This window comes from Drosophila miranda, chromosome XR (genome assembly GCF_003369915.1).
Source record: "Drosophila miranda strain MSH22 chromosome XR, D.miranda_PacBio2.1, whole genome shotgun sequence".
Taxonomy (NCBI): domain Eukaryota; kingdom Metazoa; phylum Arthropoda; class Insecta; order Diptera; family Drosophilidae; genus Drosophila; species Drosophila miranda.
Window position 1 is genome coordinate 29,731,670 of NC_046674.1, and position 69,890 is coordinate 29,801,559.

At 44.6% G+C, this 69,890-nt stretch overlaps 7 protein-coding genes and 1 long non-coding RNA gene across 9 annotated transcripts; 4 read left to right on the plus strand and 4 right to left on the minus strand.

Moving 5' to 3' along the window:
* Positions 1 to 289: 289 nt before the first annotated feature.
* LOC117186491 lies at positions 290 to 1,159 on the plus strand. Its single transcript, XR_004471551.1, has 3 exons — positions 290 to 414; positions 469 to 859; positions 919 to 1,159. It is a non-coding gene; the product is annotated as an uncharacterized LOC117186491 (long non-coding RNA).
* An 11,248-nt stretch (positions 1,160 to 12,407) lies between these two features.
* Positions 12,408 to 13,738, minus strand: LOC108150810. Its single transcript, XM_017279115.2, has one exon. It carries the CDS (start codon positions 13,429 to 13,431, stop codon positions 13,003 to 13,005), a length of 429 nt encoding a protein of 142 aa, XP_017134604.1. The 5' UTR covers positions 13,432 to 13,738; the 3' UTR covers positions 12,408 to 13,002.
* A 407-nt stretch (positions 13,739 to 14,145) lies between these two features.
* LOC108153726 (serine-rich adhesin for platelets) lies at positions 14,146 to 18,363 on the plus strand. Its single transcript, XM_017283853.2, has 10 exons — positions 14,146 to 15,080; positions 15,196 to 15,549; positions 15,624 to 15,752; positions 15,988 to 16,245; positions 16,318 to 16,449; positions 16,561 to 16,866; positions 16,925 to 17,077; positions 17,150 to 17,479; positions 17,540 to 17,680; positions 17,746 to 18,363. Exons 1-10 carry the CDS (start codon positions 14,222 to 14,224, stop codon positions 18,225 to 18,227), a joined length of 3,144 nt encoding a protein of 1,047 aa, XP_017139342.1. The 5' UTR covers positions 14,146 to 14,221; the 3' UTR covers positions 18,228 to 18,363.
* Positions 18,364 to 46,912: 28,549 nt separating this feature from the next.
* Positions 46,913 to 47,714, minus strand: LOC108165518 (cilia- and flagella-associated protein 251). The gene is made up of 2 exons (XM_017301575.2): positions 47,610 to 47,714; positions 46,913 to 47,539 (listed from the first exon to the last, which is right to left on the minus strand). Exons 1-2 carry the CDS (start codon positions 47,656 to 47,658, stop codon positions 47,001 to 47,003), a joined length of 588 nt encoding a protein of 195 aa, XP_017157064.1. The 5' UTR covers positions 47,659 to 47,714; the 3' UTR covers positions 46,913 to 47,000.
* A 1,131-nt stretch (positions 47,715 to 48,845) lies between these two features.
* LOC108153775 (cell wall protein DAN4) lies at positions 48,846 to 50,482 on the minus strand. Its single transcript, XM_017283916.2, has 3 exons — positions 50,380 to 50,482; positions 49,982 to 50,161; positions 48,846 to 49,907 (listed from the first exon to the last, which is right to left on the minus strand). Exons 1-3 carry the CDS (start codon positions 50,417 to 50,419, stop codon positions 48,955 to 48,957), a joined length of 1,173 nt encoding a protein of 390 aa, XP_017139405.1. The 5' UTR covers positions 50,420 to 50,482; the 3' UTR covers positions 48,846 to 48,954.
* Positions 50,483 to 51,369: 887 nt separating this feature from the next.
* On the plus strand, positions 51,370 to 51,874 carry LOC108150789. Of its 2 annotated transcripts, none has more exons than XM_017279091.2 (2): positions 51,370 to 51,479; positions 51,542 to 51,874. In XM_017279091.2, the coding sequence occupies exons 1-2, from the start codon at positions 51,377 to 51,379 to the stop codon at positions 51,733 to 51,735; spliced, it is 297 nt and encodes a 98-aa protein (XP_017134580.2). In that variant the 5' UTR covers positions 51,370 to 51,376; the 3' UTR covers positions 51,736 to 51,874. The 2 variants fall into 2 exon arrangements, with proteins under 2 accessions (XP_017134580.2, XP_017134579.1); XM_017279090.2 differs by having other exon boundaries at positions 51,406 to 51,479; positions 51,539 to 51,874.
* Positions 51,875 to 52,182: 308 nt separating this feature from the next.
* On the plus strand, positions 52,183 to 52,599 carry LOC108150931. Its single transcript, XM_017279261.2, has 2 exons — positions 52,183 to 52,298; positions 52,360 to 52,599. Exons 1-2 carry the CDS (start codon positions 52,256 to 52,258, stop codon positions 52,521 to 52,523), a joined length of 207 nt encoding a protein of 68 aa, XP_017134750.1. The 5' UTR covers positions 52,183 to 52,255; the 3' UTR covers positions 52,524 to 52,599.
* Positions 52,600 to 67,497: 14,898 nt separating this feature from the next.
* LOC108165601 lies at positions 67,498 to 68,874 on the minus strand. The gene is made up of 2 exons (XM_017301675.2): positions 67,859 to 68,874; positions 67,498 to 67,785 (listed from the first exon to the last, which is right to left on the minus strand). Exon 1 carries the CDS (start codon positions 68,763 to 68,765, stop codon positions 68,193 to 68,195), a length of 573 nt encoding a protein of 190 aa, XP_017157164.1. The 5' UTR covers positions 68,766 to 68,874; the 3' UTR covers positions 67,498 to 67,785; positions 67,859 to 68,192.
* Between the last annotated feature and the right edge of the window lie 1,016 nt (positions 68,875 to 69,890).

Consider the following 69,890-nt stretch of genomic DNA (forward strand, 5'->3'; position numbering starts at 1 on the left):
CCCACTGTTTGATATTTGCCCAGTCGACTTGTGTTTCTTCCGTTTCTGATAATCCGATATAGGCGACATTCAGACGGTGTGAAAATTATGGTAGGGAAAAGTCCTCCAAAGAAACTTCCAGCTCTCTTCAACAATCACCTTCGAGGGGATCAAAGGTCCCTAATGATGTGCAGATCGCTTTGAAAACTTGTTCTTATTTTGCGAGTCACTGCTTTATAGTTTGCTCTTCAGAGTCCGACTGAATATGCCAGTGAATATCTTCTCACACTTGAAGACTAAATTCTAGATTCATTACAATAAATATGCCTCGACAATAGTGATCTGAGGCTGGTTTGTCAACCGATCAAGCGGTGTTCAGATCAACCCTGAAATTTGTATAATGTATACCATATCTAACAAAAATGAAATGGCAAAGTAAGTAAAAAGAATAATTATAATCGAGTGATAATGACAATTATTTTTATGGAGAATTCCCGACTTAGATCATAATGATGACATTTACGAGAGGGACTTGGTGACCTCGGACTCGAAATCTGATGCCTCGAATTGTGGATATTTCAATCTATCGGTGCTTTTAATTAATTTCATAAAAATTAAATAACGATTAAATAGTTATTAAACTATAACCTAATTTAAAGATTAGCTTATAGAAAGCTACTCTGAAAGCGATGATAGCTACGATCGGGATGGGGATTCTCTGTAATCTAAACCATATTTGAAACACCTCAATCTATAAAAAAATACAATGGGGGGAAATTAAATAAAGCATGTGCCTACAGGACTTAAATGAAGCTGCCCGAGTGTTGAAAGATTTTTCTCTTTGCACACTTTCATAGATCCGATTGGCACTCCAATGATGGTAAATATGACAAAATTCCATTAATATTTGCCGTTCCACTCCTCCTTCATTCCATTTAGCAAGAGGCTTCCTTCCGTTCCCGATTGTTTAAGGCACTGGCAAGGCAAGAGTTGGAAAAGTTAGTCCTAGAGAAACGAAATAAGCAATAATATATCATTATATTTGATGTAATTATACTTACATTTGAGGTAGGAGTCACTTGAGTAGGTTAGAGTCACAACTCGGAAAAAAAACCGCAAAGTAAGTACAAGTATTACCCAAAGTGTGACGTGTGAAGTGATTTAAACAGTATTGCTATGAAGATTATATTAGATTATCCTCATTCCTGTTTTTGAGCCGGAGATGCTTTACCAGACCTACTTGGTCTTCTACGTGCAGGACGAGCACCTAGATGTCGTCATCATCGAACAAGACACCGACAACGACAATGTTCCTCCCGGCTTCTATTAGTTTAAAATGGACTTTGCTTCAATACACAATTAGCAGCTTCCGATGCCTAAATTGACAGACTACAATGCAAAATTGCCAGCCATTTTTAGCAATGTACAAGCTTGAGCACTTTGGCATTCCTGGATACCATTTTGCGTACACGCAAAACAACACACGTACAATACATACATACATACAATTGTGCACAACCAATTCACAATTAAACTTATCCAAGCTTGTCACATTCTTGAGTCTGGTTTATAGCAAATAAACGATGAGCGGTACCGCATATTGCAACGATCTCTTCCGACGGTGCAGTCCAAATATCTTTTTAACTCGTTTTATATCTGGCGCTTTAATTTTGTATTTTTTTTTTTGCACTTGTATTAGACGTGACGTCATTGGGGGCTGCCACTTGATCCCTTCATAACTATTGGTTGCAACAATCGATAGATATCAGCTAGGCCGTGACAATCGGACGTCTATAGTGCTTAGACCTTCTCTATGGAAAACCTGCAAAAAAGCACATTGCAAAATAGCACAATTTGAGTACTTCTATTTGATTCTTAATTCATTTGAAATATGAAAATCGATATTAAACCCGATCCATTCAACTTCGAAGAAGAGGTGAAGAAGGTGCGAGAGGAAGTCGAGCAGATAGTGGTGGACGACATCGACATCGACATCGACACCGACACCGACACAGAAACCGACAACGACTCCAACATGGACGCCACCGAAATGCCAGTGTTTAATGGGTTTGACGAGATAACTTTCTCGTGTCCCGTGCTCATTTCCGGTTTAACTGAGGAAAATAACTGAGAAACTAACTGAAATAAATACTGAGGTCACCAAAATGTATGAAATCTCTGAATCTTGATCGTGTTTTCTTGTGCATACCTCCTGTGCACGTCCTTTTGGGTTGTGGGCAAAGCCGATTAGGTTTCAGCAGACGTGGCGAGGACAATGGGCTCAGCAAAGGAAGAGGAGGCCCGGCGTTTCAACCACTAAACAATGGGCACCGGTCTGCGTCATGTGGCAAGTGGATTGGCAGCTTGTAATCCTCTGCCCCCCCTTCTGTTGCTGCTGCTGCCACTACACCCCTATGTACTGGCTGTATTCGAGTACATGGTTATTGCATCATCGCTTTATTGCTCTAATGCGATTTACATTAATTTTTAATCGAGCCTCTGGCGATTAAGTTTGAGTCTTTCTTCTGGCTCCCCCCGCTTCGGCTACTCATTACGCACTTTTTGGGGGTCCGTCAGACGTGGTCTGGACCCTGTACCTAGGACTCTAAATAGAAGTGGCCGCGCTTGCGTTCCGCCCTTGTCTTTTGTCTGTCTCGAGAGCGGGCGGTCCTTTCCGTCGTTCCGTGCAAAATGCGGGAAACGGCACAGTTACAGTTACCCATGAGACTCTGAGGCCATGAAGCACTACCTCTCCCTCTCAAACACACCTCCCAAACTCCTAACGTTTTTTATACCCGATACTCAAAATGAGTATTGGGGTATATTAGATTTGTGGTAAAAGTGGATGTGTGTAACGTCCAGAAGGAATCGTTTCCGACCCCATAAAGTATATATATTCTTGATCAGCATCAATAGCCGAGTCGATTGAGCCCTGCCTGTCTGTCCGTCTGTCCGTCCGTCCGTCCGTCCGTCCGTCCCCTTCAGCGCCTAGTGCTCAAAGACTATAAGATCTAGAGCAACGATGTTTTGGATCCAGACTTCTGTGATATGTCACTGCTACAAAAATATTTCAAAACTTCGCCCCGCCCACTTCCGCCCCCACAAAGGACGAAAATCTGTGGCATCCACAATTTCGACGATACGAGAAAACTAAAAACGCAGAATCGTAGAGGATGACTATATCTTCTAGAGTGCAAAATCTGAACCAGATCGTATAATTATTATAGCCAGAATCAAGAAAACAATTTCATTTTTTCTCGCCCTGTCTCTCTCTAACACACACGTAGCATAGCCGGCTTTGCTTAGAGTAAAACATTAGCGCCTAGATCTCAGAGACTATAAAAGCTAGAGCAACCAAATTTGGTATCCACACTCCTAATATATCGAACCGAGACGAGTTTGTTTCAAAATTTCGCCACACCCCCTTCCGCCCCCGCAAAGGATGAAAATCTGGGGATATTCACAAATCTCAGAGACTATTAAGGCTAGAGTAACCAAATTTGGTATCCGCACTTCTGTTAGATCTCACTATAAAACGTATATCTCAGAACTTCGCCCCACCCTTTTCCGCCCACACAAAGGACGAAAATCTGTTGCATCCACAATATTGCACATTCGAGAAAACTAAAAACGCAGAATCATAGATAATGACCATATCTATCAGATTGCTGAATCTGGATCAGATCAGATCATTTTTATAGCCGAAAGGAACAAATCAATTTGCAGTGGCTACGCAGCGCCCGACGTCACGCTCAGACTGATTTTCTGTCTCTCTCGCACGCACTCTTTGTCGTGTCTTTTAATATTAGTGGCGTCTGCCGGAGGAGAGCCATACTGACTTAGTATCGGGTATAACTGTAGAGTTGCGGTGTCCGCAGCAACTCACAACGTTCCCCCTCGTTTATGTTAGCTTATATCATTCGCACTTATTGCTAGCATACGTTAAGGGACTGACTTTTGCCGACGAGACCACCTTGTATAATTGCATCATGGCTTATCTTATATAAAATAAAACATAATTCGTTTATTATACCCGATACTCAAAATGAGTATTGGGGTATATTAGATATATTAGATCCACAACAACAACAACAAAAACAACTCACTCCGCAGCCTGCAAGTTGAGCCGCACAGATGCCGTAGTCGACACAGACACGGATCTGGAGAGCGTGCTCTCTATGAGCAGGACGGAGGAAGAGAGCCTTCTCCGCTCACCGGAACCAGGCACCAGCTCCCTGCGTAGGGAAGGGCCGAAGCGTTCCAAGGAGGGGATGAAGGCCAAAGCACAATACAAAGCGGCCCTCAATATCAAAAGCCGGCTGCAAGGTAAAGTTGACATCTCCCAGGAGGAGAAGGTCAAGCTAGCCTGGGCCGAGCAGCGAGTAGAGGAGGGCCGACTACATTACGCCCAGATGCCACAGATGAGGGCGTCGAATGGCGAATATGCCAATAAGGTGGAGGAGATGATGGCCACCAAGAGGCAACGCTCGACTGAGAGTGCCATTAAAGACACTCCGGCGAGCAAGCGGCAACGCGGGCCCAAGAGTGCAGCCCCTCCACCGAAAGTGGCCAAGAAGCCATCGAAATCGAACGCGAAGGTCAGCGATGTGACCAAACGACATTTGATCGTGGCACTCATCGACCGGAGCGAGGAAAACGGCAAGATGTCAGCGGCACAGTGGAAGCTTGTGCACGCGCGTCTCGTCGACGCACTGTTTGCACACATGGAAGAAGACCCCGCGGCCCCTATGCCCACGTTCGATGGTGCTGGGTGGCTAAATGGGGTTAAGATCCTAAAGTGCAACGACGATCCAACCCTAAGGTGGCTGACGCGTACGGTCTGCCAACTGGAGGCGATGTGGGAGGGGGCCAAGCTGGAGGTTGTGGACCGGGAGCTTATCCCGTCCAAGCCTAAGGCGAAGGTACTCTTCCCCATCACAATCCAGGGAGACCGAGCGCTGAAGCTCCTTCAGCGGCAAAACGCGGACGTGCCAACGACCGATTGGAGGATCCTACACATTGGTAGCCCACTACCCAACGAGGGGGGCCAATGTGTGATCCTCCAAATAAACAAGGAGGCAGAGGATCTGCTGTATCCCAAGTTCGGGAAGATGGCGTGGGGCATGGGTAGCGTCTACCTGCGCCTCAAAAAGCGCCACCCTGAGGACAAGGACGCGCATACCCTGCAGGTAGGCGAGGTGGAAAAGGACTTAGGTCTCGAGTCCATCGTGGAGGCCGCCCAGGGTCTTGCGCTTGAGGACGAAGACGAGGAAGACGGTGACCTGACGTTAGTAGTCAACCCGTCGGATGCAAGTGAGCCAGCCACCCATGCTGAGTGTGCTGCAGCTAAACTTGCATAAAAGCAAGGTAGCGTCGGCGGAGCTCCTCATCGCCATGGAGCAAGGGCTCGCCGACATAGCTCTAGTCCAGGAGCCCTGGATTGCGACAGGCAATTCAGTGGCCGGACTAAAGTCCTCAAATCACAACCTGTTCTACGCAACATCGGTAAGCAGGAACAGAACCGTCGTACTCGTACGAAAGGGAATCCATGCTTACCTTATGTCTCATTACAGCACGGATGACCTGACGGTTGTGATGCTGGAAAGCGAGGAAAAGCGCCTTCTGGTAGCTTCCTGCTACATGGCTCACGACAGACCCGCACCACCCGACGAACTCAGGAGCCTGGTGATAGAAGCCGGCCCCAAAAACTATCAACTCGTCATCGGGACGGATGCCAATGCCCACCACAATGTGTGGGGAAGCACCGACATCAATGATAGAGGTGAGTCACTCTTAGACTTTATACTTTATACTAATCTATATATAGCAAACGTCAAGGAGGAGCACACCTTCGTGGGTCCGACTTTATCCAACGTGCTAGACCTAACACTAGCAACGGGAAACAGTACTACGGTATCTAGCTGGAGGGTCCTTGAAAGACCCTCCTTCTCAGATCACAAGTACATTCAGTTTAAGTGCGACTTCAAACATTCTTCGAAGGTAATAGTCTATAGAAACCCCCGGAATACAAACTGGGAAAAGTTTAAAAAGACAGTTACTTCGAAGCTCGCGAGTCCGGGCACAGTGAAATCCGCGGAGGACATAGAGAAGTCTCTAGAGACCCTATCCAACGCGTTGCTGGACGCCTACCACACATCGTGCAAACCCTCGAGGACGAAGAAGAGGTCCAAGCCACTCTGGTGGAGCCGGGATCTCTCTCTTCAAAGGGACAACCTCAAGGAATTCTTTAAGATCGCCAAACAAGCGAACGAAGGGATCGTCTATGAGGAATACAGACTCCTACTCAGGAGCTACAAGAAGGAAATACGTAAAGCACAACGGAACTCGTGGAGGACCTTCTGCTCCAACATCGAGAAAGTACCAGAAACCGCACGGCTACGGAAGCTGCTCTCTAAGCAGCCTACCATACAAAGCCAATTAAAGCTAGATGACGGACAGTGGACAGAGGGCAGTGACGAAGCCCTAACAGCACTAATGGAGGAACATTTCCCTGGTTGCACCGAGGTCGCTGATGCCAAAGAGCACCAGGACCTAGCAACCGAGGAACAACACCCCCCAACAGATTTGTTAACCACCAAGCGAATCCACTGGGCAATAGACTCCTTTGCGGGCACCATGATGCGATTGCGAGCCATGATGCAGGTGACCAAAGAGGCGATTACCCCATGGCTCTCCGCAATATTCACAGCTTGTATAAGTACTGGCTATATCCCTATCCAATGGAGAACCTCGAGAGTTGTCTTCCTCCCAAAGGCAGGAAAGTGCAGCCATGCGAGTCCCAAGGACTATAGACCGATAAGCCTTACCTCCTTTATATTAAAAACGCTAGAAAAGCTGCTGGACTTACACATCAGGAATGAGGTAGGGGGACTGATGTCAACCAACCAGCATGCCTATACTAAAGGGAAATCGGTGGAGACCGCACTACATTCGGTAGTAGCTACCATTGAGAAAGCCCTTCACAATAAAGAGTATGCACTGGGAGTATTCGTGAACATCTCCGGAGCATTCAACAACGTGGCTACGGAAGCAATAACAAATTGCCTGGTAGCAACTAATACACACCCAGCAATCAACCTGTGGATAAGGAACCTCCTAGGTTGCAGACGGGTGCAATCAGAGTGGGGCACCGCTTCCATGGTGAAAGAGGCACACAGAGGCACACCCCAGGGTGGAGTCCTGTCGCCCCTCCTGTGGAATCTGGTGGTCGACAACCTCATCAAGAGATACGAAAGGAAGGCCCCAATAATAACAGCTTATGCGGACGACATAAGCATACTTATTACGGGTGTTTGCCCATCGACCCTCAGCTCACTAATGCAACGAACACTCAGGGAGATACGCGAGTGGGCGGAAGAAGTAGGACTCAGTATCAACGCGGACAAGACGGACCTCATCCTCTTTACCAAGAGGTACAAGTTACCGATATGGACCCCCCCGAAGATCAATCAAACTAGGCTAACCCCAAAAACACAAGTCAAATACCTGGGCACAGTACTGGATAGTAAACTGGCATGGAAACCCAATGTATTGGAAAGGGTGAAGAAGGCCACCATTGCGCTTTATGCATCCAAGAAGATGCTCAGCAGCACATGGGGCCTATCTCCGGCTCTGATGCATTGGATTTACATCTCGGTGGTGCGACCAACTCTGCTGTATGGTCCACTGTTCGTCTGTCCGTCCCCTTCAGCGCCTAGTGCTCAAAGACTATAAGAGCTAGAGCAACGATGTTTTTGATCCAGACTTCTGTGATATGTCACTGCTACAAAAATATTTCAAAACTTCGCCCCGCCCACTTCCGCCCCCACAAAGGACGAAAATCTGTGGCATCCACAATTTTAAAGATATGAGAAAACCAAACCAACGTAGAATTGTAGAGAATGACCATATCTTTAAGACTGCGGAATCTGAATTGGATCGTATTATTATTATAGCCAGCATCAAGAAAACAATTTCATTTTTTCTCGCCCTGTCTCTCTCTAACACACACGTAGCATAGGCGGCTTTGCTTAGAGTAAAACATTAGCGCCTAGATCTCAGAGACTACAAAAGCTAGAGCAACCAAATTTGGTATCCACACTCCTAATATATCGGACCGAGACGAGTTTGTTTCAAAATTTCGCCACACCCCCTTCCGCCCGCCCAAAGGACGAAAATCTGGGGATATTCAAAAATCTCAGAGACTATTAAGGCTAGAGTAACCAAATTTGGTATTCGCACTCCAGTTAGATCTTACTATAGAACGTGTATCTCAAAATTTCGCCCCACCCTCTTCCGCCCACACAAAAAACGAAAATCTGTTGCATCCACAATATTGCACATTCGAGAAAACTAAAAACGCAGAATCATAGATAATGACCATATCTATCAGATTGCTGAATCTGGATCAGATCAGATCATTTTTATAGCCAATAGGAACAAATCAATTTGCAGTGGCTACGCAGCGCCCGACGTGACGCTCAGACTGGTTTTCTGTCTCTCTCGCACGCACTCTTTGTCGTGTCGTTTAATATTAGCGGCGTCTGCCGGAGGAGAGCCATACTGACTTAGTATCGGGTATAACCGTAGAGTTGCGGTGTCCGCAGCAACTCACAACGTTCCCTCTCGTTTTTTACTGTGTTTATTATATTTCCATACATTTATTTAATGTTATTTGTTAGTTAATTGAAATTATTGTTTCTTGTGCTGGTATTAATGATTGTAAGCTAGTTTGTCAGTATCTGTAGAAAAACATTCGGTATCATTGCTGGATCCACATACCCCAATCTATTTATGTCTTTTGTGGATGTCCTTCGAGTTCTTCCTTCCGCTTCCTCATACACCCAACTGCTAGAGAATGCGGAATCAGGAATGCGACTAGAAAATTAAAAACGATAATCTATACAACCCTCAAAAGTATCGGAAAGAGTGTGCCAAGCTCTGAGCCAAAATATGGATACTTTGCGTCAAGTTAGGCCATGAAATATCTAACAACTTATTTGATACCCTTACATATACCTTACATATACGTAACTAAACGTGCAACAAAATAAAATTTCAATTTTAAAACTTTGCACTTCATTTGAATTCCATACGTGAACAAAATGAAGACTGACGCCAAACCGGATCAATTCGACTTGTCAGAGGAGGTGGCCAAGCTGCAGTTCGAGATAGCCCCTATTGTAATGGATGACGAGGACGGTTTCTCGGACTCCGAATCGGACTTTGATTCACTTGAGGACATTGAGGACGATAATACTTATCTCCCGGTTAATAGTAGTTTCCTGGCTAATAATAATCACCAGGCTTATAACGATGATTAAGATAAGCAAGAGGACCAAGCTATCCAAGATGAGCAGGAGCCGCCTGCCGAAGTTGAAAACACAATAAAGTTATACAATCTTCCATTATGATCAAAAATTTGTGGTTTTTCCTCAAGTTTCAAGATCAAGTCTGGCTCATGACAGCTGGTGGCAGCACTACGAGGGGGCTGTTAGGGTGTCAGGGAGTAACCGCTCTATAATTGTTGAGACACTCGCCTTGAAATCATACATTGTCTGCAAAAGTGAAAAACGAGGCTCGGTCCGTCTTTTGCCTTTTCGGGAAAAGCAAGCATACTTTTGGGGTTCGCAATAATTGTTCTCGTGTATAATGCATGTAAGAACTGTCTTTTAGTGACATGTCGCATTGGCTGATGTACATATGTATAATCCGCATGTATAATACATATTCGGGCCGCCGCTTTACTCCATACCTGGTACTCAGTAAGTACTATATACATACTATGTACATATTTATGTGAGCTGACTTATGTTAATTTAATATGTCGTTTGGAATCGCTGTTCGCAAAAGGGAAGAGCTGATTTTTGCCACTGATTTTCGGCAAAGGAAAAATTGTAAAACAAACTTGATTCAGTGTGATATCACAGGAGCCTACACACAAAACATGGTTGCTCTAGCTCTTAAAGTTGTAGAGATCTAGGCGCTAATAGGGACAGACACACAGACATGGCTATATCGGTTGATGCTGATCAGGAATATATGTGTATATTTTAAGGGGTCGGCGAATTTACCCCTATCCTTTTTGAGTATCGGGTATACAAATTTCGTCATTTGAAATTTTGAATAACTGAAGATCTCTGCAGTGTTAAATGGTTTAAAAATCGCCAGGATTTCCCTCTTTAAAGTTCTGACACTAAAAAGTAGATCAAAGCTACCTTTCGGTTGATGATTGAGACTAGATATGGGCATTTTCGCATAATATCCACCATGCATAAAAACATTAAAAGTCAATAAAACCCATTTCCATATAATTCTGCGCCAATATTATTTTCTTTATTTATTGAACGTTAACTAATTTAACGTGAAAACTATCTAAATCAGCAAAAATCAGATTTTTTAATCATATTTTCCATTAATAATAATGAATAATAGAATGAACAAATTTGCCCAATCTCCGCTCTTACCCCGGAATTGCGTATTGTAGTGCCAGTAACTTACTTCAGATGCTTAATATAAAAAAAGCAAGAAAGGTTTTTACATTAAATAATTAATATATTAGTAGCTCAAAAACCACTTAAGTTTTTGGTAATTACTATGAAAATGTGTTATGCAAAACGTAATGTAACGTCGGAATGGATATGCCCATATTTGCAGTTCAAACTCCAAATTCAATATATGTATGTACATACAATGTACATATAAATATTAATGATCACCAATCAAAAGCCGATACGAATGCTCATGTCCGTTTTCCCGTCTGCCCGTCTGTATGTCAGTTTTATTTTATTTTTATTTGTTATTGGATATATTTTTCTTGAATTAAAGATCTCTTTCACTCTCGCCCTTGCTCCTTATACTTTCTCTTTCTCGTTTTTATCACTATCGGTCCATGAACTCTTTGTGGAAAGTGAGAGAGGGAGTGGGTGGGTTAGTGGTTGAATTCTGATGTCTGATAAGCTCATGGCCCGGATTGTCTTTAAAGTTTGTGGGCACGCGTCTCAATCCACGCCCTGCCATGCCACACTCTCCCTTTGCCCCGTCCACCTTGGCCTTGTTTATGCAACGAAACTAATTTAAAGTGCTTCACGCGGCGGTCGCTTAATCCCCTGCCTTGGTGTGCGTGCCTCTCATTCTCTGTGTGTGTGTGTGTATGATAACTTCGTTAAGTTGTTGACACGCACATGGAGGGGATTGGGGGGTGTGGAATAAATAATAATAACAATATAGTCAGTAATTAAATGACTGCGGCACGTGGCGCGGGGCCAGCGAGGAAGGCAAAGTCGAACCCGAACCCGAACCCAAACCTAAGCCCGAAGCCCAACAAGTTCTCAGGACGGCCCACAGAACGAAAGAAAAATCAATTAATTTGGTAGCACTCATTTTGGGGGATAAAAAGTATGGATCGCAAATGTACACACAAAAGTTATCCTTAACAAGAGAGAACTCATTGAAGCCCCTACTTGTCACTTGCCTCTTAAAGAGGTTCAATGACTGCGTTTCAGGCTCTTCCTTTACACGAAAGTATTACTATATCATCGGCATCTGCTGTCTAAAAGACAGAATTCTAATAGAGTGATCTAGGAGCTTTTACTACTTTCTATATGTATGCAGATGCTACTAGTTTTTATTTGTACCCGTTAATGAAAGGAATTGCACTCGCATTTCCATGGAATGAATGCCCTTTTTTTGTGGATTCCTTACCATTGATGGCAGTCGGATTTGAGATTATTTTAGAAATTCGATTAGAAAGTCGAGCACGATCCAAAGCAGCAACTGTCAGTCCATGCATATTTGTGGCTTCATTTCATTTGGCAATTATTTGCACTACACAAACAAAACACTCACCGACGTAGGAGGCACATAGGAATGAATGTTGAATGAATGAATCTGGGAATGCAAACGGGAAGAGCAGAGTGGAGTGGAGAAGGGTAATTCCATTTGATGGCTTGCTGCGGCATCGTTGACATTCAACTATTTGCACAATAAATTCAAGTAAATCTTTTCACGAATTAAATTTCATTTGTTTACGACTCAATGAAAAGCCACAAAGCTTTTGCCAATGGGCTTTGTCTGTCAGTTTGAGTTGTCCTTTTCCAAATGCACACACACACACACACACACACACCATATACACATGCACACTCATACACACTCGTAGTCGTACATTCATTTCTACACTCCACTCCCTCTCCTCATCCACTGTGGGCACTCGTGGGATCTGTATCTGTGTCTGTGGTGTCTCGTTGAAATACAAATTTATAGCTTGTATTTTTGGCACAATTAAGATTTGCGCACATAAACGCACAACTTGTGTTGGCATTAAGTGCTTTGCTCGAAAACTTTTAATTGAAATAATTTGTTCAGGCCTCTGGGGAAAGACAGAAAGATGGAGCGACAGAGCAGCAAAGCAGCAAAGCAGCAGAGGCTTCATGTGCAGAGAATATTTGTCATTATACTATACAGATATATTTTTTGTATCATTGCTGAATAAAGTTTGATTTACAAAATATTGATTTTTTTTTGCTCCTCAGGAAATGATTTCAATTACATAATCCAGGGTTGCATACTAAATTTACACGCGGATTTACCGCGGCATAAAAGGTCGAGTAGCGCAAGGGAAGTACCGTAGGATTCAACTAGTCTACACAAGCAGCGAGTGGTGTAATGAGTGCAACGAGCTATGAAATGGAATATATCTGTGAATAAGGATTGATTCTTCTTGCTGATATCCTCCAGACCGCTTGAGTACTTGAGATTAACGATTACTTTGAAGCTCTTTTATCGATGAAGTAACGAGTACTCGATGTCAATCTTCCCTGGGATTAACTGGAACTGTTAAAAACTGTTCAGTCCGTTTCTTGCTAAAACAAATAAATTGCATGTGCATATTGAATAAATAGTCGGATCCCCTCTCAAGGTGCAGCTCTGGATGTTTTTGAAAAATTTCGGTTGCTGAATGTTATGAATTTCGCTGAGAGCTCGTCACCTAACGATTGAGAGTAACAAGTACGCCTCTCGCCATTAGTAGATATAACCCTTGTCGGCACTAAATTTGTAGCAGACGCGTTTGAAGCAAATGCGACGTCTTACAGTGGTGGAGGCGACCTCAGTGGTTGTGTCCGATCCCGCTGAATTCAATGGCAGCGTAGTTGTGGTCCCACTCGTTGAGTCCCCTGTCGTGGAGTTACTTGTTGTGCCACTGCTCTCTGTAGTTTCGCCCGTGGGTTCACTAGGCAAAGTGGTCGTCGTCCCCACGCTGGTGCCATTTGTGTTGGGTGCCGCTGTGCTAGTGGCATTGTCCGTCTCCAAGTCCAGGAAATTTATCAGTACACCCATGAACTTCAGAATGGAGCCGCGATCCTCCTGGGTGAATGTCTGTGCCGCTGAGCTGCCTGCCAGGGCGATCAAGAGGAGAAGAGCAAAGCGCTGGTTCTGTTTGAAGGCCGCCATCGGATTATGTTTAATTGGATTGGATTGGGTTAGGTTTTGGTTTGTTGGTCTAACTTCTAACTGGACACACTGAGGCGGGCTTTGTGCATTTATACGAGCACAACGTTCATTCGGGCCAAGTGTTTCGTATCGTTATACGGAAATCGCAGAGTCAAAAGTGCCCCAATAGCTGGGGCACGTGCTGGACCAAAAAAAAGATAGCCACAGTTCTGGATTTGGCAGAAAGCTGGGGCTATCTGGACCACCTGCGGAACACCTCTTCAGCTGAGAGTTTCTTTCGCTGAATGACTCTAGTGGAAGGGTCACATCATAAATAAGTCGAGACTTTAGGCACCGAAAACTTTGAATAAAAATAGATTTGGCACAGCTATATTCATTCGAATCGAAGCCTACTTAAGGAATCACATCTGTCTGAGGAATATACATGTTTGTTCCCAAGTGGTGTCAGATCTTCCCAATAAAGTTTCTGGTGAAGCTTGAACATTTTTGTTCTACCAAAGCATTGATTTGTCTTTAACTTCGAGGTGGAGATAAGAACCACCACCCATGCCAGAACATGCCGAAAGAATGCACTTAAACAACGATATGATGTCGATCGGGTGGCACGTCTACAGCATGCCAATGCATGTGGCATGTGGTTATCGCTGTGCCGCAGAGGGAGATGGAACTTACAAGAGGCGATAAGCATCGACCATAAAAGCGCTCGGATCGTGGCGAGATCTATCAATCACAGACGAGTTCCATCAGCGTAAAGATCAGAGTTCGAGAGTTCAGAATCCAATCGTTCAAGATGTGGCGCCTTCAGCTATTCCTTTTGTTGTCCACCTGCTTCCTCATACCCCACGAGGCGAAGCCAACTAAGCGGTCGCCCATCGCTTCCTCTACCCCATCCTTCATCAGCTCAATCGCGTCAACCTCCACATCCACATCCACCTCCACCTCCATCTCAACGTCAACTTCCACACCTGACATGGTAGCCAGCACAGCAGCCGTAACAGCCACAACAGCCACAACAGCCACAGTGGCCCAAGTGGTACGACGCGTGACGAACATCGGACGTCTGGCCGCCAAGGACCTGGCCGATCTTCTGCTGGCCAGCATGCAGGCACGTGGCATTAAGCTCACACCCTTCCAGGAGACCACGATGAAGTCCTTGCGCAGCGTCGTGACCAAGGAGACCCAGAGCGAAGCGGCACTGCTGCATGTGGGAATGGATGTGATCATCGACATTCTGATTGGTGCACAATCGGAGGCCAGCTGTGGCCACATCATCCGGGACATTGAGAAGTCGCAGGACAAGAATAGTCTGACCCTGACACTCAACTCCTTCCTGGCCCTCTGCTCCTTTAATGGCATCGAGTGCAATGATAACGAGGTGCTGCAGATAATCAAAAGCAGCACAGCCCAACAGAAGCGGCAGGAGAAAGCCCTGGAGCAGGATGATTTTGAGATGGCAGAAGGCACAGGTGCTCGACTCACTCGCCGCGCCGGCCATCCCCTGGCCGCAATTAAGGGGGAACGCGAAACGGTTCTGAGCTTCCTGCAGGCAAGGAATGTTACCCAGCTGACGACGATCCTCAACACCCTGCTGCAGGTGTGCGGTGCCTCGGGCAGCGAGGCCCACAACATCATCCAAAATCTCCGAGAAAGTAAGTTTAGAACGAATTAGGGATAATTTTTGAGTGGGTAACGAGTAACTGTAATTAGCAGCGAATGATACGTGATGATTAGGACTAATCGCAGTATTCTCTCATTCCCTTTCAGTGGGTTCCGATGGCATTAGCCTGCTTCAGGTGAACGCCTTCAGCATGCTGATCGTCTCCCTGCTGGACAGCCTCACCACAATTGCGCAAGGCCACAGGAGCGGCTTCTGTGCCGCCACTCCCGATAGCTGGGCGGTGCGCCTCCTCGAGATGGGTGTGGCCAAGGTGGTGCTGCTCGGCCTAATGACGGCCCTCGATCGTTCCATTGTGAGTACCCCCAACAACAGCAATGTGGAGGCTCTCAATAGCCTCAATGGCGGTGGTCCCCTCCTGGATGCCAAGAGTTTGATGAGCACGAAGTCGGTGGCTACCGCAAAGCGCGCTGCTGCACCTACCGTTGGAAACATTAATCAGCGTGAGTTGGTTGATCCCATTACACACAAGAATTCCTCATTCAACTAGTTCCATTTTTCAATTTTCTATACATAGAGGCGGGCACTGTCATTAACGGTACTGGGAACTTCCAGGGAAGTCTGGTTAAGGCCAACGCTCCCGTTGGTGCAGCACTTCCGATTCTTAGCGATGTATCTGGTGGCAGCTTGGGCAACGTAAATCAGCGTAAGTGATATATTTTCCAGATAACTGTCCAAAGTTCAGCTCATCCTCAATGTGATCTACACCTTCTGATCATTTCTCTTTTTCGTTTGCTGGCTCTCTGGAAAATAACGGCTCAGACCAAAATTTCGCTCTTCCTTAACAGATCTTCTTTGATTTTATACATCTATGAATGATTTATAAACCCTTTTTCATCCAGTCTCTTTTAATATTCAATATTCTCTTTTAATATTTGCAGAGGGTCCAACTGCATCCATTACGGGCTCAGACAATACAGTGGCCAACGCTGTAGAGGTCAATGCTGTTGTCCAGGCGGCCCTTGCAGTTCTGAGCTCCCTCACCGGACAGAGTACAGGTACTGCAGCCGACAGTAGTTCTTCGACTGGATCATCTGCCACCACAGGCTCTGAATCGAGTGGTTCCACTGGGTCAACGTCAACAGGCTCCAGTTCTTCTAGTAGCTCCTCTACACAAATTGTTGGAAATACCAATCAACGTGAGTTGGGTTGATCCTATTCCTATACAGACAGGATCTCCTCATTTAACTATCTAACTTACCTATATACAGAGGCAGCGGACACTGTCATTGAGGGTGATGGAAACACGAAGACTAGCCTCGTTAGTGCAAACGCTGTCGTTGGGGCAGTAGCTCCCGTTCTTACCAAAGTGTCGGGTGGCGCCATTACCAACACAAACCAGCGTAAGTGCACACACATTCGTCCCAATATCAATATCAATCACATCAATAATCATCGCTTTGTGATCCCTTTTTCATCGTATTTTTCTGGTGTATTATTTTGTATATTTCTAGAGGGCCCACGTACAGTTATTAAAGGCGAAAACAATACAGTGACCACTCTTGTAGATGCCGATATTGTTCTGGGCTTGGCCGTTTCTCTTTTGAACTCCATTACCGGAAAGAATTCAAGTAATTCAACCGGAAGTAGTTCTTCGACTGACTCATCTGGCTCCTCAGGCACTGTTTCCAGTGGTTCTACTGGCTCTACAGGCTCAACAGGCTCCACTAGTTCAACAGGCTCCACTGGCTCATCAGGCTCCACTTCTTCTGGAAGCTCTACAAGTGGTTCTTCTCAAAACATTGGCAACAGTATTAGTGGTGCGTTTTCTTGTATGATCTGTCACTTGTATTATTTTGACATTCTGATTCCTCACAGCGAAGGGAGATTCGGTGACAGGGAACAATAATGTCCTCGGTGGCCTGGTGAATCTGGTAGCTCCGATCGGAGCCAATGTTCTCGCCCTTAATAAGATCACGGGCGCCAGTGGCTCTTCTACCGGATCGGGCCTCATTGGCAACCAAATCGATTGTAAGTAGCTTACGGATGGGATGGATACTTTTCTAGAGGCTGACTTATCTATTGTTGGGCGTTCCCTTCCAGCTAGTGGCGACCAGGTCACTGGGAACGATAATGTCGTATCGAAATTGGTCAATGTCGCTCTACCAATTGGCGTCAATGCCTTGGCATTGAACAGCATCACGGGCGGAGGTTCTTCTTCTTCCGGCTCCTCCTCTGGTGGTCTTCTTGCAGGAAACTTTCTGACTCAAAGCGGCGACAGTGTCACCGGCGATAACAACCAGCTCATACATGTGGTGGATGTTAGTGGCAATGTACTTGCCAGCCTTTTGGCCCTGAACAGCATTGATGGCTCTGGTTCCGGTTCCGGTTCCGGTTCCGGGTCGGGCGTTGGTGTTGGCAATAAAGTCAAGAGTGAGTGGTGAAGCTTTAATCAGCCTCGAAGACCTGGTCCTCATAGTCGAACTCTTGCAGGTGGACCCGGACAGATCATTGTAGGCAACAACAATGATATCATAAAGCTCATCGACGTGGAGCCCAATATCCTGGCCAATGTGGCAGCATTGAATATCATCAAGGGCAGCGGCGCCGCCTGCGTGGGGAACAGTGTCAACCGTAAGTGCACTTCGGAGATGGAGATCTCAAGAAACCAATCCTTATAATACTCTCTCTCTTTGAAGGTGGCCCCAATACGGAGATAGTGGGCGACAATAATAGGATTTTCAAGCTGGTAAATGTGAACGCTAATGTGCTGGCAGATGTGGGTGTGCTGAACCAACTCATTGGGGATGTGGCCAACGACTGCAGCACCGATACACCCGTAACGGACACACCCACGGAGCCGCCAACGCAGCCACCGACTGACCCGCCTACTGGTCCGCCAACGAATCCACCAACTCAGCCCCCAACAGACCCACCCACATATGGACCACCTACCAATGAACCACCCACGAATGAACCACCGACGAATGAACCACCCACGAATGAACCACCCACCAATGAACCACCCACCAATAAACCACCTACCGTTCGGCCACCCACTATCCGCCCGCCCTCGCCCAATCCCAACAACTGCTATCGACGGTACTGCCGCAAGTGGCGCACTCGCCCCAGCTACCTTTGCTACAAGAACTGTGGCGGACCCCTCACCTACAAGCCCTAGGTTGCAACACCATGAGTACCACTTGTTATTTGTGGCACTGCCAGCCACCGTGCCACTGGGCATCTACTTGGTTTGTCTACTCTCTAAGAAAAACGTTGTTTAATTTATTGGAAATATACAAATAATGAATCATTAATCGATGAATATTTCTGTTGGAGCTAGCGGTTAAATAGTTTTTAAAAAAATCACAGCTCGAACAGAGTACATTAAAAGGTTCTTGAATGCAGTCGAGTCCTGGCATGATTCCTCTTCGTTAAAAGGTTCAGTCAAATTAATTTCAGTTCCCATTTTAATCCATTCATTGATTTTTAGGGTGAACAGTCATACGTGATTCTACTTCCGAGGATCCCTGAAATCAGGAAAAGTAAAACATTGGAAGAACATTAGCATACTAGTCGCTCAAATGATGTGACTACCATGCCAGGCATCACGTAGAGCCTCTCCATGTACCCTTAACTTAAAAAAATTAAAAGTTCAAGTTGTCAGAGACCTGCCATCAAGGTGAGCCAAATGCAATTACATTTACACAAAAACGCCCGAAAAAAGTTTAAGCGAAAAGCCAAAAGTTACGCTGTATAAATAAAAGATAACATTATTAACAAACCGCCCTCATTCTACAGAGAAGCCCCTCAAGCCCAAGTTAGACAAATGGTCGTCTGCGGAAATCGGGGAATGTTCCGGATCTGATGGGAGAGATGAGGGTGATGGTGATGGCGCTGGAGAACGTGCCTCACGCCACATGAAATCATAATGAAAGCAATAAAAGTATCTCCAACAAAAGACCAGAAACAGAACCAGAAGCAGAAGCAACAGCAGAGCGACAAAATTGCCGGCGCTCGAGGTGCAAGTGTCTCACCTCATAATTGATGACCTAAGTAGTTTGTTATGGCTATGAAACGTGAAACAAATGCGGAACGGTGCGGAAGAGCAAAATATTGAAGCAATTATAAACATTTTCAAACCGCCTACGGAGATGACAACGGAGAGGTGGGGATCGCCTGAGGGTTGCTTTTGGGTTTTGGGGGTAACGGCTAATGATAACCATCGGGCGAGTGGGTGTTAAATATTATGCAACACTTTTGGGAGGCAGGTCTCTGGCGTGGGAGTGGAAGTGGCCAGAATGTTCCTCCACAGCGGGGGCATCATATAATGTATTAATATTGTCCCCAAGGATCAATCTTTATATTTATTAAGGATAATCCTCTGATGTTGGTTTCTCCACGGCAGATGAAATTTCTTAAGGTTTCATAGCATGAAATACAAAAGGAATTCTTTTCAGCACCATATTGCATAGAAGGATTGACCAGCACTGTGATTTCTATAAATTAAAGCTGTGTACTTCATAGCAATTAAATTTAAATTTCCGCACGTTTTTTTTTACATTTTGTTGTAGGAATTGTAGTTTTGTAGGAATTTAACGTAGCGCCAGAATGGAAATGCCCTTATATATTACTATGACACTGTCCAGCACTGCGACCCATAGTTCGGGGCAACAGATTGCACTCACTTGTTGAAAACTTCCTTGCGGCACCACCTCACCCCACCACATCTCTCCGCCAAGCCACTGTCTGGGGGAGACAATCGATATTCTGGTACGAGGAGGCACTGGGCATTGAAAATGCAGCAGACTTTAGGCGCAGACATGTTTTATGTTCTTGTCAGTCACTGAAAGCGACAGGCAGACGCATGGAGAGACGAAGAGACGGGCAGACAGATAAACAGTGGGTGAGAGAAGTTTATGGCCGGCAGCAGACCGTGTTTTCATCTTACTTGCGCTGCGGCACGCCGACTGATTCTTTCTTTCTTTCCGATTCTCCCGCTGCCGCTGCCTTTTATTATTGTACATAATTTGCACGTGCTACGAATATCTAAAATTTACGACCATCGTAGGAGAGCGAAAGTGCACAGGTTGTCTGTCTACGGGATGGGAATTGGGAATGGGAATGGAAATGGGGGTGGTATGGTATAGGGGATGGGGGTTGTGGGTTGTGGGTTGGTCGAGCGACTGGGTGGCAATGTCGTGTACATTATTTTGCTTTCAGGCGTTGAAATAAAAGTAAAAGTTGCTAAGCTTTAAATGAGTAGAGTGAAAGCAGTGGAAGCCACAGTCCAGTGGGTCGACCTATCTCGATGTCTGCCTCGTCCTGTTCCGTTCCGTCCCGTCCTGTGGGCAAGTGAAATCTTCTCACAAGCTGCCCCCCGGGGGCACCCTGACTGACTGGCTTGCTTACTTTTACACGTTTTATGTGCAAAATAAATGTGAACTAATGCATTTTTATTAATATATACAAGCGTGCTGGGAATTTCAAGCTCCCATCCAGTGTCCTGTGTCCTCTGTGTCCGGACACCCCTCAAGCCCCCAGCCACTGATGATGATTAAGCGTAAAAACCGCAAATGTTTTTTAAATGCAGTGCAAATGCTTTCGGGTCATGCCTTTGAGCTGCTTTCAGCTATGGCTCTTGCTCTAGCTCCGGCTCTGTCTTCTTGTTGGCTCTTCGTTCTGGCTAAGTGAGTAGTTTGCTGCTGTCGAGTCAGAATGGTGTTGAAATATTTAGCACAGGCAGCGTGTACGTGTTAACACACTGTTGCTGCTATTGTCCGATTGGATTTACTTTACATCACACGAGAACACGAGAACAAGACACAGCAAACAAGGAAGAAAATGGAAACTATGTATGTCACTGTTCAGAGACTTCAGAGAGTAGGAATACTTATTGTGGATGAAGGGAAGAGCAGAGGAGGATTCTTCTGTTACCTTTGATGACGTAGCTGTCAGATATTCATCTTTCAATATTTCGATCCTTAAGCCCGATCTTTTGCCATGCGGTTATGAACGTATTTTAGAGCCCATTCAGTAGGATTCAATTTATTTCTGATTCACACTGCAGTATCAGAGATACAGCTATAGTTGTGGAACCGATACTACCAGAGCGTTTTGTCATAAATTTAAATTCACCTCTATGCGATGCAAACTTTAAAGAAAATTAAAAAACCAAAAATTAACATTAAAAAGAATTAAAACTTTAAAATTAACCAAAACGAGGGGGAACGTTGTGAGTTGCTGCGGACACCGCAACTCTACGGTTATACCCGATACTAAGTCAGTATGGCTCTCCTCCGGCAGACGCCGCTAATATTGACCCACACGACAATAAGTGCGTGCGAGAGAGACAGAAAATCAGTCTTAGCGTGACGTCGGGCGCTGCGTAGCCACTGCAAATTGATTTGTTCCTTTTGGCTATACAAATTATCTGATCTGATCCAGATTCAGCAATCGGATAGATATGGTCGTTATCTATGATTCTACGTTTTTAGTTTTCTCGAATCTGCAATACTGTGGATGCAACAGATTTTCGTCCTTTGTGTGGGCGGAAGGGAGTGGGGCGACATTTTGAGATATACGTTTTATAGTGAGATCTAACAGAAGTGCGGATACCAAATTTGGTTACTCTAGCCTTAATAGTCTCTGAGATTTGTGGATGCCCCTGATTTTCGTCCTTTGCGGGGGCGGAAGGGGGTGTGGCGAAATTTTGACACGAAACGGTCAAGGTCCGATATCACAGGAGTGTGGATACCAAATTTGGTTGCTCTGGCTGTTATTTTGCAATTGGCAAAACCGACCATGAGACCTGTGTGTTTGAGAGAGACAGAGCGAGAAAGAATGAAATTGTTTTCTTGATTCTGGCTATAATAATTACACGATCTGGTTCAGATTTTGCACTCTAGAAGATATAGTCATCTTCTACGATTCTGCGTAGAATTCTCGTATCGTCGAAATTGTGGATGCCACAGATTTTCGCCCTTTGTGGGGGCGGAAGTGGGCGGGGCAAAGTTTTGAAATATTCTTGTAGCAGTGACATATCACAGAAGTCTGGATCCAAAACATCGTTGCTCTAGCTCTTATAGTCTTTGAGCACTAGGCGCTGAAGGGGTCGGACAGACGGACAGACGGACGGACGGACAGACAGACAGGGCTCAATCGACTCGGCTATTGATGCTGATAAGGAATATATATACTTTATGGGGTCGGAAACGATTCCTTCTGGACGTCACACTCATCCACTTTTACCACAAATCAAATATACCCCAATACTCATTTTGAGTATCGGGTATAAAAAAACACACATAAGAACGGGAGGAACTTTATATCCGATACTCAGTCAGTGTGGTTGACGACAAAGAGTGTGGGAGAGAGAGACAGAAATGATCCGATCCGATTCAGGCTCTGCAGTCTGGTAGATATGGGCAATCTTTACGATTCTGCGTTTTCGGTTTTCGCAAATCTTCAAAATTGTGGAAGCATTGATTTTGGTTCTTTGTGGAGGCGAAATTTTGGAATACACAATATCACAGGAGTCTGGTTTCTCTAGCTTATTGTCTCTGAGAACTAGGCGCTCATCGGCTATTGATGCTGATCAAGAGTATATATACTTTATTGGGTTGGAAACGCTTCCTTCTGGGGTTGCACAAATCTACGTTCCCCTCAAATTCAATAAACCCCTCTGCTCATTGTGAGTATCGTGTTCCAAAATGTTCCAATCATTTCTGGTGGTATAGGTATAGCTAAAATAGCATCAAAATTCGTTGCCTTTAACATAAAGGTTCTTAAGAAAGACGTTTTCTTGAACCGAATTGAGAATTGAAGAATTGGACCTTAATCAGGTATGAGGCCTCTTTAGAAGATCTCAAAATTGCGATTATATGACGTATTTTCTGGTTTTATACCTATTCGCAAGGAGTCATTGTCCTTTATCCAAGCTTTTATCTTTTTCCTTCCTTTTTTTTGGATGCATGGATCTGTCACTTTAAAGATGGACTTCCTGCAGTGGCGTTTCAAAGACTCGTTTTGGATCATAGGCAGTCCGAAATGAGTTAAATCTGATAATCTATTTCCTTCAGTCCTTTAGTCAATCAACTTATATCAGTGTTTAAAGCCTTTTTGTGATAGTTTAACAATAAGTTGCACTTTATCTGGTCTGAGCATGTGCAACATTCTTATAAGTAGCTCATACATACACATGTGTGTGGATCGCAGCTCCACTCTGCCCCTCACCGAATATATTATTCACTTTATTTTCAATGGAATCCACTGGCAAATGAAATGAAAAGTGGAAAAGAGGGAGGAGTTAGTAAGAAGGTGATGACAAGCAGGCACTTTGCATACTAAGAAGTATCGTACGATGCAGGGAGGACGGACGGAGCGAAGGGGAACGGAACGGAACGGGACCTAGACGGAATGAATAGGAAAAGCAAATAACGCCTCTATTGACATTTTAGGGTTTCATTGTAAAGCAATTTAAATTATTGTGTATATTTCTATTTCATTCAGCTTCCACATCCACTGGCACTGCCACATCCACATCTTCTTCTCCCTCTACGCTTTTTTTCTATGCTTTCTATGTGTTCTATGGGTACAGTTCTATGTACAGTGTTTTTTTGGGGGTAAGAAAACATTTTCAACTTAAGCATTCAGGACATCGTGTCCGCGACTCGTGTTCCATCCATGTTCTGTTCTGTTCTGTTCTGTTCTGTTTTCATCCGCTCCGGACCTCGGCTGGATTTTATTTTGTGCAAATTTTTCAAATGTTATCCTTAATTTAGTTTATAAGTAGATGCCAGGCACGTTCCAGGCAAATGACATTTTATTTGTGGATTTTTATAGACTTTCCTTATGCGAACGCGCACTCGTCCCCCCATCTGTCTCTCTCTCTCTCTCTCTCTCTCGCGGTATGTGCGTGCAGGGGGCCCAAAGGGGGGTTCGAAAAATAGGTCGTAATTTGTGTTTTGGTTGTGAGTTTTCATTTTTTTTCCCCTTTCTCCTTTTCCCTTCATATTCTTTATTTCTTTCTGGACCACATGTGTCTTTGATGAGTCATCCAGAACATGTATGAAAATGGGGCTGGATAATGGCATGGGAGCTTCCTTTATGTATATCTTCCCGAGGGTGATAAGCGCTCATTGTGGATTCTGACATAGATATCGTATCGTACGGCTTGCATTCCCCACTTTAGTTACCCTTCAGAAGAGAAGTCTTCTTAAGAAAGGAAGAGATTGAATGATGCTGGAAAGGAATAGCGTAAGCTTTAGAAAGTATCCCTATGGGATAGATAACAGTATGCAATACCGTATTTACGCTTTGAACCAAATCGACTTTTTCTGATAGATTTGGGGCTTTACAATTTTAGAATGAATTTAAGAAAATATTTATTATTTGGGGACCTGAACACGTATCACGCTTCATCACGTCAGGTTTGTTTTTTAATAAAAATAACCATTATGATTGAAACATGGTGGAAACTTATTTGAAAAATTGAAACTCGTCCCTTGGGGGTTTTCGGGGTCAATAATTACAAATTTGAAGTCAGTGTTCAAAAATTAAAAATAGCGGATCGTATAGGGCCTGATTTACTTAAAACGAACAACTCTCCGGCTACATCGATTTCTTTCCCCTTAAAATAGATCTTTTGAAGAGAAAAAAACTCGATACATCTTAAAACAAGAAAACTGACATTCGTAATGAGCGACACCTATGTTAAAACCCCCAGTGACGAGTTTTAAGCAAATCCGAAGAATTTGTCAAATATGTTTTTCAAATTGGTTTTTTGAGGTTAGAAACAAAAACCTGTAGTGATGGAGCAAATCTGACCTTGGATTCGTGTTCAGGGCCACAAAATACATATGAATATTATACTCTGGTCTGTGTTTTAATGCTTTTTTTTCGCTCAAAAAAAACTCAACGGCTTCAGTGTTGGAATGTTTGCCAATATTATTGCATATCCTTGTAAAGGGACTATACCCAGTACTAACTCTACGCTCCTGCATTGTTTTAATTTATTTTTAGAGTTGCTTATCTTAAGCCGCGAGTGTTGATGCATTGATAACTATTTTTTGGTGATCTTTCTTAGTCGCGTTTCGAGATGGGTCGCAAGCGTAATTGTATTCTACGCAATTTTTTACACTCATTTACACCTGCTCGCTGTTGAACAAGTTCTTACAAACCATTGAAGTAGCTTTAGAGGATGAAACTGCAGATGGTGAGAAAGCAGACCTCCTAAAGAAGGGAAAGTCTGAAATTGACGGCTAAAAAAAATTGTCCCAAAGCCAATTTGCTCGATCCCAATATTATGAAGTATTGGGAGGAAAAACGATACGCTTCCCCTAATTTATACCGGCTGGCCAAAGTGGTTCACTCGGTTCCTGCAACACAAGAGAGTGTTGAAAAATCGATTTTGGCCCTCAAAATGATGCTTACCGATAAAAAAAAACAGCCGCACTGACGAGTCATTGGTGAAATAGCATTTTGCTAAATTAAATAATTACAACTAAAATTAAACGTAAGTATATCTGACACCAAACCAAATATAAAAACAAATTTAAATTTTAAAAAGATAATTTTTGCATACCATGAAATGCAGAGAAAATAATTCATTAAACATTTTTAAAGCCCCAAATTGATCGGAAAAAATCGTTTTTTTTCGAAGCGTAAATAAAAAGGTACATTTTGTTTCTTAGTGTAATAGATTTCTTTCAGAAAGAATCACAAAAAAAGTCCTTGTACCTCGATGAGCCCTTTCTTTTTAACGAAGCTCTTCAGTTTCAAGGAAAGTTTCCCAGAATATTCTTCAAAATATAACGTTCCAGCAGAACGAACATCAACGCTATATTTTCAGTCGAAAAACATAAGCTTTAAAGATGTGAAACAGGTGGAAACTGATTATTTGACAAATTAACGAATATGAGATGAAAGAAAGTAATTTTTAAACCATTTTCTAAAATTATAAAAATTATCATCTATTAACATCGACTTCAATATAAGACCCAAAAGTGATGGAGTTTTTAGAAGCCTCATCTATGGATCCCCAAAATCCACAAACGATATTAATCGTTTAGAAAAGGGAAAGATATGCTATAGGGAATAAGCAAATGTCCTCGAATGGAGTTGTTGTCCGTGCGAAGAAGATGGATGGACTTTTCGCTCCATTATGACAGTTCTTGTGGGAATATCCTTTTGTTGGTCAGACTACCGTACCCGCAACTTAAGTTTTCTCCCCTTCAGGGAATGGTAAGGGCTATACGCTCGTATAACCGTAATGAAAAAGCAGCAACAACAAACAGATTTAGCTGCAATAAATGGGAAAACAATGGAAAAACACTTTGCCGCGGGAGCTGCTTTTCGTTCCACTTTGTGGGGCGAAGAGAGAGAACATTTAGTGTGTGGGGGGGATTGAAGGTGAGACCTGACGTGTGTTATATAAGCTTCCACACACAGATACAACCCAGGTACAAACACACACACAGCCCAACACCCTTACACACATAGATGGGTAGATACGAGATACGAAATAGAACATAAATTGCGCACAATAAAGCAAAAATTAAAAAGCGTAAACAAAAATTGCACTTCTGCTCCATTCCTTGCTTCGCATTCCTTCTATCTTTTGTCATGTTCCACCTCTTTCATCCCTCCATTTTCCGGCTGAGGACCCGGGCTGAGACCAGGATCCCCTTCTTTTTGCAGGAGAACTCTTCCTTGGGAAATATTTCGTTTTTGTTCTTTGATTGGATCATTCCATGGAGCGACATGGAGGCGGCACTAGTACCAGTACTCGTATCCTTGGAAATGGCATGTGGCATGTGCTTCGAAGGAAGGTGCTTTCACTTAGGCAAAACCAACCACAGGTGAACACTAACGAAGGCAGATATCCAGACCATCAGTTGAAACCTTACCAGGACCGCATACAATGGAAACGTTATATATTTACAGAGAACTCATTCACAGTGCGTTTTCAAAAACTGTCAAAATGCTCTTTAAAATTCAAATTGGATTTCCTCTTGGTTTTTTGATAGAATCTGTCATTCTTTTAAAGTAATTTTGAATCAAATCTAAGCTGAAGTCTTCCTCATAGTCATAGGGTCCATTCTTTAATTGAAAGAATCTCCTGAAAGGGTATAGAATATGGTATATTGTAACAATGCAAAATGAGGGACGAGAAAAGGTACAGGACCTTGCTATTTTGTGTTAGTCCTTCCATTGTTCCGCATTCTTTTTTTCTTGCTTCAATTTTGTTGTTCAGTTTAATGGCTGCTGGCTCCTGTTCCTGTTGGCGTAAAGGAAGCGCAATAGTAGACAAAAGGCGCCAACACTTTTGCATCACTTCGATTGTAATTTCATGCCCGAATTATCCTTGGGGAGACATTTACCCTAAACGAAGGAGCGCACCCGAACACCGAACAAACACATACACACAGAGAGAGAGAGAGCGGCACGGACATGCACATAAATTTCAATAGGAAGCGTCGAAAAGGAAAAGTCAAAAGTGGGAAAAAGGAAGGACCAGGACCAGGACCAGGACCTATATTGGGGGCTGTTCAGGCTCAAAGGAAGAGCGACACAAACACACACACCTACCTTTATTATTATTTTTACACTTAACTTCCGGTTTACGCCTATTATGCCCACCGGGTGGGTTGCTTGGTTGGTGGCTTGGTGGCTTGGTGGCACGGCCTCGCTCCCCCTTTGGCAATCTTGTGCCCCGGCATCAAATTACAAAATTCTCGTACCACCCCGCCTCTGTTCCATCTCCATCTACAGTGCCTGCCTGCTCCTTGCTTTTGCACCTTTCTCATCCTGGATGAAGTTATTGTCTCTGACATTCTGTTGTTACTTCTTTTTTCTTTGCCACTGCCACTGCCAGTGGCATTGGCACTGGCACTGGCACTGCCTCTGTCTCTGTCTCTCACTCCAATTTCTCTTCGTTTGTCGTTTGTGCCACGCATTTTCACGTGTTCGTTCCGCATAGTTCCGTTTGATATGCCACAAAGGTGTCGCCGCGAACGTGTGGGCTTTCCCCCCAAGTGAGGACTTGAGAGGATCTGCTTTGGTGCCACATTGTAAGCGGAAGCCACCGATTACAGATTGCGGGCTGCCCCGCCTCCTCTCATCCAGTACCAGTGGTGGAGTGAAGCTTAAATTCCCTTTGGAGAGCGTCTAATGGGATGCCAAGTAAGAAATCTCTTTCGATAACCTGTTTTTAGTTCAGACGATCGAAAAAAGATGCCAGAGAAAACAGTAACCAATTTATTACAAATGTAATAGCCGATTCCTAGTCAAGTCATAACAGATTTAAATGTGATGGACTTTTTGGGAAATAATTTCATTTCCAATAAATACCTCAAGTCTCAGCTTATCCCGAACAAACGGTTGATTTTTTTAATTTCTGATACCGTGTCTTGCCTTCCACCCCTTCAACTCATAACCGATTCATTACCGTTCCGAAACCGTTTTACCAGTTAATCGAGTACCCGATCGATGTAAATTTTTCAACTTCCGCCAGCGACGCGCCGCGTCAGGGGGGAAATGGGATACATCCGATATCAAAGTCAAGGCCTTTCACGGCGCTTACCTAAGCTCCATGCCGTGGTTCGGGTACAGGGTTCAGAGTTTGTGGCAGACCGAAAAAGACAGAGAGAGAGAGAGAGAGACGCACATAGGTATGTGTGTGAAAGAGAAGCCGCTGTCAGCTTTGATTGATGCGCTGGAAACTTCGCGTGAAATTGCACACCGAAAACACAAAAAACCGGAAACGGCACTGGGGGAAAAAAACGAGAGAATCAGAAGCCAGAGCGAAAACATAGCGAACGGTACGCTACGGAAGGAAGGAAGCACTCAGTGCACGCAACACACACATGCATTCATCTCTTTCTCTTTCTATATAATCACGCTCTCTCTCTCTCTCTCTCTCTCTCTCTCTCTCTCTTTCTCGCTGTGTGTGTGTGTGTGTTAGGCACTTTATTTGTGTATGGCGGCACGGTTGGGCGCACACCTCAGCTGTCGTGTGTGTGTGCGTGTATGGGGTCCTTGGTCTCCCGTTCCTGACGCGCTTTAAAATGGGGAAATTAAAATTCCAATAATAGCAGGTGCTCGACTCAGTGTCTATCTATCTACAGTTCACGCTCCAAAAAGTGAACGAGTGAAGATCAATATTATGTCAGTGAGTGTTCGAAAGATTCAGCCAATGAGTACTATGAGCGAGTATCTTGAGCAATTACCATGAGCGAGTACATTCAACTCGATTGATAGGAAGAGAAAAGGCTATAGGTTCTACCCACCAAATGGATAGAGGAGACTATAAACACTAAAGAAACTACATTGGATAACTTTTCTCAAGAGAGTACTCTAACTGGCACTGACTAAATGGGACCTTGAGCGAGTATCGTGGCGAGTACGTTAAACATGTTGAATGGGCAGAGAAAATTCACTTTGACTGCATTGCCTGCTTGTATCAAAAATATTTCTTTGATGTAAATTAGATCGTGTTCTATTTAATAGAGGGTGCACTGTACCTGCTGCGGGCTTTATATAGTAGATTCCTCTCCCTCCCTCTCTGGGCTGAGCTGAGCCTCTAAGTCTTCCTGTTCCTGTGCCTGTGCCTGCGCCTTACCGGTGTCTGTGCGATAAAAATAAATTAAGCCACAAATTGCAATTTAATTTAAGGTTTTCTTTAGCCTCAATTCCATGCCAGCTTTCCCCACAGCCACAGCCCAAAGACAGCCAGCGAGAAGGGAAGGAAGTTGCGACACTTTTTCTTGGCATATTAAAATAACTTGCCACATATTTCGGTGTCGCCACGCTCGCTGCGGTGGGCGGGCATGTTGGTTCCCGAATTTATGGCATTGCAATTGCAAATATAATTAAAATTTCCAACTCTCTCTCTCTCTCTTTTTCTCTCGATTTCTCTATCTCTGTCCGTTCTTCCCTCTTTTTCTTGTTCGCTCCTGCATTACTTGGATATTTTTCGAAATTATTTTCAGCGTCTGTCATCTGTGGGTCGGGCTAATTGAAGCTTAGCGGCGTCTCAACAATTTAATTGGAGCTTCAACTGACAGGTATGGAGAATGAGGTGGTGAATTATTGGACTTGGAATGAAAGAAAACTGGATAGGATTGCAGCGGAAATAAGCCATATGCACTAGAATATTGGTAGATTGGATTTGAGTAGTGTTGACTGAATGATATTGGAATGGAGTACAAGTGCGACTGGAAAAAGAAGGCGATTGGATCGGTGATTTTAGAATGATATTGTGGTCGGACAAAATACTGTTGGCATTTATATAATAAGGTGATATGTGATATTGAAATGAGTATGAGGGGAAGAGATGGCAGTGAAATAGAGCTGGAAAATACTTTTTGGTAAAACAGAATAAATGTAGAACAAAATCAAATGAATCAATGTCCTATGAAGTGTACAGGAGTCTCTTCGAACTACAGTCCGATTATCTCTGATTATGCATTAATCGGTTCACTTTCCGTCTCATCATTTACTTTCTACTTCATTCTACGGCTTGGCTGAGATCTCAATAGATAATCGACAATATTTTCGCGTTTCCGCTGGCATGCCAGCGGGTGCTTGCGTGCGCGGAAAGGGTGTGGGGGGATGGGGTAGGGGATTGCAACAGAACTTGGCAGAACAATCTTATGCTTCAATTTCCGTTTCCTGGCCTGAAAGGGAGGGCGGAGAAAGGAATTGGTCGGAGGAGTTCCTCCTGCCTCCTGCCTCCTGCCTCCTTCATCGCTTTTCTGCTTCGAGGCTGCCATCACAGCGGCGTTATTGGCAATTGAGACAGACAGACAGAACGATAGACGGGGGGGCTGTATGGGTGTATGGGCTGGAATAAAAACCCACCTCTAGGGGATGGGCGGGAGTGTGTTTTTCTAACAAAGCGATATCCGCTGCCACATAAGCCACATGCCGCATGTATTCCTTCTTTTCCTCATTTTTCCATTTGTTTTTTCTTTTATTGCCGAAACAGCGGGTCGTAGTATGGGGGAAAGCGATACCTGAAAAGCCCCTGCACCACCGCATCACCACTCGACCGCACCATAAACCACCCGCTCCTTCAGCAAACGAATTTTGTTTAGTTTTTACAACAGACATTGCCGTTGACTTTAGTGACATTTGACATTTGATATGCCTTAATCAACTATAAAAGCTCGTGTCAGACGAGAAAATGGGGGATGATGCGGTGCGGGGGTTTGGGCGGAGGGAACCGCACATAAAACTGATGCAACGTGCAGCAACATGTGGCCATAAAAGAAAGGCCCCCGACACAAGTCATCTCCGCCGCAGAATGTCTCCGTGCAAATTATACGAGTCTCAGCAATTCCGGTGCCTCCACACGATCCACAGTCACGTACGGCTAAGTGGCATGCCTATATTGGTGGCTTCACTGTACCATCCTCAGCTCGAAAACTTTCACATTTTACTTTCCTAAAGAGCATTCTTTTGTGTCCTTAAACCATTGAGTGGTTTATTTTGTTGTATTCTTGTTATATTTGGGATTAATGCCGTACGCTAAAGTTTACCTTGCGAGTCTCTACGTCGCTCATTATTCCCTCAGATTAGTGCACCAGAATTCCAGCTTCTCTGATGAATGGATCCCTTAGTTCTCCGATGGCTTACCACTTGACAGCTCAGATGAAGCCTGGTTGCTTCCGAATGTTATCTATAGCTGTGCAGAGACCCAACCGATCTGTCAAGTCAATTATCCGTTTGATTTGCATTCGCAGGAGGGAGGAGCGAAACCCGGCTTGTGGGTTCCGTTCCAGTCACCGTTCCAGTGCCAGTTTTCACCTCGTATCACCTCTTGATGCCAGGACAGAGACAGTGGCATGGTGTGGACTACTACAAACGATAATTAATGAAATCTGACATCGGTTGGGGCTTTAGTCTGGGGAGACACAGAGTGAGAGGGGAAGGGGAGAGGTTGCAGAGATGACGGCATAGCTATAGCCATGGACAAGGGTGGATGGACTGGACGGGCTGGTCGAGTGTATCGATGAGTGAGACGGCGGCGACGTTGAATGCTCTTAATGAGAAATCGTTTTAATTGAGTTTGCATGTTTATGGCTGCCTTTTCACTTGAGCACCGCCTGCACTTTTTGTCCAGTGCGTCACAACATCACCCTGTCCAGTCCATGACTCCCCAGTCCTACTCCATGCGCCACCCGGCAATCACTTTAAAAGCCAAACCTTTGAGAGGGTCTGCCTGTGAGCTTGGGGCTGTTCCTGCGGCTGGGGTTTGGTTCCAAGGCGGGGGGATTTGGGGCCTGACGACGAGGTCAGCCACATATTGTCATGTACAATGGCATCATTTGTGGGCTGGGACTGGGGTTCAGGCAACACATCCACATCTGAGGATGTAACCGCATGCTGCCGCTCCTGATGAGGGTCAATTGTCCATTAGGGGGACCATCTTTGGGGGTAGCACATGTGTGCGTATGCGTGTTGGGTGTGGGTGGGTGTAGCAAGAAACTTTTGACATGCCACCCACCAACCAGCCACCATATACGAGTACGAATGTTGGGATATGCTTTCGGTGGCTTCTGCTGTTGCTGTTGCTGCATCTGTGGCATAATTATTTGTTGATTATGTAAATAAAGCGACTCCCGTTGTCTACTCGAAGCTAGCTCCTATCGATAGTTTGTTATCCTCGCGTTATCACGCATCGTTTGGCTCACTCTAAGGATCCAGCACTGGGTGGGACGGATATTATCGCATAATGCGACTTTGAAATACCCGTTTCGAACGTTTGTGCCTCTATTTTGTGAAGCATGGCTATTGTTCCACACGTTTCCCACAAAAATTAGATAGTGACCAGATCTGCCAGTGAAGGATCTCTATGCAAACTGTGCTTCCTTGGCTCTCTGATGGTCCTCGACAAGGAGTCTGTTTTTGGAGGGAATGGAAGAACAAGGAGAATCGCAGCTAAGTGCAGACTTTTGGTGTCAGCATTTATATATATCCGTCGGAGCAAATGCAAAAGGACCGAAAAGAAAGGGTGGCCGGGGCCAGGCCGGGGCCGGGGGGCAGAGCGGCTGTTTGTGCAACAAAGCAAATTGCTGTAATCCATTTTCCGGGCGCATCAGCTGCTGCTGGTTCTACTGCTGCCGCCGCCGCTGCTGCTTCTATCATCAAATGAAATGGATTTTTATTAGATTTTGCTTGTAAAGAAGATTTAAATTTATTTCGTTCTTTTCTGCAGCTCCTCTACCCGCTACCCGCTTATACACCGCGGGCAACCGGTTGTTGTTCCGCTTCCGGGTTTGTTTTCCTTTCGGTATTTTTTACTCTGTTGGCTCTCACTCCTTTCGCCTCTGTTGCAGAGCTCTCTGTGGAAGATTAATGACAGTTCCCTCTGGGAAAGGGAGGTGGAGATAGAGAAGTGGAGGAATTGTCGTCGAGTCGCCTCCCCACCGACAGGCGATAGCTATGCTCCATTCTTTTCTGCTCCCTTCCGTTCATTTTCTTTGTCAATTTATCCTTTCTTCGCCGTTCTCCTCTTATCCCATTCGTTCCAAGAGCTTTCTTTCTTTACCTTTTTCGAGTCTTTTATTTCTTGGTATCTTGGGGTATCCTTATTCCTACACCTGTAGAAAGTTTCGATCTTCGATGAAATCACGCGTATAGGATCTTTTTTGTCTTTATTTTTATTTTTTGTGTCGAAAATTGAGTATAAATCCCTGAAAATCATTAGAAAACATAAGAAATCGCAAACTCAAAGCACTGATAGTAGCAAACAAGCCAAAGGGGAGTTTCCATCCTTGAATTATCCTTAGCAGGGATCAGCTACAGCGCCTGGTGCCTGGTGGCACTCCTACTGTTGATGCTTTACCATATCCGCCAAATGTCACGTACAGGCACAGCCAGCGGGCGACGCAACATGCACAAACATACAGCTCACTAAATGGTTTGCCTTTGCCTTTGCCTTTCCCATGTCCACCATTTTGGCACAGGAAGGAAGCCGGAAGCGCCGCCATATTTGTAGAAAAGAAGCAGTTTCGCTCCACTTTTCCAACATCTTTGGTTTCACGAGGAGTTAGAGACTCCTTATGGACTCCTCGGAGAATGATATGAATGGCCATCAATCCGTGGCAGTTCCTGGAAGCTGACCATCATCTTGTGTAGCGCCTCCTTAGAATTGTAGTTTTCAATCAACTTCCCTTCCTCTTCCCTAATACCATATTCACACTGGCCACCATCCGCCATCCACCATCCATTTCTGGGAGGGTCCGTATGGTTTTGTAGTTCCAAAAATTTCTAAGTTTTTCCACTATTCAACTGGGATGCTCCTAGTCCGTACTTTTCTAAGCGATATTTAGCCGATGGTTTACAAATGCAACCCTAGAAAACAATGACTAGACCAGTCGTATTTCAAATTTCAAATCGTTCAAGACTAAATAAATAATTAAATAAACGACAAGCAATACATATGTACATATGTATTTTCTTTTTATTATGATTAGTATTGTGCAGCCAGTAAATAAACAAAAAGTACACGCATGTTGAAGTGGATTGCTCAGATGGAAAATCTCGCAATAAGCTTTGGAATAATAATACTGCGGATTTGCGGGGGTCTCGAAGTAATTCCGTTCATTTCGAACAGAACAGAGGTTTTGTTTTATTATAGCCAATACAAAACGAGGGGGAACGTTGTGAGTTGCTGCGGACACCGCAACTCTACGGTTATACCCGATACTAAGTCAGTATGGCTCTCCTCCGGTAGACGCCGCTAATATTAAGCGACACGACAAAGAGTGCGTGCGAGAGAGACAGAAAATCAGTCTGAGCGTGACGTCGGGCGCTGCGTAGCCACTGCAAATTGATTTGTTCCTTTTGGCTATAAAAATGATCTGATCTGATCCAGATTCAGCAATCTGATAGATATTATGGTCATTATCTATGATTCTGCGTTTTTAGTTTTCTCGAATGTGCAATATTGTGGATGCAACAGACTTTCGTCCTTTGTGTGGGCGGAAGGGGGTGGGGCGAAGTTTTGAGATACACGTTTTATAGTAAGATCCAACAGAAGTGCGGATACCAAATTTGGTTACTCTAGCCTTAATAGTCTCTGAGATTTTTGAATATCCCCAGATTTTCGTCCTTTGCGGGGGCGGAAGGGGGTGTGGCGAAATTTTGAAAGAAACTCGTCTCGGTCCGATATATTAGGAGTGTGGATACCAAATTTGGTTGCTCTAGCTTTTATAGTCTCTGAGATCTAGGCGCTAATGTTTTACTCTAAGCAAAGCCGGCTATGCTACGTGTGTGTTAGAGAGAGACAGGGCGAGAAAAAATGAAATTGTTTTCTTGATTCTGGCTATAATAATTATACGATCCAATTCAGATTCCGCAGTCTTAAAGATATGGTCATTCTCTACAATTCTATGTTTTTGGTTTTCTCATATCTTTAAAATTGTGAATGCCACAGATTTTCGTCCTTTGTGGGGGCGGAAGTGGGCGGGGCGAAGTTTTGAAATATTTTTGTAGCAGTGACATATCACAGAAGTCTGGATCCAAAACATCGTTGCTCTAGCTCTTATAGTCTTTGAGCACTAGGCGCTGAAGGGGACGGACAGACGGACAGACGGACAGACGGACGGACGGACAGACAGACAGGGCCCAATCGACTCGGCTATTGATGCTGATCAAGAATATATATACTTTATGGGGTCGGAAACGATTCCTTCTGGACGTTACACACATCCACTTTTACCACAAATCTAATATACCCCAATACTCATTTTGAGTATCGGGTATAAAAAGACAATTTATTAATTTAAACTTGTTGAATCCTTATCTTTGCGATTTCGTGCTCATCAGCTCCTTTTTTATGGAATGAGGATGGTGGATGGTGCCTGTGTGAGTCGGTTTTTCACATCTGTCCAAAATTCCCCACAGCTCCCTCAGGTTGTGCTCAGTGTGGAGGGGTGTAAACTAAATCAAAATTAATTCAAATTAGGTTCTATTAAGTTTTGTGTCCATTATTAGTAGCTGGCTTTATTATTATTAATAATCATTGCTATACGGCATCACGTAGAATTCGTAGAGTAGAACCTGCGTGGAATATTTGTGGCGGTTGAAAAAAAAAAGCATCCCTAGTTTGATTAATTCAACTAAGTATCCAGTCGCAGCTCCGCCATATCCTGGCTGGAAAAATAATTGGAAAAATAAGAAATCGAAGACGGAGTGTATAGAAGGTGCAACATTGGACCGGCACCTCGAATATATATAAGAGAATATTCCAGCAATTCCGGATATAAATTTGAATCCACTAATGGAATCAGAGGCCCTCAGGTTAGTTTTGCTAGTCGATAGCAGAGGCCCTCCTGACTAATCCATATGTATAGCGACAGTCTCGAATAATAGACTTGTACATCGATATGACGACAAGAGTCGCTTCGAAGGTAAATCCATACACGGTCCTAGCAGCAAGCGAATCCAGCACCAAGCTGATTGCCGTGCTCGCAGTCTGGGACCAGTGTTGAACTGCATAAAACCCATATATGTTCGTGGGAAATCGTAAGTTATGAAGAAGCAAAAAAAGACCAACAGATCCAATACCATTATACCATCGATATACATATTCTTCATAGCTGTTGTATTATTTATACTTTTTCAAGAATTCGAATTGAATCCAGAAAGGAATAGAGCTGAACTTAAAATGTCATATGTACGTTTAAAAAAGCTTTTTTTATACCCGATACTCAAAATGAGTATTGGGGTATATTAGATTTGTGGTAAAAGTGGATGTGTGTAACGTCCAGAAGGAATCGTTTCCGACCCCATAAAGTATATATATTCTTGATCAGCATCAATAGCCGAGTCGATTGGGCCCTGTCTGTCTGTCCGTCCGTCCGTCTGTCCGTCTGTCCGTCTGTCCGTCCCCTTCAGCGCCTAGTGCTCAAAGACTATAAGAGCTAGAGCAACGATGTTTTGGATCCAGACTTCTGTGATATGTCACTGCTACAAGAATATTTCAAAACTTCGCCCCGCCCACTTCCGCCCCCACAAAGAACGAAAATCTGTGGTATCCACATTTTTAAAGATACGATAAAACCAAAAACGCAGAATCGTAGAGGATGACTATATGTTTTAGAATGTAAGATCTCCACCAGATCGTATAATTATTATAGCCAGAATCAAGAAAACAATTTCATTCTTTCTCGCTCTGTCTCTCTCTAACACACAGGTTTCATGGTCGGTTTTGCCAATTGCAAAATATGAGTTCAAGGATCTCAGAACCTATAAGAGCCAGAGCAACCAAATTTGGTATCCACACTCCTGTGATATCGGACCTTGACCGTTTCGTGTCCAAATTTCGCCACACCCCCTTCCGCCCCCGCAAAGGACGAAAATCTGGGGCATCCACAAATCTCAGAGACTATTAAGGCTAGAGTAACCAAATTTGGTATCCGCACTTCTGTTAGATCTCACTATAAAACGTATATCTCAGAATTTCGCCCCACCCCCTTCCGCCCCCACAAAGGACGAAAATCTGTTGCATCCACAATATTGCACATTCGAGAAAACTAAAAACGCAGAATCATAGATAATGACCATATCTATCTATTGCTGAATCTGGATCAGATCGGATCATTTTTGTAGCCAAAAACAAGAAATCAATTTGCAGTGGCTACGCAGCGCCCGACGTCACGCTCAGACTGATTTCTGTCTCTCTCGCACGCACTCTTTGTCGTGTCGTTTAATATTAGCGGCGTCTGCCGGAGGAGAGCCATACTGACTATGTATCGGGTATAAATGTAGAGTTACGGTCTTCGCAGCAACTCACAACGTCGTCCCTCGTTTAATAAAAAATTCATTAAGTTATCCTTAGTAATCGTTTAAAATATATGAAATCAATAACATAAAGCGCTTGCAGACATCAAACAACTCAAAGCAGAGTCTTAATCTTTGGATTTTTCTTCATATTGCACTGCTGCTTGTCTGTCCCACTGCTGCTATTCTTCCATTTCCACCAAATGTCACGTACAGGCATAGCCAGCGGGCGACGCAACATGTCCAAACATGCAAAAAACTAAATGCTCGCCCTGTTCGCGATTTTGGCATATCAAAGGAAGCCGGAAGCGCCGCCATATTCGCAGAAAAGAAGATGGCAGACCAGCTTGCTTCCGCTCAAATCAGCGAGGCCGGACATTCGTCGGCTGCAATTACAGCATGTTAAGCACGGATTTCAATCGGTTCGGGAACAAAATTCAAGGGAGCAATGGAGAATGCCGCCCTATAAGGGCTATAAAATGTGCAACTAATACGATTACCAAACTAGACAAGTCGACACCAGACGAAACGAGACGGGTGGAGCCTGTAGTAGAGTCCGTGAGTTGTAGCTTTAATGTGTCAGGCTGCCGACGGAGAGGGTGAAGCTTAGTTAAATTTATTTTAAATTATGATAAATGGACTTTCGGCTAAGGCAGTTGACGCGCCAGCAGAGGCATCAATACTGCCCCTCCGGCTTCTATCAACCAACTTTCAGGCTGAAAGTTCAAGTCTACGGTTTTTTTCGGGTGGGTTTTGTTGGTGAGTGGCTTTTGGTCCTGCTCGAGGGGAGATGGGTCACAGCGGCCTTATTGTCATCTTATTATGCAGAGTCTGGCAAAGCGTGACAATGAGGCAATGTCGTCGCCGCTCGTATCCGTATCCGCATCCGCAGCCGAGGAGTGCATTAACCGGAGGACTCGACCGGGCAGCGCGTGCTAGTTGAATTTATTGTGCTACATCCCCATCCACGGCTCCATCTCTAGCCCCCACTCAACTGTCTTCTGTCCAAGAGCAATTTGCAGTTTTACGCTTACTTAAATTGTGTCTAAAATGACAAGAGCAGAGCACCCCCCGGAAGAAGCTCGAAAGGGGTTGCAAAACCACACACAAACACACAAAAAAGGGGTAGCTCAGGCTGGGCGTAAAATTTTTATTGTTATGTCTTTTGCTTCTGTGGAAGTAACATTTTAAGCCTTATGTTTATGTGGGTTCACTCGCGCCACAATCGATATTAATATTTCTTTTGGGGTTCGTAATGAAATTGAAAATTATGATGGTGCAGAAACGGAGTAAGAGTGGATATGTTGCGGATTATCTTATACTAGAATAACTCTATCATTCTGCATAAGGGATTGAGTTTCATTTTAATCCGATGATTTATAGTGGTTACAACAGATTGACTGAAAGAACGCCATGAATTTGGATTATTAAAGGGTTAGATCTAGCTGAAAACACTGTAAAGAGAGCAGCTGTATAACACTTTCATTGGGCTCGCCAAAGAGCTACATTTTTGATTAAATAATTCGGATTTCAAGAAACACATTTGTATTAAGATATTAAAAACAGTTTTCCATATACTTTTGACCCGATATTAATTTCCAGATTTACTGAAAGCTAACTAGTTTAACCAATTGGCATATAATTTCATTAACATTAACTTAGCTGATAACCTATTAAAATGGCAAAAGTTCATCTTTTCGCTACTCTCTTGGTATTTTCATACCCGATACTCAAAGCGTATAGGGGTATATGAGATGTGTGGTGGAATTGGATGTGTGTAACACCCAGAAGGAGGCGTTTCCGACCATGTCTGTCTGTCCGTCTGTTCGTCTCAATGAGTGCCTAGATCAAACAGACTATTAGAGGTAGTACCTACGGCCGTGACTCTGCATTTAAGCCCACACTCGTTTAGTATGGCTCCCCTCCGCCAGAGGGCGCACACTGTACGTTGAGAGTAAGAGTTAGCGCGAGGGAGTCGTTGCGTAGCCACTGCAAATTGATTCATTCATTCTGGCTATAATAATAATCAGATCTGATGTAAATTCGTCAATATGGTAGATATGGTCATTCTCTATAATTTTGCGTTCTACATTTATATCTTGGAAAATGAACACCCAATTCCACAAAACTCGCAGAGTTTTGCCATTTTGTAATAAAAGCTAAAAACCACTTCTGTTTTTGGTAACGTAACTTCAGGCCATATTTTGGCCTAAGTCTTTAAAACCGTACGTTCGACTGTTGTCATTTTTTTTTTTTTTGAATAAGGGTACCTAATTACTATTCAAATATAAATATTTTTGTTTAATTATTGGACTTTTTCGTTGGTTTGCTTGACATTTTGTCGTACGAATGGAACGTAACACCAGAATAGAAATGCCCATACATACCATATATCGTAAAAGGATTATATACGATCTTACCTTTAATTTTTTGTTTTCCTATGAAATAAATCAGTCAATATAACATTCGTTTAAGTCCGATTTTCCATATAAAAACCAGTTGAAGTTCCCTTTAAAGCGACTTTAGTATAGAATTCGGTTTATATTGGGCAAGAAGGGACATGATTTGCATTTGAAAATCTTCTGAAAATTAAAAGGAAAACAAAGAGGGGGAGCGCCCCCCCCTGCCACTATCTGCCGGACGCATCTTTTGTGTAGACAAATAAACTCTGGATATGTACATGTATTTCCAACCCCCATTGTGCACCACCCCATGTGCAGGGTCTGACTTTTTGCGTGTTATTCGAACCCAAGTCTGCGGCCTGTTACGTAATGTGATATGAATGCCACCCACCTCCGCACCGCCGCTAGAGTCACATTTTGGGGTCAGGTTCTGGCTGGGATAGGAATCCAGTGCTTGGGTTTTACTTTTGACTCGATTTACATAATTTCCGAAAACAAAAGTCCAGCAATTCCAATTGAATTTTGACATTAGTGTGTGCTTTCTGTACTCCAATTCGTCACGCTCGCCGAGGAGAGAGCACAGAGCACAATATCTATATCTATGCATAACAAAATCTGACAAATAGTCGAGATTTCCGTCGGCTTACGGTTGGAGGTTTTACGGTTTACCTGAGCAGCGAGCCACATCCTGGCAGAGATTTCGCATTGTTGGATGAGGGGTGGCAGAACGGGAAGAATGACTCACTTCATGCGTAAATTGGAGTGAACATTTGAAGAGTTTCCTTTTGTTGGCGACCTGCCAGAGTAGAGCCGCCTGCTAATTGCCACAAAACTTTTTTGTTCTGTGTCCTGTGTCCAGCGAGGACCAGAGAAGGACTCCCTAAAGGGAAGGGCCTTGGGGGTAGCTAGAGAATGGTAGAAGTATCGGGGAATTGTGTGTCACAAAAATGCGCAACATTGAAGCATCCGCCAAAGGAATTTCCTGCTGACATTTTTTAATTTTACACTCGACTGACTGGATGGCCGGGGATACTCTTACACGAACTCGGGTAGCTGTGGATGCGGGGGCGGTCCCCGCCACCCTGCGTTCCCCCTGGATTACATCAGATTATGCGAAGAGGGATATGAGCACGAATATAAATATTTCTCCCGCCGTTTCCGCATACGTATATTCCGGATGATGCGAGTGGAGGAGGAGTGGAAAATGGAACATTTTCATGTGCCATCATTGCAATTGCATTTCGAAGAGCTCACTCGACGACAACGCTCCTAACGAGTTCGCTGATCAATCAGGCAGCAGACGCAGGTCCTGCTGCCATCATAGCTATCGATTTTAATCATCGATACTTGTTTAAGGCTTGCATCGAAGTGGTCGTATTCGTCATTACATAGCCCTACCAATAACATGAATATATCTGCAAGGGATTAATTATGGAATTCGAAAAATGAAAACTTCATTTCTAAAACGCTTAAAAGTAGTATATTGAAGCCTGAAACTGTGGTCTTTCCTCCTTCCCTTCCCTTTCTCTTTTCCTCGTGTAATTATGCCTAAACCACTTCGTCGACGAAACCTGAAGCTTTGGTCAATTTTTTCTTCAGAACCAAATGATCAAGCAGTACGAATCTGAAACCTGAAGCTTTGGTTTATTTTCTCTTCACAAGAAAGAGATCCAGCAGTGCCGTTTAAGATGTGTTATTTTCCCCGTTATGAGCAAGCTTTCAAGCAGTGCGTAGCTGGTTCATTTTACTCTTCAGAAGCAATCGAGCAAGCAGTGCATTGCTGAAACCTAATGGATTGATTCGCTTACCCTTCTGGTTCGTTTTCCTCTTGACAAAAACTGATCAAGCGCTTTGGGGAATTTTTACTTCAAAACAAAGTGATCAAATGACTGGAAATATGAGACCTTTTGATTTCTGACCTCGCCTTCGGACTAGTTTCTGCAGATTTTGAAAGATTGGTTTAGATAAACTAAATTGTACGTACTCACATCGTTTCTTATCGATTGTGGTTTGTGGATTAACAGTCTACTTCCCATCGACTCTTTTGACGAACAGTCCTGAAAACCATGCAAATTGAGCTTCCTTTCGCTCTCATTTCGATAATTATGCCATGATCCGAATCGGCTGACTCCCTCCTGTTGCTGTTTGTGCACGGTACACATTTACATAAGGGCCACCCCATTCCCATTCCCATTGACATGCCCCTTCCCTTGCCCCTTTCCTTGCCTGTGGAAGTTTTCAAAGTTGTCTGTCTGCTCCATCAGCATGTTTCAAGGCCCTCTCGCCCGTGCACTCATTGAATGCTATGAAAGTCATTTGCATATTTGTTGTTTATGTTGAAAACAAGATTTCGTTATTAACTTTGCTTAATTTGTTTGCCGAGGAAAATGGAAATGAAAACGAGAGCGAGAGCGAGAGCGGTTGCGAGTGCTAGAGAGAGCAAAAATGCGGGAAACGAAAGCGAATTGAGCCATCGAAGAAGCCGAAAAAATTATGTTGACCGAAGCGGTTTCCTCGCCTCAATGGTTTTTAGATTTGTTTGCTCTCATCCCTTGGGTTAAGGGCTCTTATTAATTGCAATTTGGATTGTGCAGCCCCAACCGCAACCCCAAAAACTCAATCCCATCATCATTCCAGCAAAACTCCTTGAGAAGCAACGAAAGCAACAAAGAGCCCGAGACCAAGAGGAAGCCATAAATAATGCCAAGTACTGTCTGCTCTCTCTGACTGCACGACTGTCCGTCCAAACGGAGTGGACAAGAAATTTGTGTTCCACTTAATTGCTGGGGTATGGGACGTACATAAGACAGGGAAGGGCTGAGCTGGGATGGGATGGCAGATTAGATTGCGAATGAAATGTTCAAGTGGAAGTTTTAGTTTGCATAAATTATGCGGCAAACGTGCAGACTGACCCCAAGCGAAGATATATCCGCTACTATCTTATCCTTGGAACCCTCGAGGATGCCATGGATTTGGACAGGAGTCTTTCATGGTGTTGAGGGGGGTATTACCAATCTTTTCTTTCATTTTTCTTATTCAAAATCGAACAATTTCTTCAGACTTGCAGTTATAAACTTTGATAAGCCATCAAATTCAAATTTCAGTCGCTATTTCTTTATTATTATAGTTTTACGAGGCCTTCGTGTAAATTTGTACATACATACATATGTATATGTAACAGCATGTGTGCCTCTGGACAAAAACAATCCGAAAGAAAAGTGCTCCAAGAAACAGTTCCAAATAACTCGTAAAGGGTATTCCAAGTATCGGTTTGTTGAAGTTCCTTTGATTATGGTTTGATTCGGGTGTCTTCCTCTGTTCAGTCCACTTGTATCACATTATCCATCTATCTAACTGTCTCTGTCTGTCTCATTCTCCCTTTTTCTCTCCTTCTCTCCCTCTCATTGACACACTTGTCTGTCCGTGGGTCCTGTCTCGACGCCCGTCTGTACCCACTGCCTCTTGAGTTGGGTCGCATTCGACTTTCCCTTTTACCCGTTTGTCGAGAGCTTTTCGTTTCGATTGGTTTGCTCTGCACATTCGCGCACATCCGCATACATCCGCACACATCCGCATGTCGGATGTTGCTTTGTTTGTCTAACTAAATGGCGTTTCCGTGGTGTGGCTCAGCGTTCACCTGCCCCCGGACTCCATTTGGGGCTCGTTGTGATTGGATTAGATTCGCTTTTGACCGCCACACTCTGCTAATTGTCGGGCTAGGGGAAGCATCATCATTATCATCATCATCATCGCGGGTATTATCATGATCGTTATTATCATCATAAGATGGAAACCAATTTCCGCTCGTCCAAAGCAATAAAACTTTAGATTCAGCAGCACTCTGAAGCCGAAGTTCAGGCTAAAAACTTCACCGCCTGGACTTCAACTGCAGGCTTCTGCTGCAAAAAAAGGCCTCAGATAATGTCCGCAGGGGCATGCAACAAGAAAAAGCATGCAACAGTGGAGCAGCCAGCAACCCTGAAAAACTTTTTGCCAGAGCAAAAAGTTGATTTCCAACTAACCCGACGACGGACCCCACGACGTCTTGGTCATGGAATTGTCGAAGATTCCGCAAAAAATTGCAGTGTACACTGCGGCACGCCCCAAAAAAAAAGAAACCAACATCAAGCAAAACCAAAATAAATGCTAACCGAAGGGGGAAAAAAACTTTGCGGACTTTTGCGGAAGAAAGTAAAAACGAAGCCTCCACTCGCACTGACAGTCCACTGTCAAAACTTTTTTGATTATCTTAATTGCGATTACGGGACCTCCAGAAAACCCCAAAAAACCCCAAAAAAAACCCCCCAGAAACGAGCAAAAAATTAGAAGAAAACCCACCCAATATTCGTGCATAACCCCAACAGAGAGACAGACAGACAAATAGTCGGGAGAATACAATATACAATCGAGGAGGGAGTACACCGAGGGCTGGAGTAAGTGTCTGGAAAGAAAGCAGACAGACAGACACATAGAAAGCGGGGTGAAATTAACAAGATTGAACCCCCCTGCCACAAATGTAGATGTATGTAGCTGTGTCTTTGTATCTGCAACTGTGGCAGGCAATGAAAGAAAATTGGGCTATCAAATGGAGGAAAAACGGGCAACCGCTTGGCCCAAGGATAGAAAAAGTTTTGGGGACGTTTCTCTCTGCTCCGGTTTTTGTCCTCTGCAATTACACTCGACTCCCAGTCCCCAAAGGACAGCCACCGATAATGACAATTCGAAAATAATAATAATAGTTTTTCTTTCTTCTTTTTCTTTTGATTATCTCTGTGGGACGCTGGGGACCAAGTGCATACTTAGATCTCTTTGAATAGCGACTATAGAATCCTCCCCCAAAAGTATTCTATAAGCCAATCTACAGATCAATACAAGCAATATCTATAGAAGTGAAAGCGAGTGGCGCCGCAAAGCCTGCACTGGATTTTAATTGCTCTCAGCTGGCACTCGACTCAATGCATTGAGTCATTGCAGTGGCCAAATCAACATTTCATGCCATAGGTGCCCTGCCCCATGTGGCTGCTCTCATGCTCGTTCATAAAGTGCCTCAATTGAATCATCCAGCGGAAATTTTGCACGCACACACAAACAAATACACAAATACAGACACTTATACATAAGAAAAGAGCTGTTAGAGGTGAGTGCTCACAAAACCGTGAAATGATTTCGGGCCACAAAATTTTTGTGCTGCCTTAGCACCAACAACCGAATATAAACCAAAGCTCGAAATATTATTATGATTACTATTAGCTGCGGGCCACAAATATACATATGTATGTGCCAGTGCGTTTTGTGTGCACTCTGATGGTCTTGTACCCTCTTTTTCAACCAGAAGTTATCATGTCCTTGACCGTTTGCTTTCAACGTTGGCAGAAGGCAGTAGTTCCGAATGTTTAGAGTGTATCGTGTATATATTGGATATATTTTCTAGGTTTTGGTCTTAGTTGCAATAAAATTAATCCTTCTATATCATATCTGTTATTTGAAACGAAATATTTGCATGGGTATGTAATGTTTCGACCCTCAAAGCTAGTGTTACTTTCACATTTTTTTGCTTGTATGTTTTTATCAGCGCAAATTTTGCAATGCGCTTTGCACCACCTTTGCCTAAAGCGGGGGGGCTGGTTGGTGTTGGAAAAGCATTTTCATGTCATGGCATCGACCGAGCAGCGAATGAGCCGCAAACATAAAGGCACCCCACATAAGCAGCTGCGTATACGCATACTCTCCCACGGATGAAGGGAGAGATGGTTAATTCCATTCGTTCCAATATCCCAGAAAGTCGGAATGCAAGTGCAGGATTTGAAATGCTTCAGAATGGAATGGAACTGTTTTGCATGGAATGGTCTGGAATATAATGCTATTGGTTGAAGTGGTTTGGTTTGGTGGGAATGGAATCCTGTGATTAAGAATCTCATGGGTCGAAGAGTTGAAGAGTAGTGGTGCGGTGTGGTGTGGAGGAGAAATGGAACCCTACGAAATTAAATGGTGGGCATGGAATATAGGGAAATGAAATCTTGAATACTGACTCATTTAAAGAGAACGGGAGATCTCTGAACAGAATCCCATGCTTAGTGGTTGGATGGGTGAGCGCATGCCACGCCATGCCAAACACTCACCTCTGACCAGCCCCCAACTGTGCCCGAGTAGGAGTCATGACAGGATAAACCACTTTGGGCTGGACCGGAGACCGAGAGACAGACTCGCACCATGCCCAACGTTTTATGCAAATAATGGGCGCAATGTGTCATTGGGTTGCCGCCTGCCGAGCCACCGACTGACAGCTCAGATGAAGTGTCGCTGACAGGACGCGAATGCGGCTGCGGCTGCGACTGCGGATACGGATGCCACCATCGGTATGTTGTATGATGGATCAAACAGGCAGATACCCCACACACTCCACACACTCCACACACACCATACAGCACACAGCACATGGATGTGTGAACATAAAATGTATAAAATATTGGCTGTCTACACGAATCCTAGGCGAGGGCAAGAAACCAAGAGACGAACAGAGCCGGGGAATTCAATTTATATGCAAATGATATGCAAGGCGGCAGAAGAAAAATCCCAATCCCCGAACCGAAGCCCAGGGCAGGAGACCGAAACAGAACCGGGAAGTGAGTGTAAGTGTAAGTGTAGCTGGAGGGCATTCGACTATGGGAATTTTAATTATATTTATTAAAAATGTAATTATGTAAAAAGGAAACACACACAATGCAAAAATATCCAAACCAATTAGCAAGACTCTCATCTCAGGTGAAGTATCGTATGCCTTCGGCGGAGTCATCCCTCACATCGTAGCTGGTTGGTACGTATACGGGCTGCTTACTGTTGCCATAGCTCTTCTTGCAGGGCCTTTCAGTCGCCTCCTCGGACTCTGGGTAGGGCTCTGTTTCCTCCTCCTCCTCCTCTTCGGGATAGCCCAGAGTGGTCTGCTCCTCTTCTTCAGGGTAGCCGTAGCAACAGGGTCTCGGTTTTCGATTGGTCTTTTTGCTGGCCTTCTTTGCCAGCTTGTCCAGCTTGCTCTCTTTCTTAGTCTCGAAGAAGCTGAGCTCCTTCTCTTTCTTCTCCTCCCACCACTGCTTGAACTTCTCCCACTCGTCCTCCTTCTTCTCCTTCTTGGCCTCCTCCTTGGCGCTGAACAAATTGAGGAAATCAAGCTTCTTCAGCAGCTCCTTCTCCTTTTTGCCTTCCAGCCAGCTTAGTTCCTTCTCCTTCTTCTCCTCCAGCTTTTCGACGAGACTCTCCAGCTTCGGCAGCTTCACCAGCCATCCATGGACGGTCTGTAGCGCTGCAAGAAGGCCCACAGAGTAATGAGATATCGTCGCGTCTCAGTCGAGGCCTCCCCCAGTGCCACTTACCCAAGAAGGCCACCAGCAGCAGCATCAGTTTTTGGCCAAATTTAAGCATGTTCTCTTGGATCTCACTCGTTCCGTTTCGTCTTCTGTCTGGTCCAAGCCAATGTCTTGGCTACTTATAGCCCGAACGCAAGAACCTGCAGAGCAAAACAAAGCAGTGTACCTCCAAGCACGTGCCCAACACATGATAAGCACGTGCATTCATTCGGCAATCTGTCAAGCTCGCGGCATATTTGGGGACTGCCATGATACCCGTTTCGCAGCCGTACAGGGCTCGGTTCAATGCACTGACCCCTAATCCCTGGCATCTTGATTATCTCTGGATTCTGTTTGGGTGTTCCCCTAACTTTTTTCTGGTTTCTCCGAAAACTCTCTAGGTTTTCTCAGAGTTATCTTTGGGTTTCTTTGACTTCTCTTTGAATTATTTTTGATTTACCCTATCTTCTTTCAGGGTTTCCCGCTTGTCCTTGTATTCCTCCCTGGCCAGCTGTCACTCTGATTTTCCAAGACTTTTAACATCTCAGACTCTGGGCTGCAGAGAAGGCGCTACTAATTGACTTGGCTCTGGGTCATTATCATGGCTAGAGTGTCTGTCCGAAAGAGGAGTTCGCTGAGAAGATGCCTGAGCACAGCTGTAGGTTTTGCCTATGTGTTGAAAGGGGAAGTTGAATTGTATTTGCTTAGTGCGCCTCGTGCATATGAGAACCGCTGAAGGTGGGGGTGCGGCAAGAACCAGGGTGTGTCGGTGTTTGTGTTGAACAAACAGTTTGCTAAATTAATTGCACACCAACTGTTTATTCGTCTATTTGTCCGTTTGTGTTTAATGAGTTTTTCTTCCCTGTCGACTCTCTATCCGTATACTCTTACTGTATCCTGTTTTACGCGGATATGTTATGTTACTTTTTACTCTTAGCCATTTTACCCATTACTGGTACTATTTTATCTTACTCGTTATTCTTCCTTGTTTCCTTATACTTAACTTTATTCATCAGAAAAGCCGGAGGTAAGGATAATGACTAACGTGATTATATCGTCTTCTAGCGGATAGCCCCTCCGCACAGGTGTTCATTATACTGAGCTCAATTCTCGTCGTACAATTCGTGATCACGTTTTTGTCACGCTCATTAATATTACGAGTGAGTGCTGGTGCTGTATAACATTCATAGTCGTAGTTTCTAAGTATTTATCTATCGGTCCCACTCGATCGCGCTTCCCATTATCTTAACGATAAGTCGGCCGTAATGTTAAAATGTTTTTGTATTTAATATGAATATATGTATGTATTTGCAAAAAAGAACAACTTTTAAAATCTTTCTCAGTCTCGTTAGGCGCCGCCGAATGGGTCCCACTATTGGGAAATGTGCACATTGTGGATGTTGCCCAGATCGAGGGGCAGACCGAGCTGTGGTTCCAGCACGCTATTGGCTAAACCATCATCGTAGTCCTCGCTCAGATCAGTGCTGATTGCTGTGGTGGTTGTTGTGGTGCTAGTGGTGGTCTCTCCTGGCCCTTCAGTTGTGGTTGTGCGACGACGCGACTTCCTACCTTTGCGGCCACCGCGACGACCCTTGCGGAGCCTACGCGGCTGTATTCCGAACGAGTTCGTCTTGCCATAGACAATGCCAGGGTAGGGTTCCATTGTGTACACGGTGTAGGCCAGCGGCGTGGTGCTAATTGAACTCGTTGTATCGGTGGTACTCGTTGCATCACTGGTACTCGTTGTATCTGTTCTAGTCGTAGAATCTGCGGCACTCGTTGAATCTGTAATTTTTGATGCTTCTGTGGTTATAGATGGTTGTGTTGTTGTTGGTATGACTGGTTCAGTGGTTGTGCTTGTCAGAGTGGTGGTGGCTGAGTCTTGTATGGTCGTAGCTGTGTCCGGTACAGTGGTTGTTGTGTCTGGTGTGTTTGTTATTGTTGTGTCTTGTGTTGGCGGTGTGGTTGAAGTGGTTGAAGTATCATTTACAGTGCTCGACGTTGTAGTCAGTGCTGAAGCTGTGGATGATTCTTCGGTGGTTGGGGCAGATGGTGGTGCTTGTGTGGTGGATGTGGATGATGTAAGTGTTGTTGTTGATGACGTGTCAGATGTTTCGGTGCTGGTAGCAGGCTCCGTGGTTGCCGTGGTGGGGTCTACTGTGGTGGTCACCGTGTCGCCTTCCGCCTCAGCGGCGGCAATCACCTCGCTAATATTGATCGTGATCGTCTCGTTGTGGCGCGTCCCATTCGTCGTCTGCAGCGTGTTGTTGGAGCTGACAATGGTGGCCAGGAACGTGGAGTTCTGGGCGGCACATAGCTGGCAGGCTTAGTGGGAAGAAACCATCAGTCTCGGATTGGAATCAATTAGCGGAAGCACACGCACGGCGGCCACTAATTACCTAAGGTTGTCACCACAACGAGAGTAATTAAATGTTTACGTGTCGCCGGCATCGTGAGCGTTTGATTGAAGACTATTCTCGCCGAACAGCTCTCCGTTTCCTTAATTAGCCTGCGGTTCGGGATGGAGGCTTCTGCTGCTGCTACTGCTGTCTCTCGTGTGTGTCTTGGGGTGTAGTGCTCTATAAATTTTGTTAATTAAACTGATTTTCAGAGTCCACATCTCGTTCATTTTTATATTGATGCCAACACACAAGCCACGTCCGGAAACGTGTGGTTCGTACGTGCGATTCCCGATTATCTTATCATGTCCCCCCCCCCTGATTCCAATCACCCAATTTTCGATGCTGCTGACACAAAACTCTCGCTCTCTCACTGTCACTCTTACTCTCACACTCACTCTTGCTCTCGCTGATGACGTCTTGGCCAGCTCTTCTCATGCCGGAAACTGCACTCACTTGTTGCCCTATTTTGCATATGTCTGGCTGATTGCCCCATATGTCTGTATTCCGGATGCATTGTACTGCATTTGATTAGCCCGTTGCTTGGTTCCGCCAAATGCATTAGTCACGTATACTTGGACAACATCTGGGCCAGAAAAAAAACACCATTTCTATTGCTCAATGGGACAGTGGCAACACATCGATCTTCAATGGAATGATTGTGACTGCAGTTGGATGTTAGGGAATAGAGCTTTTCAAAAGGTCTTGAAAAACTGAAACAGGTACAATAATTTCTATATAGCGCCCTTTCCTGGTAAAAATCGAAATGATAAAAAGTACTATTTCCACAGCCACCTTTAACCGCTTTACAGCGTTTATATCTTATCTTAGAAGCGCATTTTCTGATTAAACTGCTAATTTATGATTTACAAAAAAAGCTCTTACAATTCCGAAAAAAAGCTCCACTCTCCTCATTAAGCCCCCCATTAATGTCCTTAATTGTGGCGAAATTTGATTAAAAAAGACAGATATTATGGCATCTGATTAGCTCGGATATCTAGCGACGAATGCGGTGGACCTTTAATTAAGTATTTGCATGGCATTCCTCCCCCTGATCCACCACTGAAATCGGAAAACAATAATTATTTAATGCGAACGTGACGAGAGCTTAATGCGAATTATAATGAAAGCAAAGTTTCGAAAGAGAGAGAGAGTTCCTGCACCGAAATGGACAGAGTTCAGAGCTGCAGCTGCAGCTGCACCTGTAAAAAGGAACAGAGAACCTGTACAGAATTGATGTAGCGAAATACTTTAAAGTTTTTACAGTCCAGAACTGGCCGCTGACGTAGGAAAACCCCCCATTCCGATGCCATGCCACACATAACAAGCCATAGAACACGCTTCAGATTGTAGGGGGCCGTACGTGCTCTAAGCGGCTTGAATGTTCTCCAGCGAATGGGTATAAAAGCAGTTGCTTTTCTTTCACAAATCAGTTCGATAACTTCATTCGGTCTAAACATGTTCAACAAAACGATCTTGGTGGCCCTCATCCTGTGCGGTGGGTAGCAGTACAGGTTAATTTTGGATCAAAATCAGACTAAAATTTCGTTTACTTAGCAGCCTGCTACCTCAGCGCTATTCAAGCCCGTCCTCAATTGGATGTAGCCCAGCCAGTCATAGCTGGAGTCGCTCAAGGAGCCACCGGCGGAGCACTTACCCAACCTATTACCGGCCTGACAAAGATAGCTACTGGTGGTGCCGGTGGTGGCCTGCCTGGACTCCCCTCTCTCCCTGGAGTCCCTGCACTTGGATGAAGGATCTGAAAGAGCATGTTACTTTATATAAATCAGCACTTTCTGCATCAAACTTGAATTTCTCTAAGCTAACTTTCGGGCAATATTTTTGTAAAAATTGTGTAAATTGAAATTAAATGGAATTATATTGAGCATTGTATATGATTGTGGAATTATTATGGAGGCTATTATTATGGGTTGATCTAACTAAAAAATGATGAAGAAGCTGGGTCAAAAACTAAGCTCATTTTAAAGAAATTTCCATCTTTTGAAATTTGTTTTAATAATACAACTTTCAGCACTGCAAAGTTATTCACTTATTCTCACTTACTTCAGCCTGAATTCTAGACACTGGTATGTACTTATTGTCTTTCCAAAAGTCAAGCTTCGACTAAAAGGCCATAAATTCTTGGATCAAACTTTATCTCTGTTACGTGTATTACCTAGGCCTGACCTACACGTAGGACTCTATATTGGTTATGGATTCGCGACTATTTATAGAAGCGCACTGACTGTGTCGAGCTCAGTTTTCGATGCAAGTATGTCAGGCCAAGTAGTAGTTACTCTCGTTGCTGCGCTCTGTGGTAAGTTATTTGTGTGGCAAGGCAAGGAATACCTATCTCTTCCCTTTAAACCAATACGCAGTGCTTTTGCCGATGGCCTGGTGCATGCCCAGCCAGATATCGCGGCAGGAGGCTACGACAACAACATCGGCACGTCGCGAGATCATCAAAGACTTTGTGGCACGAGTGCAGGCCCTGATAATCGAATTAATGGAGAAACTTAAGGCGCTCAGTGCCCTTGGATAGAAGCTACAATGAAAATAAAGAATAAAGAAAAAGGAAATCCATAATAAAGCTAGAGACAAAGTTGACGTAAGTTTAGTGTTCCCATGATGGATAGTCAAGCGCTCGTCCTCGGCTAATGAACATCTTTTTATTACTTTTTGGGTCACCAAAATGTCTTGGTTCACCATTCCGGCTGCTTGCGGTGACTGTACTTTGTTCAATGGGGGTCAAATGCCAGTTGGGCAGCGGCAGCCCCAAAATTATGCTACAGCGAAAAACACACAAGAAAATATGTTAGGGAAAATCTTAACGAAATTTCTCACGTTTGCCATAATTACGAGCAAAATACGTGACATGTGTGTTGACGGTGATATTTACCATCAGAGCTGCGATGCGGTTAAGGTTTAACTTCGGGTTAGCTAACAGCCACGCCCCCCAATATTCGATAGATGAGTGTGTGCAAGTTGGAATGGTCTCGGAGCGGGTGCCGAGCTGTAAATGGTAATAATACCAATAAAAATCTGTGTAAAACAACCCCTCAAGCTCGACCTCGACATCAATGCGATCTAACGATGTAATTCATAAAAATCTCTTGAACAAATGTTTGTGCCTCCTGGCCCGAGACGCTAAGCTAGAGAGTCACCACATTAATAATGGTCTGGGGATTGAGATTGCGGGTTCGGGTGACTTTTCCATATCCTTTGAATAATTCAGGCAGAGCTGAATCTTTTCTCTTTTTCTGATTTTTTGGTTTTTTTTGCTGTGCTTCTTAAAGTTTTGGCAGTCGTCTAAGAGACCGTCCCAGAGAGCGTTGCTTGATTGAATTGCTGCCTGATTGACAGTTGACAGTTGAAATTGATTTGGCTGCGAGATGTCGTGCGGCGCTCCACGAAGCTGGTGGTGGTGGTTGAAACAATCCATACTATCCATCCCACATACATCTAGCCATCGGTGGAAGCCCAGACCAGAACTAGAGAGACCGAGAGACCGAGTTCCAAGTTCCGAGCTCCGCAGTACAAACGGCTACACTTATTAATCCCCCGAGTGCAGGCGTGCATAAGTATCGGGCAAATGGATTAGAAATTTGTATGTGCACCACGATGTCGACTTGGGTATCGACTTTTGGCGTTGTGCGGATGTGAGGATCTGGATATTGGTTAGCTGCTAGGAAAAGGATTTCTGACTGACTTGCAGTCAGGGACCGGGACACAGCCCCCTCGCCCCAGCACCATGCAATGTTACCTCAAATCTGTTGCTATTTAATTAAGTTGGATGGACCACGCCCAAGGGATGGGGTGTCTGGGTGGTGAGTGCGAGCATATGGACCTCCATCCACCATCCGACTTGAATCCATCCACATCCACATCCATTTGCTGCCATACTTGTGTGACAGTTAATGAACTTCTGTCACTCGTCGCGGGGGCGCCGCCCTCTTTGTTCTTCGCTAATCAAAGATACTCCCAGACAAGCGGTACGCGATGCGAGTATTCTCGTATGTGAGCGGCTTGGCGATGCGGTGACTAGGGATGCAATCAATTAATTGATGGATGATGTGCATAATGAAAAGCGAACGCGAATTGTGGATGGAGGAAGTACCAGAAATGTGGGGTGTAAGATTTTATTAGAAAGTTCTATCGTTCAATGGTGGCATTCAAAAGCAAGCGCAGTATGAAGGAAACGAATGCTTCTTTTCTTTCCTGAGAAACGATTTCAAATAAATTCAATCTGTGATCTGTAAAGCATTTCTGATACTTTCAGTCCTTTCCAAAGAAAGTTTTGTATTCTTAAGATAATATTTCATTCATATTTCGTACATAACGATTATTGTAATTATTGTATCTACTTAGAGTATGTATGTATGGCTGTAAGAATCAAATATACCAATACACAGCTCTAAGAAAAATCTATCCATATCTACTAACTTTTAACATTTTAAGTTTTAGCTTAAATCTTTTAAGTATAGTCATTGGTGGTAATAATTATCCAAATATGGGATTTTCCGTGAATGTGTCAAACGAGGCCAAACAATTAAAATTGGAAAATTTCAATGCAACCAGTTGTAAGATACTTAAGTTATTTAAAAAAAAGAAGCTCAACTAGCACCTGCCTGGATGTACGGCATTCAGGTGTATGGGATTGCCGCCAAAACTAACATTGCGAGGATCACGACGTTCCAGAGTAAATTTCTATGTAGGATCTCCGGAGCTGAGTGGTATATCCGTAACCGCGACATTTCCAAGGTCCTTAACATACCTCTTGTCGGTGATGTTATCAACAATCAAGCGAAGAACCATATCTCTAAGCTCAGAAGCCACCCTACTGGCGAGGCGTCTTGCGAGAACAAGATGCCGGCGTAGGCTGGCCAAAATACACCCAGTCATCCAACAGGATGATCTAAGAGGACCTCTACCTTAGAAGCCTGGACAGATAATTGCACCAAATAATATCCCCCTCCAAATTTTTCAACCATGATAACACGAATTTTTTTTATTTTTTTTTCGTAAATCATCATAATTTTTCCTGCGATTATTGTATAAGTTGCTCCAAAAGTAACAGCAAACAAAAAATTGTATTATTATTTCATACCCAAAAACAAAGCCTTTAAAAAAAAAAAATTTGAAACAAATTTTTTAGCCATTTAAAAAAAAAACAATGGAACAAAAAACTCATTCAAAATTTTTAAAAGCCCCAAATTGAATAGGAACGAGGGGTAACGTTGTGAGTTGCTCCTGCGACCGCAACTCTACATTTATACCCGATACATAGTCAGTATTGCTCTCCTCCGCCAGACGGCGCGTGGCAACGAACGACAAAGAGTGCGCGCGAGAGAGACAGAAAATGAGTCAGAAGGTATCGTCGGGCGCTGCGTAGCACTTGTGCAGGCTGATATCACAGTAGTGTGGATACCAAATTTGGTTGCTCTAGCTCTTATAGTCTTTGAGATCTAGGCACTCACTTTTAGCGATAGGCAAAGCCGATAAACGTGCGTGTTAGAGAGAGATAGAGTGAGAGAGCATGAAATTGTTTCATATTTCTGGGTGCAATAATAATACGATCTGGTTCAGATTGTGCAGTCAAGAAATATATAGTCATTCTTCTGCGTTTTTTGATTTCTCGTCTCTTCAAAATTGTGGATGCCACAGATTTTCGTCCTTTCTGTGGGCGGAAGGGGGCGGGGCGCTGTTTTGCAATGCACTTGTAACTGTGACATATCACAAAAGCCTGGATACAAAATGTCGTTGCTCTAGCTCTAATAGTTTTTAGGATCTGGGCGCACATAGGGACGGACAGTCGGACAGACAGACATGGCTCTATCGACTCGGCTATTGATGCTGATCAAGAATAAATATACTTTATGGGGTCGAAAACGCTTCCTTCTGGACGTTACACACATCCATTTTCACCACATAACCCTATACTCTTTTTAAGTATCGGGTACAAAAATGGGTTTGGTTGACAGCGGAAATAAAAAGTTCAATTTTGTTGCCTAGTGGTGTCACTCTGCAGTTTATCTGAAGGCGTTAAATTGGGGCGAGACAACGTTCGCCGGGTCCGCTAGTTTTACGTAATAATATTAATTATTTTTGAGCAAACTAATATAAAACTCGAATAAAATGAATATAATGATGGGGAAAGTTTAATAATAAAAAAATCATAGGAAGTTGTGACATTTTTGAAGTAAAAGTTATAATGATTACGCTCGCTGATTTCAGTCCCGTACTCACTTTTATATACCAAAGGGTGTTTAAAAGCATCTAGATTTTGATCCATTTCATGAGCCTTTGGCTTCCTGAAACTATAAATTTCTCACTGAGTACGGTTGGACCATGTCACTACTCTGAACGCTGTTCTATTTTTAGTCATTTTCATTTTCAGTTTCAATTTAAGATTCACTTTCAAGTAAGAGTCGCAGTCTATGTCCCCATTTCATCCTCTGGGGTTCTGCGAAGTCAATCGAAGGTTGCACGAATGTTCTACGAGTATTGATTGCTTTGACAAATCTGAGGCACGTGTAATTTCATTATAATACCCGAATCGGCCCCGGTCGTAGATTTCCACAAAAGGCAGCAGACTCTGGGGGTAGAGTCCCCAAAGTGAAGGAAGGCGGGAAACGAAAGCAGGAGGCAAGAGGCAAGAGGCAGGAGCAATGTCTCTTTTTGTGTGTGTATGGAAAATTAAATTCAATTGTGTGACAAGTTAATCCTATTTCTCATCTCCCAACTTTTATTTAAGCTTCATTCTTTATGCATTACATGCGAGAGCAAGTGCGAGTGGGAATGGGAATGAGGATGGTTGCCAAGGAAGTCAATCAATCAGTTCGTCAGTCAGTCTGCCAGTCAGTCAGAGAGTCTGCGAGTCAGTTAGTCAGTCACTCAGGGGCAGCGTCATAGGCTGTCAGAAATGTTTGAAATGTTGCCTGTCTGCAGAGTGAAAGCGTTGGCTGAAGGGTTGTAGCCGTTCCCCCTGGGGGTTGGAGTTCCATCAGCCCGGCCCTCGTCCTCAAACCCTCTCCAGCAACACTTCATTAAACGCATAAAGCAATAAAATGTGTTCCCGATGAACAAAACAAAGGCTGCCCCCGGAACTGCCATCCCCATCCCCAATTCCCCAATACCCCATACCCCATACCCCATACCCCATGTCTCATCTCTGAGCCCCATCGACCGTCTGACAGCTTGACGGTTGCCTGCTAATGGCAGTACCAGGAGCCAGGAGCCAGGACGAGGAGAAGCATCACAGAAGTGGAGTGCAGTAGATAGGAGAGGATGATGGCACATACTCGTACTCTCATGGATGTCTGTCCACTGACTGGAGCGACTTCTGAGGCATCTCCTGATTGATACCCGAAAGCAATGGAATTCATGCAATACTCCTACCCTCCCAAAACGCCTCGTAATCGAACGAGTGAATTTTCATACGGAATTAATAGAACAATGCAATGTTTAATAGACTAGCTGGATGATGTAGTATCTTTATCAAATTGGTCATTGAGCTGGAAAGTTGTGTGCGTGTGCCTCAGTGCGTGTTCCCCATCCTGCCGGACCTTTCCTCATCGTCGTCCAAATATAGAAGAGCTATACATAGCCATCTAATGGAGACAGCAACGACTTCTCTTCTGCCACTAAGCATCCCCCTGTTCCCAGCCTCCAGTGTAAGTGGGTGGAATCTCCAGGTTTCACACGAACAGGCTGTCGCCTCCGTCTACGTAATAAGTAGGAGATGCCAAGTATCGGTGCCGTATCGTATCCTTCGGAGACTAAGGACCAAACATTGCGAATTGGTGAAGTACAGCTGCTGGGCTTCCAAAGCAGGCGCCTCCGGGCGGGGGACAGCGAAATTTGTTGGTTTGTTGCGAGCGGCTACACATTGATGCAGGCTCCATTAAAATATCATCTGTAGGCAGGACTCATAAACAAATAGAATGCCTTCATGATGGCCTTCAGGGGCTCAACGGGCGGTTCCGGAAGGGCTTGATCGAACATCTCCCTGACATGGTGCACCACTGGCACGCAATGCTCCCGATCACTGCCAAAGACCACATCCTGCGCCCCGTCGTTTTTGGTTCTTTCAAAATACTTGACAGCTACACAAATTTTGAGATTTTCTCTTCTGGGCGGCTAGTTTTCATATCACAAATCGAAAATTGCTTCCAAATCGAACAGCTAGACTTATGTATGTGGAAGGAGTACGCTTAAGAGGTAATGAGGGAAAAATTTAGTTCGATAGAGCTCCTCCGTAGAACCTCCTCTGTTTAAGGAAGCTCCGTTCTCTCTCTTGAGCACACTCGATGCATATTTAATTAAACTTTCACCTTGTCAGGGGATGCGTCCAAAGCACTTTGGTCTCTCGCTTCAATCACCCGCCAATGGGTGGGGAGGCCGATGCTGATGATGTTGACGTTGATAATGATGACGATGGGCTCTGCAAATCATGTTGTTGAGGGACCTGTCCTGGTCCCTGTCCATGTCCTGAGGAATACTTAAAAGCAACACGACAAGCTATAATTAAATCAGTTTTAATTAATGCAAAAAGCGAAATTTCAAAAGACGTCGCTAGACTTTCAGACATGGAAAACAGAAAACAGAGCGAAGGACGAAGGCCAGGACACAGACCCCAGACCCAAATCCGGACCCGGACGCAGAGCCGGTGTTCGGGAGAATGAAGGAAGGCAGCGCCGCACACGGGTTTCCGGGCGCAACGTTTTGTTGTCGCATAATTACAACTCAATTGTAATCCAATTTTGGGCAGGCATATAAATCCGATTCAGGCCTCCTCTGCGACTATGGAAACGTGTGGCATGAATTGGAAAGGGTGCGATGGTGAGGTTTTGCGGCGGAGACGTCACTGGTGTCTGTGTCAACTTTTTCGGTGTCAAATAAATAAACTTTTGACAGTCGGCAGACAGGCCAGCGGGGTATCGGCGGCTCCATTCCCCATCGCCAGTCCTCCGTTTGTTGTACTCGAAATGTAAATTAGTAAAACGGGCATTCATTGGAAAAGTAGGAATGGTGGGGGCATAAATGCTTTAATGGAAATATCCAGCTCCATCGCTCCGGCTCCCCTCTCGCTTCTCCACCCTCGTTTTCTCTTTCTCCTCATATGGCACTCAACTCTTGATAACTGCAAATTAGTTGCACATGTTGCCGCATGGGCCACAACTCAAAACAAGACGTGTTTGCACTAATTTGGCCAAAATCAACAGCTGTGTGTACATGTGCCCCTCCGCTCCGCTCGGCTCCATCTGTGTGAGTGCGGGGAAAACTCATCATAACTTTCTTATCAAAAACTTATTCCAAGCCCCGAGATACCCATAACAGCCATAAGAGCAACAACACCCTGGCTAAGAAAATACGGCGAGCAACTGGAAAAAAGACCAGCTTCGAGTCGGATGGTTTTTTTTTTGTGGCAGACCGAAGTCACGAATACCCTGGCGGTGGAACGTTGGCCAAATATTTATTTATTTATTTATTTATTTTAATGAATTTATTTACGGTTAATGTCTTTATAATTTATTGGATATTTCTTAAGAAAATATCTCATTTTAGCTGAAAATCTCTCAAAACGAAGAGAATAGTTAGCCAGAACAGAGAAAAATCATTTAATCATTTGAAGCGTGGGACACTCTGAAAGCCTTATGAATACAAGCTTCAGAATACTTATAGTAATTCTGAAATACATTTCGTAAAGCAATTTCAATTTCAATTTTAAGAAAATTATGGTTAGAAACTCACAGTACGTACGAGTCTGCTTTAAAGTATGGTACCCTCCTGAAGGGTATGAAAGGAGAGAGGAAAATTCGAGGCGAAAAACTAAAACGAAAGCAGAAAAATTGCCTAGAAAACTTGTTATAATTACACACACACACACCACGCACATGTGTGTGGGGCATGCGGCGGCCTGACTCACGGCTTGACTGACTAACTGACTGAGTGAGAAGCAGCAACTATGACCAGGATGAGGATGAGGACTAATGGAGGACCCTGGCGTGGCATGCATGAGCAGGCAACATATGTTGGACTTTGGCGCAAACTTTTCTGAGTTTTCGGTGCGTCCTCTTGGCCGTGCTCCGTGCTACCACCTTGGCTCTGTTTCCTGCCACTAGCTCCGCCTGCTACCGCCGCCTAGTGGTACAGCAGCAGTGTGTGGAACGTGTGCGTTTTGTGGTTGAGTAAACGCACAGTTTAGGCCCAGAATGCAACAGCTGTGACACCCTCTTCCGTGGTACTCCTACATCCTGTATCCTCCACCCGGCCCCATCAAGTGCCGCCTCTCCCTGGAACCCACTCTTCAAGTTGCTGCCACAAGAAGACCCAGCGAGGGCTTTCATTCTAAATCCTCGTATAAGACAGAAAGAGATAATTGTTGTACGAATGGAGAGATTCAATCTCAACCCAATCTTAATAATGATTATGAGGTTATGAGGGGTATAAACAACAGAATTGCTTGAAAAATATTCAATATATTTTCTATATTAAATTAACTGTGATACAGATTTCGATTAAAGATCGAACACTTAACGATAAGGCGATTCCCAGTCTTAATATTTCCAGTGAATACTCGAGAAATATCAGACTGTTATTCGAAAGCAATCATTTAATCATTGGATTGGAAAGCAGTTCGATAACTAACATTTGATAAGCGATAAACGATAAAAATAGCACTTACAGTCGATAAGAACCATACGAGGAGACACTTTTAACCATTCGAAAGCATTCCAATAAGTTAAACAAGCGGAAACATTGTGAGTAACGGCAAAGGCCGCGGCTCTACCTTTATATCCGATACTCAGTCGGTGCCAGATGTCGCACACGGAACGAGGAAGAGTGTGTGTGAGAGGGAGAGATGGAGTGAGCGCGTAGAAGCGGGTTGTGTAGCCACTGAAATTTAATTTGTTGATATTTTCTATGATTCTGCGTTTTCGGGTGTCTCATATTTTCAAATTGTGGATCCCCCAGATTTTCGTCTTTTGTGGGAGCTCTTATAGTCTCTGAGAAGAAGGCGTCAAACAAGACGGACAGACAGACAGAACCATATCGACTCGGCTGGGTGTTACAGACATCTATTTCCATCACAATTCTTATTTACTCCTATACTCTGTGAGTAGATCTTTGAATCTTTTGGTATGGGAAGCTCAAGCTTCATATGACTACTGAAGGGTTAGTGAAAATGAGGGGCTTCCATGCAATCAGCGCCCCTGTCATATGAAGCAAAGCGTTGAAGCCCGAAACTTTTCGAGACCCCGGGACCTTGGGAGAACAGAAAGAATAGAGGCTGCCCCGTTGAAGATGGGGGAATTGTTAACGAAGGCCCAGAAGTAGCAACAGCACGATCCCCAAGCGAAATCCAGAGAACAAATAAAAAGTAGAGGAAATTCGGCCGAAAAAAGAAGAAAAGGAAAACTTTTTTGGCAACTTTGTTGTCATCTTTGTCCTTGCCAAAAAAATGCCTAAAACCGGTTGGGCCCAACAGAAAAAAAGGAATAAATATGCCAATGAAATGGGTTTCCCCGCCATATGCGGAGGCGTAGTGGCTGGGGGGCGTCTGGCCCCGGCTTCAGAGCCTCCGAGCACTCCTAGCTTGAGCTGCAGACGGAGTCAGAGCCGCAGTCGGAGTAAGAGGCATGTGCTCGCATATGCGGGACACGTACTTGCGCTATAATTATTTCGTACGTGAGCAAGTGAGCCCGCCGAAAAGACAATGAGAGAGAAACGTACGGCTAAGTCTGGGTGGAATGGGAGGTGGGGAATGGTGGTGGGGAGGTGGTCGTCTACGGCCGGAAGACGTCAGAGTCTTAAGGTTAGCATACATCAGAACGGCTTGGAGGCGGCTCCTCCCGCTTTAAGTCAACTTTGTAGTCGGGTCTGGCATCTGGAGATGAAATGAGATAAAGATGAGAAATGGGGGCAGGCGCATAGGGAGATGCCACACGAGTCTTGCAGTCCGGGGTTCTCCGCAACACGTGGCTCGACAGCTCGACACAACATATCAAAATATTTACAGTGCAGCTTATGGCAATGCTACTGCTCCATTTCCTTCATTTGCAGCGCTCCTTGCAACCCTGGGGGCGGCACATGGCAAAAAATTTTCAGAGGCGCAGCTGCGTTCAAACGTCGCGTCGTCTACGTGCGGTTTTTCCTACTGGTTTTTGTTTTTGCTGTTTTTTTTTTTTAGTGCCAATGGCAAGGCAACGCGAATGCACCATTACACATGGTGTTAGTTGTCCACTTCTACGGACAGATGGAAAGAAGGAGTAGAAGAAAAAAGACAGGGAAATATGTACATAGAGAGATAGTGGAAAAACTAAGAATACTCTGGGGAGCACCTAACCGAACTAATGAGGTTGATTGGGAAGATGGGCGGACTCCTCCTCGTAGTTCAGTTTATAAATCAAATATTGTCTACATTTTCTGTCCATAATCGCATAACTACTCAACTGCGCCTTATTTCGATGGAACTCCATTGACTTTGAATAGATGACTCATGCAGAGACCTAATTAATGAACTGTTTTTCTCTACAGAACCCACTCAGAGCCCATCCGTAGCATCATCATCATCAGGCAGCGACCTCATCGAGCTTAATTCTCATAAAAGTCACATAAAGTAAATAAGTTTTATTATGAGCACGCACCGCCAAAGGGACCAGAAGCTGGAGCTGGAGATGGAAATTGAGATGGAGATGGGAGCTGCAACAGGACTACTGGTAGATTCTAGCTTTGGCAGTTGTCACCGCTGGAGTAATTAACATTCAAAATAAAAATGAAAACAAGTCAACTGTGGAGCATTGGCTGGAGCGGTGGCTGCCTCATCATACCATTTTGCCGTTCCACTCCGTTCGCTGTGGTTTGGTCCTGGTTCGTTCGGGTCTCTTTTCTGTGGGTGGTAAAAGTTTTTAATAACCCCGCAACAACAAACACGGCAATGACAACGGCCCCGGCCACGTCACAGGACAACGGACGACCCCGGGATGGTATACACAAAGCAGTGCGGAGTGTAGAGCCAACCGCCAACAGCCACAATAATGACACACAAAACTTTGACAATGTAGTCGTGCGTGCTCCTGCCTTTCCTTCCGCACTCAAACCCCTTGTCTCCAAAAGCCTCCCGTCCCGCAGCCTTACAACAGCTCCCATCCGCCACCCAACACCCGCCTCCCGCGACCCTGCTATCCACCGGCGTGGCCAACGGAAAAGGATTTCTGCCACAACGAAAACAGCAATGAAAACCACAAAATGTTGCCCGTAGCAGTAGACAGAGATGGAGCCTTATACGCAACATCAAATTGCTGGCCGCACACACACACACACACACCCACACATGCCGTAACACCCACACACGATCCACCCACACAGATGAGTGTTTGGGGCGGTGATTGGGGTGCGGTGGCGTGTCCACTTCAATGGATATTCAATCGCAATGCGAGGGCAACAATTGAAGCGGTTTTAAAATCAACGAATGCGGCTTATTACGCACACAGACACAACAGCAATCAGCCACCCACACAGCCGCAGCTCCCCAGCCGCCCACTGGAACACCCAACCATTGAACCACTGAACCACACGCACAATAAAATAAATGTCAAATTAAAATTGACATACTGTGACAGACATTCCAAAGTCTGGAAAAGTATCCAGCGGATTCAGAGGTGTGAAGCGCATGGCCCCCAATGTACTCTCATGCGGATGCAGATCCAGATCCAGATGCAACGCGGATGCGGAAGCGGAAGCGGGAGTGCCGCATCGTCTCTCTCGCTCTCTCTGTCCAGCTGTTTACACTGTGACCAAATTATATTGGATTAGATTAGCCCTCATCTGAAGGACAGCCTAATTAAGTGAGCCGAGAGCGAGAGCCACTGCTATGTGGATCAGGGTACTCTGAGGATGGACAGGACATCCTTTTGAGCCAATTAAAAAGTTGAATACATAAAGAATACGAATACGATACGTATCGGGATCAAACTACACATGTTTTTCCCCTTGGTATGTGCTGAGATTTTCGTGCGACATTCACGACATTCGTGATAAAAATATATACACTTTGACTTCTAAGTACAACCTTGAAATGATTCCTGAGCAAAAATAGTCCGCAAAGTGAATTAACCCCTTTTGAACTTTGAATCATAACAGGACCTGGAAAACCGATTCAACCTCTAAGAGATCCGTTAATATTGCTTCCAAAAAAGTTTAAGTAATCTATTAAAAGTTATATCAGCTGCAAGGATACCCGTTCCTTATAACCTTCTACAAAGTTAAAGAGGAAAATAGAATTTCCATCTTAGAAGACTGCTAATTGTTTCCACACCACGCTTGAAAGAGCTCAAGAAAATTGGCATTTTTGGGCTAGGCTCCCACTCGCAGCTTCTCCCACTGACAGATTTGTTCAGTCGATTACAATGGACTCTCCGCCCTATGAAAGCCCTAATCAAAGTGTCGTTTACCATGGCGGCACCACCTGGCCAGATTTACTCCGGATAATGCCTCAGGGTCTCTCTTTGGGTTTCTTCCTTTTTGATTTTTTTTTTTTTTTTGGTGGTGGGGCCAGGGCACATGACTTTAAGGCAAGGCTTTGATCTGCCAGAGAGTTCGAGAGGCACTAATAAGATTTTAAAGACCATTTATGAAACGAAAGAGTGGGCCTGGGGGAGGTGGAGGGGGAGAGGCACAAATCAAGTGAAAAATGGTAAATGGGGGAATAGCAAGGGGATGGGATGAAGCACCCTGTCCTCCAGGCGCGTCTAATTTTATTAATGTTACCAATTTTCAACGGGTGGCAAGGCCATCACCAGGTAAGTGCCCCAAGAGGTGTGTGGGTGGGCTGCGAGTGGGTTCCTGGTTGTAGCAATAAATGTGCTGCTTACGCGTGCAATTAAATATGAAATATTTAAGAGCTAGCGGACCAAAGGAGCTGCAGAAATGGGGGAGGCATTGAATACTCGTAGATGGCGGTTGGGGTTGGAGCTGGTCTTCATACTTCTCCTGGTGAGTGGGTGGGTGGTCGGGTGATTGCGTTGCAGCTAATTAATAATTTTTAGGCAATTCAGCAAAATGCCGGAGCGTGGATGAGGCTGAGGCTGCGGCTGCTGCTGGCATCTCAGGTGCGGAGCAAACTTCGTCTCGACTTGAGTTGAGACTTGATTAAGTTGCTTTTTAATGAAGTTCAAAGTGATTTCACTTGCAATTAATACACCTCCAGCCTCCAGAGCTTGCCATTCTCCTGCAGCCTCTTGCGTGGACAAACAAAGGGGTCCCTTCCCTCACCAATGATTGGTGGGGGCCCGTCAAAGTAGAAACCACTCCTCAGCCCAGGCGCAAACTTCACGTGAAACTATTTTCCGATGCTCTTCGATTAGCTGACAGGCAATCCACAAACACAGGGTAGGAAAGAGGAGGGCGTATAGGGGTGTATGGTGATGGATTTTGTGGTGAATAGGGGTGAGAAAATTAACTATAATATGAGACTCCCTGGAATTAATGGTACCAAAGAACGGCTGACACAGAAATAACTCAACTAATACCATACAAGCTTATACATTTCTGCCATTTCACATATGCATAACTATAAAACACATTTTATGTGCAAGTTTTTGTGTTTCTTAAAATATTTTCCGCCGCGTACTCAACGCGTACTCCCACTTTTCACAGCAATAGAGAGAAGATAGTAAATCTGAATATGAATGAATATGAATATCGGCATCAATAGCCGAGTCGATGGAGCCATGTCTGTCTGTCCGTCTGTCTTGTTTGGCGTCTAGCTCTCAGAGACTATAAGAGCAACGAAATTTTGTATCCGGACTCCAGTGATATCACACTGAATCAAGATTGTTTCAAATTTTGCCACGCCCCGTTCCGCCCCCACAAAGAACGAAAATCTGTGGCATCCACAATTTTGAAAATACAAGAAAACCGAAAAGCAGAATCTCAGAGAATGACCATATATTATAGCCTGTCGAGTCTGGATTAGATCGGATTATTATTTTAGCCCAGCCTCGCGCTTACTCATTCTCCCTCTCACACATTCATCGTCGTGCAATATGTGCGTTCTCTGGCGGATAGGAGCCATACTGTCTGAGTATCGGGTATAAATGGCCGCAGCAGCGACTCAAAACGTTCCCTCTCGTTGTATATTAATGTTTGTTTAATTGCGTGTTGAATATTTTGCAGTTTTTGAGCTATTCATGCATTTCATTAAATTCCTGTATGTACCGATTCATACTTTCGGCATCTGAAAGAATCAACTTAAAATTTCGTTGAGATAGCTTCGAAATTTAGAGACTATTTTTGCATACCAAAATAAGCAAATTCATTAAACCAGTCATAATATTCATTGGAGCCAGAATGACAAGTAATTCATCAATCACTTTTTGCCGAGGTGAGGTTCATACGAGCCTTGCAGTTTCCCACAAGGAGGTCGAAAGACAGGCCAGCCAAAGAGTCTTGATAAGGTGCCAAGAGGAGCGGAAGATCATCTGCGGTATGGTATGGAAATGGAAATGCAGCATTAGAGCTCTCCCCCGAAACGGGCATGACACTTATCCTCAACGGCAACTAATTGGAGCTGCAGCAAATGGCCGGAGGCGGCTCGGTCACGGTGGGGCTGGGACCAGGGATCAACCTAATCCCCACAGAGCATATAAATAACCATAAATGTGGGGGAACTGTAGAAGGAGGGCGCAGATGCCTGCAGAACATTTTTGCGGTTGAGTTTCTTTTGGCAGAGCCACCGAGTGGCTGACAATTATTTACAGTTGAAAGTTTTGCCAAGTTGCCGGGCGGCACACAAATGAAGTTGCCACTGGAGCTGGAGATGCTGTCAGGACATGCGAACATGTGTATTCGGGGCGAGGTCCAAGTTATGGAATGCGGCAGAACAAGCGGAGGAGAGACAATTGCAGAAATTATACAACTGTTGTGGTGGAAGCCACAGGACAGCACTTCTTGTTGTCAACCTGTATGCCAGAGTTACAGAGAGTCTCCAGCTCCTGCATCTACTGCTCCTCTTGCTCCACCTGCTGCTGTCCTTGCAGACAATTAAGCAAGGACAATGCCAGGCAGCAGCTTTATAAATGCTCATGAATGCACACAGAAGTCGAAGGACTCGACCCCGCCCCTGGACCTGCAGACACCTGACGCTTTCCTTCCGTCTTCCACGGCCGCCAGCCGCATGTCTACAGGATAGTCTTCCAGGATGTGTTAAGCCAGTGAACCATTGAAGTTCATTGCCGAAAGTTGTCCCAGCCCATGTCTGTCTGTATCCACGTCCAACGTCCGTTTTCTATGGTGCAGGAAGCCCGGGAGCCAGCATAATGCCATATCCATGAACGCAATTTGCCATTGCTGTCAGTGGAATCCTTTGGCCCAAAGCCGAAACCGAAGCTCAAGCAGAAGCCCTGTTGGATGCAGCATGTGGCAAATTACAAAGCATTCTATGATTTATCTAATTTCACCATCTCAGAGTCCCCCAATCACCATTCCCCAATCTCCCAAAAAGGATCCGCATATGCGCTTTTTCAGCATTTATTCGGGGGTCAGGGGCATAGCTCTATTCCCTTTCACCTTCAGCTTGAGGGCAGGGTTACGCTTCTGGGAGTTCACATCATAGTTCATCAGCCGCTCTGGCATCATCCTGTTCATGGTCCGCCGAGACGGAGTACGGGCTAGCATACGCTCAGACCGATTGATGACGGCCTGGCTGATCCAGCGCGATAGCTCGTGACCGAAGCAAGTGCGGCGCGAAAATCTGTTGGGGCCTTCCCCTTCGTACACGGTATAAGATCGCAGGGTATATCCTGCGACGACAAGAAACAGGAAATCCTTAGATATATCCTTGGATTATGACAGAGCGCCCAGCGAACTACTCACCGACCACAAAAATTTGGGTTACTTGACTGAGAACACCCTTTTGTTTCAAAGACATTGTATTGGTTCGTATATTAGTTAAATTTTGAATCTTTTCAAGTAAATACTCCAAATGTTGTTGATCTGTTGAATTCTAAATGTCTACTGAATAGAACGAGCTAACCATACGAGCCTGTAGCATATGTGAGATGTGTGTGTGTGTGAATGAAAAGTATGTGCTTGCCCAGTGTACTGTTTATTCCGAACATTGACTAAGGATTGTATAATTTCTGCACTATTTTATCTCAATTTTAGGAACATAACTGCTGGGTCGAAGCATCCAAAGAGGAGTTCTGCTTCACTCCAATTCGCTGGGTCTTCTGCTCTGGCTCGACCGTAACCTCTGGCTGGAAGAACCAGTGGCCGTCACTACCCTCTCCCCGAGATGCTCTAGACCTGATTGCGAGACGATGGCTGCTCTTGAGAGCCTCTCGAGAACCCGTTGATCGTCCGACACCGAGTTTCCAGATGTCGAGGATCTCGTAGGATGATCTGGATCACTGGTATTTAGGCGATTTGAGACAGACCGTAGAAGCCTCTGGTGAACCCAGTGATCGCCCTCCGTCCGCGAGTTTCCGGTCCCAGATATTCTCGGTACCCCAGAGTCGAGGTCGGAGTCTAATCGATCGGAAACGGACGAATAGCGGTAGTTCTTGACCCGCAGATAGCCGTTGATGAGGGCATCGTGTAGGCTGACTGTGATCTGGCGCTTCAGCTCCTCGTCGGAGCGATCCAGGCGCTCGACCAAGGCCTCAACGATTTCGGGCTGGGTCAGCGGGCGATCGGCTTCGGCGACCACCTGCAGGATGTTGCTGAACAGATGGGGGATCTGCTTGCGCTTCGGAGGTCGATTGTAGCCCCTCGACTGCATCCTGCCACACTAGCGACACCAGCGAAGGGAGCTGTGTAGCGAAACGGAAGCGTAGAAGTTTATCGCCTGAAACTCGGATTGAAAGTTTGCCTGTATTGATTAGTGACAACTGCCTCTCAGATGGATGGATAGAGATAGAGATAGAGGCATGGCTCACATTCCCATTCGGGGGTGTAAAGCCTAGTCCATTGTAAATTAAAGAACTCCTCTCCCTGTTGGCGGGCCACAGTTAGTCCTCAGCCGAGCCCCGAAAAGTTTGTCTTTAAGTCTCTTGTGGAATACTCCCAGTCACCTTTTTGGCGGTTTATATTTCGATTCATTTGGCCAGTAACTTTCTAAATTGCTCGTGGCATCGTCTTAGGTATACCCTGTACTCGAAATTGTGAAGATTGTGCTCATGTCAGAGGCAGAAGAAAGGAAGTCCTTTCTTAGGGACAGTTACTGACAATCAATAGACAAAGAAATTAAAACACGAGGAGTGAACTAGTTTTAACTTTGGCACAAGTCAAACTGCTTAGGGGGTATCCTCATGGTTGTTTCCTCTTGGTTATACGAGTGGTATCTGCTCCAGACAGTCAGTTAGTCAGTCACAGGAGCTGTCGAGACGCCTGGTAGTGGCAGGGGAAGAGGGCAGCCAGACAGGCAGACGAGTATCGATTTGCAGTTAACGTTGGCCATCCTCCATCCTCCTCTGTTGCTGTTTCTGTTGCTGCTTCTGTTGCGGATGTTTCTGTTGCGGATGCTGCTGCGGACGGTGCGGATGCTGCGGGTAAGCGGATAAGTATGGGTAATCAAGTTCAAATGCGGGGGAATGACGCCGATGACGACATGGGCACAAAGAAGGATCTGCGACAGGCGCTTCAGAATTTGCATAGGGCCCCAGGAAGAAGAGGGCCATTATTGTTATTGTCCTTTGCTGCTGCTGTTGTTGTGTCTGGCACGTGTCGCAAGGAATTTAGATAGCAGGAAGTTTCACTTCGAGGGGGTTTCGTTGTGGCGGCACTACTGTACAGTACATAACACAATAACCGCAGCCTGATTGAAATCTTCTCGAGTGCAATCGTACAAATCGCAAAGCAAGGGCAGGCCTATGCGCTCCCCAAGCGTTCTATCTACAGTGAAGGC

What these genes read in the sequence shown, in the direction of transcription:
- LOC108150789 (XM_017279091.2), top strand. Translation starts at nt 51,377, where the DNA reads ATGGGTATAAAAGCAGTTGCTTTTCTTTCACAAATCAGTTCGATAACT. An exon ending in GGTGGCCCTCATCCTGTGCG is followed by an intron (nt 51,480 to 51,541) that starts GTGGGTAGCAGT and finishes TTTACTTAGCAG; the next exon opens with CCTGCTACCTCAGCGCTATT.
- LOC108165518 (XM_017301575.2), bottom strand. Translation starts at nt 47,658, where the DNA reads ATGCTTAAATTTGGCCAAAAACTGATGCTGCTGCTGGTGGCCTTCTTG. An exon ending in GCTGCTGGTGGCCTTCTTGG is followed by an intron (nt 47,540 to 47,609) that starts GTAAGTGGCACT and finishes GCCTTCTTGCAG; the next exon opens with CGCTACAGACCGTCCATGGA.
- LOC108150810 (XM_017279115.2), bottom strand. Translation starts at nt 13,431, where the DNA reads ATGGCGGCCTTCAAACAGAACCAGCGCTTTGCTCTTCTCCTCTTGATC.
- LOC108165601 (XM_017301675.2), bottom strand. Translation starts at nt 68,765, where the DNA reads ATGCAGTCGAGGGGCTACAATCGACCTCCGAAGCGCAAGCAGATCCCC.
- LOC108153726 (XM_017283853.2), top strand. Translation starts at nt 14,222, where the DNA reads ATGTGGCGCCTTCAGCTATTCCTTTTGTTGTCCACCTGCTTCCTCATA. An exon ending in CGTTGGAAACATTAATCAGC is followed by an intron (nt 15,550 to 15,623) that starts GTGAGTTGGTTG and finishes TTCTATACATAG; the next exon opens with AGGCGGGCACTGTCATTAAC. An exon ending in CATTACCAACACAAACCAGC is followed by an intron (nt 16,450 to 16,560) that starts GTAAGTGCACAC and finishes GTATATTTCTAG; the next exon opens with AGGGCCCACGTACAGTTATT.
- LOC108153775 (XM_017283916.2), bottom strand. Translation starts at nt 50,419, where the DNA reads ATGAGAAGAGCTGGCCAAGACGTCATCAGCGAGAGCAAGA. An exon ending in CGTCATCAGCGAGAGCAAGA is followed by an intron (nt 50,162 to 50,379) that starts GTGAGTGTGAGA and finishes CAAAATTTATAG; the next exon opens with AGCACTACACCCCAAGACAC. An exon ending in CGTTGTGGTGACAACCTTAG is followed by an intron (nt 49,908 to 49,981) that starts GTAATTAGTGGC and finishes CTTCCCACTAAG; the next exon opens with CCTGCCAGCTATGTGCCGCC.
- LOC108150931 (XM_017279261.2), top strand. Translation starts at nt 52,256, where the DNA reads ATGTCAGGCCAAGTAGTAGTTACTCTCGTTGCTGCGCTCTGTG. An exon ending in TCTCGTTGCTGCGCTCTGTG is followed by an intron (nt 52,299 to 52,359) that starts GTAAGTTATTTG and finishes ACCAATACGCAG; the next exon opens with TGCTTTTGCCGATGGCCTGG.